Source organism: Meriones unguiculatus, chromosome 1 (genome assembly GCF_030254825.1).
Source record: "Meriones unguiculatus strain TT.TT164.6M chromosome 1, Bangor_MerUng_6.1, whole genome shotgun sequence".
NCBI lineage: Eukaryota > Metazoa > Chordata > Mammalia > Rodentia > Muridae > Meriones > Meriones unguiculatus.
Genome location: NC_083349.1, coordinates 5969964 through 6039315, shown reverse-complemented (window position 1 = coordinate 6039315; position 69352 = coordinate 5969964). Strand labels below are relative to the sequence as shown.

Sequence of the window (69352 nt, the reverse complement as noted above, 5' to 3'; positions counted from 1 at the left end):
CGGCGCCACAGAATGGGCTTCCTGTGGGGAAAAGAGGGTTTTTCAGCTGGGGGCTAAAGCCACGACTGGAGAGTTGCAATCTTGCTCACAATCCCCGCAGGACACCCGTCTCCTCCTCACCGGCAGATGAAGGGTAGGGTCAGTGCACAGGCGACTCGGTCCTCAGGACTCCCGGAGAGCAGCAGGTGGGTCAGGGCACCTACTCCAAAGGGGGACTCAGCCTGAACAGTCAGGTTCTGCAGCAGCATCTCACCTGCAGGGTCAGGACAACAGTTCAGGCTGGAGTCAGTGTCAAAGTCTGCAGTGTTATGGGCACGAGTCCGTGAAAGGGGGAGAGTAAAATCTCAGGGCAAGCCATCAGTATAGGAGTCCGATGAGCACTGCTCAAGAACAGGACTAGGTAGGAGGAACCAAAAATCAAAAGTGAGAACAGAAAAGTGGATGGTCTGGGTGTAGATCTGGGCCCTTAAAGACTGACACAGCCTACAGAAGACAGGGTAGCCTATGATGAAAAGTCTATAGGAGGACAATGGTGCCTCAGCCTGTAAGTGAGTGTGCCCAGGATAGTCAGAACCAAGAATAGAATGGGTAAAGAAATGAAGAAGGGTCAGATTTTAGGTGCTGGGAGCCAAACCTGGTACCAGGTTATCTGGGCCCCAAGTTTGGGCAGAGGACAGAGCAGAACTCTCTGTGTCCCAGGGCTATGGAATAGAAGGGAAAGTTCCCTGCCTTCCAGGGCCCCAAGCCCCCAACACCTGGGGACTGAGCAGCCTGGACAGTAAGCAGGAGAGATCGAGAGGGCAACTGAGTAGCAAGTAGAGACTCTAGATCCACAAAAGGTGAGGGAGGAAATGGACCTTTCATGTGGGCAGGGATAGGGGAAACATACCCAGCTCTCGGTGCTGGCTTCGGTGTGCAGGCCGGGCACGTGCCACAGGCCAGTCATCTGGTGAGACACCGAGTATGAGCCAGGCACGCAGCAGCGCTGCGCCGTAGCTGCGCACAAAGGCCTCAAGGCAGGCAGGGTTACAGGTGAGACGGGCCAAGATGCGCAGTGCACGTGGGCTTGGTGGTCCTGGTGCACCCGTCACATAGGCCAACAGACCGCACAGTGCTGGGCCAGTCACTAGAGCTCCACTCGGGTCAGAAGCCTGGGAGAAGCGTGACAGCAGCAACAGAGCTGGCCCCTCTTGGCCCCAAGGCTCCTCAGGAGTGGCAGCAGGGACACGGCCCAATTTGCGCAGTGTGTGGGGCGTTGACATTGAGGTCTGGCCAGGGGTAGGACTGACTGACTCAGATGGCTCTGGCATCGGACAGCGCTCAGGAGACCAATCTGGGGAGATATCTCCAGGGCCTGCTGCATAACCCTCAGAAATCAGCCACAACCTACAGAGGACAGGAAGAAAAGGAGTCTGAACCCAGAGCCAACGCAAGGAAGCAGAACCACAAAGGCGAACTGCATCACAAGTTCAAGGCAAGCCTGGGAGGGTAAATTCCAGGACAGCCTCAAGAGATGCTGTCTCAAATAGAAAAAGCAGACAGATGGGAGGGAAGAAAGAAAGGGACGAGAAGGGAAGAAAAGAAAAAGGACGCTTCTGTGAAAGAAAGGTGTGTAAATGGGGGAACACAAAACTGAGACAGGGCCATATCTCATTCTGAATTACTGATGTTTACCATGTGCAAAGTCCAGCATTAGGTGCTCAAGAAAATCGATGAGCAAAATGTTATTGCCAGAGATTACATACTGAGGAGAACCAGCACAAGCACACGTATGAGCAGGTGTACAGTGCTTTACGCCTGTGCTCCTAACACTCAGGGGGCTGATGCAGGAGGACAGTAAGTTTAAGATCAGCCTAGACTACAGTGAGATCCCTTGTCTAAACAAAACAAAACAAACAAACGTTTCATGGTATGTTGTTGTGATGTCAGTGTAGTGTGGAATAACAGTAGGAGAAAAGGGATACTGAGGAGGAGAGGAGGTGAAATATGAACTTAGATGGTGATCATGACCCCTTACAAAGATGGTAAGAACTGAACAAAGACTTGAAGGAGGTGAGCGATGAAAGCATACAGAAGGAAGAGTGTTCTCAACAGAAGAGCAACCAAAGAGACTGAAGTGAGGGATGAAAGCATACAGAGGAAGAATGTTCTAGACATAGGAACTCTCAGATAGCACTTTCTCATGATGTTTAGGAACCACCGAGAAGGCCATCAGGGAGTGACATTCACTGAGCATCACTTGGAGCTAAGTAAGGGGCAGTCTTTGCAACAACTCTGTGGGTATGTATGCTGTTATTCTCCATTGCACACACAAGAAATCGGTGGCTCAGAGAAGTCAGTTTGTTATGTTTTGGTGATGGTAACAGAACGACAACTTTTCTAGAGGCTAAGATAGGCAGGAGGATAGTTGTAAGTTCAAGGACAGCCTGGGCTAGTGATATACAGGTAGCCTGAGATCCAAGGTAAAACACCATCTCAAAAAAATATAAACAAGCAAACAAAATAAGGGTTGGGCTCCATAGTATACCACTATAACCAGGACACATGCCACCCCTCAGTCAACTTATGTAGGGCCCAGAGTTCTAGGTGATGGGGTGCAGCCAAGGTCAGATGGCAGATCTAAGTCATATTAGAGAAGAGGAAAGAATCAGGAATAAGTCCTGGTAAACGTTTTAAGACAGAACAGAGGCAGAGGTAAGGAAGATGGCTGTTGCAGACACAAGCTCCCTCCCCAAAGCACCATCCATCCTCAGGACCTGATATGAGGACTCACCTGAGGCTTCGAAAGCTTCCTGCCTCTGCCTGCCCAGAGGTTCGTTCCTCAGGGAAGTCCCAAGAAGCAGCTTCTATGCCTTCGTCTTCCTCTTCAGCAGCTTTACCACATAGCTGCCTGGCCAGAAGAGGTACAAGTCCCAGAGCCTGTAACTTGCCCAAGGCCCCAGTATCATAAAGGAAGCCTACAAGAGCAGCCACAACACGTGGATGCCAGGCACTGGCACCAGGGTCCTGCAGCAGACCCATCAGCAGCTCCAAACCACCAGCATCCCGAAGCCGGGCCCGGTTGATGGCTTCCCGGCATAATAGGCACACAGCCCGTACCAGGGGCTGCTGGGAAGCTGGGCTGGTCCCACTGGGACCCCGTCGCCTCCTAAGTTCACCCAGTAGCACCTCCACACCACCAGCATTGCCCAGGGCAGGCCGCACCAGGCCCTGAGCACACAGATTGGCAAGGATCAGGATGGCTGCCTCACGAATTGCCCGTTTTGGGTGAGAGGCCAGGCTGACAAGGGGGCCTAGTCCCCCTCCCAGACTTAGCTGCTCAGCACAGGCCCGGGAGCAGCCTCGGCTGAGTTCCAACAGAGCACGGACTAGGGCCGAGGTCAGTGCAGGGTCTGGGGCAGTCGCCAGGAGCTCGGCCAGTGGCCGCACTGCTCCCTGCTGTGCCAGAGCTAGGCGGTGCTGAGGTGAGTCTGCCAAGTTGCGGAGGGCACGGACTATACTCTGTAGGCACTGTGAGTCCTGGCAGGCTGTCAGGCTCTCAACAAGAAAGGGAACAGCACCTGGAAGGAGGAGGAAGGTACATAATGAACAAGGGTAGACATCTAGGCCCTTCTTCAGGTAAGCCCACTCGTACAGCCTTCTCACCAGCAGAGTGGATATCTCCGCAGCTCTCAGGCTCCATGGCTAAGTTTCCCAGAGCACGGGCTGTTCGGTTCTGGATGCTGTCTGTCTTCACACACTGAAGAATGGTCACTGCAAGACAGTTTGTTTTCTTGAGGGCTCCGTCCCTTATTGGTCGCTAATCAATCATATCAAAGAACGTGGTAAATGTCTGGGGATGTAGGTCAGTGGTAGAATGCTTGTCTAGCTTGTATCAAACCCCAACAATCCAAAGAGAGATGGGGGGGCGAAAAAAGGAGGGGAGAAAAAAGTGTGATTTGAGAGGATTGGAAAGGTCTTCAGAAGATACCAAAAGGTGAGCAAGAGCTGGAGGACTGATTGGATATTGGCCAGAAGGATAGTAAGTGAAAAGGCGAGAGTGCCTCAGGTGTGGAAGCAGCTTTTCCAAGTGCCCCAGGATAATAGTGTCTGTCCAATGGTTTCACAAAGCCCCTCAAATACCTGTCCAAGAAGTCAAAATATAAACATGAAGGGAACAGAAGCTACAGAGGGGTTTTAGGAAGGGGAATGACAGGACACAGCCTGGCAACTGTGGTGACGGGGTATTACAAGAAAGGCAGAGGGCAGGAAGAACCACGGGAGCGATGACGGTAGTCCAGGTAACTTGGCTTGAACCGAGTCAGCTTTTGTTCCTGCCCCCGAAAAGGTAATGCCGCCCAGTACAGCAGACAAGGTGAACGCAGTGTTAGAGGGACCTTGGTGACTGAGGACTACTGTCAAGTCTATTGTCAAATGCATTACTGTACAAGTGCATCACTCTATGCAAGTTTTAGATGTTTCACTTTAATCTTTTATTTTTTTAAATCCTTTTAATTTAAAAATTAAGATTTTGGTCAAAACCGAGGACAAGCCATGACCCAACTTTGTTCCCATCATCACCCTTAGGAGGCGCCAAATCAACCAATACACAGAAAGGTTTAACCTTGGCTGAAATTTGTTTACTGGCCTAGGCTTGGAGTCTGGGCATTCTACATTTGAATTTCATTTCATTCCCAACTTCAGTCTTGCTGGGCAGCTATTGTTCTTACATAAGGAATTCCATCTTTAGAGGGGTTGGGTGATTCGCACGCTATGTCTGAGGGCACCACTTTTTTAAGTCCATTTTCTGAACTTTTAAAACTACCCTTTCTGGCCTCCAGCTCACCCACGAGAGAGCCTTGCACAGGGACTGACACAGCAGTAAAGCACTGTCCGTTATAAGCCACAAAAACAAAAAGTACAAAGCATTTGCTTAAAAGTGACGCAGGGGCAGGTCCGGGTATAGTTTACGGGGAGAGCGGTGACGTCACACAGCATGACACCTGAGGAATGAGTGGCTGGGTACCCTCACAAAGCCCGTACTCCGAGGCGTGGCATAAAGGCCTAAGGACTGCACAGGTCCTTCGGGTGGAGCCTTTCTACAAAACGGGGGCGGGGCACTTACCCAGAGAGAGAATGCCTCCAAGTCTACGCACTTCGGCCCGGCACGCCCCTTCCGTGCAGCAGTTGGCTAGAATGCTGAGCGCCAAATCTAGCGTCTTGCGCAGGCGCACTGGCGACGAAGGCGTCAGCGACGACTCGGCGGCGGGGGCGGGGCCAGGAGGAGAACCGGCTGACGCAAGCGACGAAGGGGCGGAGCCAGAGCCTGCTTGGGACGGGTCGGGGCCCGCAGCAGCCGTTCGGCGGAGCAGGGCGAGAAGGGGGCGGAGTCCGCCGCGTGCCCGGAAGCGCTCAATTCCCTCTGCTGCCTTGATGTGGCGCGTGCGAAGAGCTAAGAGCGCGCGGCCCAGGGGTGTCTCGTTGGTAGCTGGGTCCTTTCCCCCACCTGGCCCCTCCCCGGCCGCCGCCGCGAGCTGCGCGAGGCAAAACGAGAGCGAGTCTGTGAGGGCCGGTCTCGCAGCCGCCATCTTGGCCCGGGCCTAAGGCTCCGCCCCGCGCCTTGCCGGGTCTCTGAGAGAGCGGAACTGGACGAGGGGGGCGTGGCCAGGCTGCTGCTCCGAATAGCGCCGCCGCAGTTATCATGCGAGTCGGAAGTGGAAGTTCTAGATTCTGGAACTCGGGTACTTGCACAGTCGCAGAAGACATGGCGAGAATGGTATTTATCTGTGTGAGAGGAAAAGGCGCGTGCGATGCATGCTGGGATATGTAGTCAGCGCCGAGCTTAGAGCAGTTTAGGATGGGCGAGGCGCTCCTCCCGGGGTCGAGGCGCGAGCTGCGGCGTCCGGACCTACACGCCCCGCGCTGTCATCTCAGGGCTGCCCTGGGCTGCCCGACGTGTCTTAGCTACTTCGCTTCCGGTACGTCCTTGTCAGCGAGGTTCAGGCTTTCTTGGCGACCCTCGGGCGCGGTGGGCGAGAGCCCCAAGCTGTATCCACAGTGGTAAGTTCCTGACGAGCGACTTCAGCCTGCCGAGAAAGTTCGCCGCCGCTTCCCAGAGCCGCTCGGGCTGACGGACCTTTCCGTTTCCGGGGCTGGCCTCCAGCGCCGATGAGTTAAGCGGCTTTTAAGAAACGGAGCGCTTTCCGCCCGCAATGGAACTTGCGGCTCCAGCAGTGGCCAGGGAGAATCAAGCTGGGGCGAAGCTGCTGGAGAGCCGGACGTCAAAATTCCCGGGAGCCCCCAGGTCGCCCCTCGGTCGCGAGGCTGCGCTGCGTGGGCGCCTCCTCCTGGCGAGACCAGAGCAACCAGCAGCCGAGGAAAAGTTGCTAGGCCGGCAGTACCTAAGTAGGTCAGGCTCTGGCCCTGAGGAAGTTGCCAAGACTAGCGATCCTGCAGTCCCCAAAGCTCTCCGGTGCCGGAATTGTGGGCTAGCTGTAGCCAGCCTCTCTGACCTCATTCACCATCAAAGCAGCCATGGGTGTGACCGGCCTTACAGCTGTCCAGAGTGTGACAAAAGCTTCCGGCGTGGCTCAGATCTGGTTAAGCATTACCGAGTGCACACTGGGGAAAAACCGTACCCTTGCCCAGAATGTGGCCGCTGCTTTAGCCTAAGTTCTAACCTCACTAAACACCGGCGTTCTCACTCAGGTCTCCGTCCTCATAAGTGCACGGAGTGCGGAGAGGCCTTTGGTCGCAGTGCAGACCTAGCAAAACATCAGCGGGTGCACACGGGGGAAAAGCCCTATGCTTGTGATGAGTGTGGTAAGACTTTCAGGGTTAGCTCCAACTTGATCCAGCACCAGCGAACTCACACTGGCGAGAAACCCTACCGCTGTGGGCTCTGTGGCAAGAGTTTCAGCCTGAGCTCTAACCTTTTACAGCACCAGCACTGTCACACTGGGGAGAAGCCCTACTTCTGTGCCTGGTGTGGAGACAGCTTTGGGCGCAGTTCCTATCTGCTGGAACACCAGCGTTCACATACAGGCGAGAAGCCCTACAACTGCTGTGAGTGTGGCAAGAACTTCACCAACAGCTCAAACTGCCTACGGCACCAGCGCACTCACAGTGGAGAGCCGCCCTTCCGGTGTCTTGAATGTGGGCGGGGCTTCAGTGAGAGGGCCAAGCTTACTGAGCACCAGTGCATCCGCTTGAGCCAGTGACCTTTCCGGAATGTGGCAAAATCTTACACCACAGTCCCATCAGTGTTCACACATAGAAGAAACCCTAGGAAGTTTCCTGTGGACAAGACCAGAATGTGCACAGAGGCCAAAGGCCTTAGCATTTGCAGCAACTGGGCCAAGAACTTCGTTCAGGTTCCCCGCCGGCTCTTGCACCAGGTGACCCACCATAGCAAGAAGACCTCCTGCCTGGAATGTGGCAAGGCCTTTGCTCTTAACTCTCAGCCTTGTCGAGCACCAATGGATGCTCCGAGAGCTTCTGCAGTTATCCCTGCTTCAACTTTAGTTCAGACTTTGTTTCTGGGTTTGGTACAGTCCCGAAAAGCCTGAAGGGAACATGGCTTTAAAACAGACCTCTTTTCTGCATCCCTGAGGTGATTTATGCCATCTGGGTTGAGACAGGAACCCCAGGCTAGACAAACACAGCACTAGAGCTGTGGCTACCACCTTCAGACGGTCAAGATTTAAAACACACACAGCGGTCTTGTTCTATGAGATTTCATTCACTATGTCCAATAGAGGGAAGTTTTGATGACCAGGGCCACATAGCTCTGCCCCAGCTGCTCAAAATAGGTTAATCATAACAAAAGCAACAATTGCTTTTCCCCAGAGGAAGAGGACTACAGGCCAGAGGTTGAAGGTGGACCAAAGGGCATCATAAAAGGTTATGTTCTGGCAAAAGGACAAGAAAATCCACGCTTCAGATTGCTACATAATCTCTGGGTGTAGAATCCCATTCAAAGAATTCTAACCATAGAATAACTGTCTTTATTGTTTATGCTAGGGTCTTGGGGACTGAGGTGGGAAAAAAAAACATACTTTGAGTTCAGGATGCTTTACGATATTTCTAGGCATGGGCAGAGGCCCAGGATTTGTCATCTGGCCCTTTTCTAGTTCTCATTCCCTTCTCTTAAAAACCCCTCTGTTCCCCCAGCCCCCTTTTCCAATAGTGAAATAATAATGAAGACTTCCAGGCTTTGGAGATTCCATGTAGCCTTTTTGTCTGACATAGAGGCAGGTTGCCCACACAGATGTATTTCTACTACTAGAATTAGCATATATGGGAGCCTGTAGGTTTCCCAGAACACCACATAATCTTTGATTCAGCATAGTCCAATCAATGAGGTACTGCTTGTTTTCCTGAGAGGCATGGACTAACCCTATTAAGGTTGAGGATAGAGTTCTCTGTTCAAAGATGTAGTAACACCTTTGTGACCATCTTTTCATCCTTAACTGCAGACTCTGGTCCCCTTCTCTCTAGTTTTGCAGACATTTAGCTTGCTGAATTTAGAACTGTCTATATAGGCTAAAGAGGAGGAGTAGCAAGTTACCAGTCTCAATTTCTAAGTATCCAGGTTTTTCTCTTCCTAGTTGTGTGACCCATTGCCTCTTCTGGCTCTTAGTTTCTTCATCTGTGAAACGTGCAGTCTACCTCACCAGGCTGTGAATACTCCATGGATATTCCTGCCTTCATGAACTACCTGGTTAGGGGAGTGGTTCAGTAAGCCTCAGTTCTCAAGTCTGGAGTCCTGCTGGTTCTATCATTCAGAAAGCATCATGGCAACTCATGGATCATCTTCTAAGATTGCAGAAATGAACTATACACTCCTGGAGTAGCCTGTTGTCCCATAAAGGCAATGGACCAGTAATAACAGAGTGAATGGTGCTGGCATTGGAGAAAGGGTGTCACCTGGAGCAACTCTAAAGGGGATGACCCACACGATAACTAACGAACAATTCTGCCTCCTCAAGCTGGGTAGGAGAAAGTTACTCTGAGCAGGAGTAAGTGATTAAAGAAATGATTCTTGATGTGTTTCTCATCAATAGTACTTCAAAAGACACAACCCAAGGTTTGAGTTGAATATCTGAGCATAGCACATACATAGTTGGCACTCAATAAACAGTTGTTATGATCGGGTTCTGTTTACACTGCTTACTATTGGCCTTTGGCACTGTTACGTTAGGTGAGTGTTATACCCATACCTGGAGATGTGTTGTGCATATGGCACAAGTGGGCACAGAAGCAAGCTATCTCTGGACCTACTCTAATTACGGGGAAAAAACAACAGCAAACTTCCTGAACATCCATAGAAGCAGCTCTCAAAAGCAGGAAGGATGGGCTTTGATCCAACAAATACCATTTTCCAAATATGTGACCAGCTTTAGGCCAGGAATGCCAAACATTTGTCTGGCCATGTTTGTGTATGGTTTAAACTGATGCAAACTTCAATCAAATTGCACATTCAAATACAGATTATTAGTTTTTCTGTTTGTGTATCTGAGAAGATTCATCAGTGTTTTACCTTTTTTTTTTTCTTTTAAAGATGTTTTCATTTTTATGTGAGTTTGTGTGCACCACATACATACAGGTGTCTGTTGGCCAGAGGGTATTGGATTCCCTGGAACTGGAGTTAAAAGCATTAATACCCTGATGTTGATGCTGGGAACCAAACTGAAGTCCTCGGCAAGAGTGGTAGGCACTCTTAACTGCCAGCCCAAGATAAGATCTTTAGAGTAGTAGTGGTTATTCCATCATTCCTATTGTATTTCTGACTCAACATGAAGACTTTTATTATTATTATAGAAGCCATATCCCAAACACTGCCATGAATAAGAAGGAACCTTCATAGAATGAAGCAAAAACGTCCCTTCATCCACTGTGTTCCTATCCTACTCTTTTTCTTTCTTCCCCTTCCCTAACACTGCTCAGTGACTGACTTGTCCTCCTCCTCTGAATCTGCATATTTCCCTGCATACCTCTCCACCCAAGTTATCACCCATTAGAGCTTCCTTCTCTGAGAGAGGACATGGGCCGGGCACACAGATTCAGCAAGGCAGACTTTTCTGTGCCTTTGTTAGGAAGAGGTCTAAGTATCAAGCCCTGGTTGGTTCACTGAGCTGTTGGGCAAATCAAGCAAATATGGAAGCACTCTATTAGGGACTAGGGAACTCGGAGTGTCGAAGTGGGCTGGATGGCCCAGCTCCTGTCTAGTTCTAGATTGAAGTACTGGCATCAGATTGTCTCATGTGATCCTGCTGGTATATAAAGACCCCCGCTGTATGGTAAGTGTGGCTGTGCCTGGCAGCTAGAGTCTGGACCAGCTGCAGGCTCCTCTGGTGTGGCAGGCCCAGGTCATGTCCCTAGGCATACTATAGTAGGGGAAGGCCTGTGATGGCCCTGCTGAGTCCCAGCAATCCAACTGTGGGGCAGACGGCCCTAAAAAGGGGCCACATAATTTACAATTTCTCCTCTCTAGGCTTGGATTCATTTCCTAGGGGAGTAAAGGGGAAAAAGCCAGTTTGAGGAAAAGATGAGGTTGGGTTGGCTCAGGGCACACATGCCATCTCCTACCTCACTCATGAGCCGCAGGACTGAGAGTCCCAGAGCTCTTAATTTCAAGGGTGGAGACAGGTAAATCTCTGGACATCCTCAGATTCAGGGACCAGTTGGAAACAGAATGGGGGCAGGGCAGATGCAAGGCCAGCAAATGAGTTTCATGTCAGACATGGTGGTACATACTTTTAATCCCAATTCTCCAGGAGAGAGGCATGAGTTTTCAGCCAGCTCTATGTTCTAGTAATGTGCTCCTATCCCCCACCTACATTCTGTGTGTGAAGATCTAAGTAAGCCTGCTTTTGGCCTAGGGTCTGGACCTCAAAGCCTTCTGAGCAGGGCCTTGTATCAACTTTCTTCCCACTGTTTTCCCCACGTAGCTATTCAGAATCATGAGCATGTTGCTTCTCACTTCCCTCAACCCCAGACACACATCATCCCTATACCACAGGTGTTCAGAGGTGGAAGGTTGGAGAAAGGAGGAGGATCCATCTAGGTCCATGACTAGAAAAATGTGGGAATGAGAACTTCAATTCAGCATACAAAGATGCTCTGAGTACTAGCTCTGTCCTGGAGGCTTACAGTGTTTCCCTGTAGTATTAACTGCAAGAAGTCATGATGGGGATTCCAATATGGGTAGTCTTGGTTCTCATGAAAGAACCCCAGGCTCCGTTTCTGGACATGGGGCCCACCCACACAATCTAAATGTCTTCACCATGTCAGCTTTGAACTGACCACAGATTCTAAGACATCCTAGAAGATACATAAGTGACAGGTTAAAAGAGAGGAACAGAAGTCATGCTTGCCAGATGAGGCCTCCCTAGGTTTACTAATATCCACTGCTCTCCAGGAATGAAGTAAGAGGCCTTGCCTCTGGGTGTTCAAACAGCAGACATGCGCTCAAGCTCGTGCACTTTTTTTTTAATGTAGCATCAAAGTGAATAGAATGAAACCCAGCTTCTAAACCAGTGAACTTGTTTTTAATAGCAGGTTAAGAGGAAAGAAAGACCTGCTCTTCCTTGTTGATTCCCCACTTCCCTTTCTTCCCCTTCCTGAACAATTAGATTCAAAGGTGTCTAGCTGGGCAGACAGCAAAATAAGCATCTTCTGTGGGCAGTAATACCTGGCCAAGTGAAAAGTGTGTCCATCCACATGACACATGGGCTGGCATAGGATAGGGAGCATTAACGAAGGAAGGATTCAGGAGCAATTAGAGACCATTAAACTGGCCACTGACAAAATAAGCACATATATTAAGGATAATGAAAGTCAGATTTTTCTGTCAGAAAAGGAAACATAAATGAAAGGAAGAAGCCTAAGTTTAGAAGAAACCTAAGATTAGAACTAAAAATACCAGCAGACAAGGTCTTCAGTAAATGTCTGCACAGAAATAAGTACAGATGATTGTGCATACACACATCTGTGTGCCTGTGCTTGGGAATTCCCTAGCTCTGGAAGGCCCCAAATCAGCGCCATACAGCAATAAATGGTTTTAAGGTAATAAGAATCAAAGAAAGCTGATACACTGTTCTAGAATAATGAAGACTAAAGAGACATGGTGATTAATGCAACAGGTTCTAGATCCTTTTTGCTATAGCAAATAATTTTAAGCTAGCTGGGAAAGCTGGAGTTGGATCTAAGGTTTTGAAACCAGTTAGCTTCCTAATTTTGATGGTACTACGTAAGCAAGAGAATGATCTTGTATGTAGAAAACAAGTGCTAAAGTATCCAGAGGCTGTACATTAATTAGGACATTATTCTCAATTTGTGCAGGGAAAGGTTTTTGGTTTTGCATTGGATTTTAATCACTTTTGTGATTTTCTGTTTAAAAATAATTTTAGGAAAATCGGTCTGAACAGGAGGTAGTAGGAGGAGAACCAGAAGGTCAAGGCTGCCCTGGGTTACATCATGAGACCCTGTCTAAAAGAGGGGAAGGCTGTGGCTTATGGGCAGTTCTTGCCTTGCAGACCCTAGTTTCCGTCTCTACTGTAAATAAATAAATTCACAGACTCATATAGTATGGTGGTTTGGGAATATTTAGTTTCAGACAGTAGGCTATATGCCAAAAATTGCCACTGTATTAAAAGATGACCTTAATGATTGTTAATGGGTTACTCATTCACTTACAAATATACTGTGCTAGGTTCTGATAATAAAACAATGGGTGAAATAAACATCTCAGCCCACAAGGCTTTTTGTTTGGATTTTGAGACGGAGTCTCAGATGATTCATGATGGCCTTTAATTCACTATATGCTGGAGACAACCTTAAAGTTCTAATCCTCCTGCCTCCACATCCCCCAAATATTGTTATTACAGATGCAATCAAACCACACCCAATATTTATGCAGTGTCGGGGTGCTGACAATTGGACCCATGGCTTCTTGCATACCAACCCTAGTCCCAGTCACACACAGGCTTCTTCAGTTTAATGTTAGGTTAAACTGCTACTAGAGATATCAGTAGGCTTGACTGTAAGTCTGAATGATAAGCACAACTGGTGGTATAAATTGTACCTTGAGAAACAAAAAGGACCAATTCCCAGGAGATTCAGGTAAGTTCTTCAGAGAAGGTGAGCTTCACCAGAAAGACTTGAGGTCCTCCCTCTGCTTTCCTCTATTCAATAAGAGAATCCTAAATAAATGCCATACAATAATATGTAAGCAAAGCAAATTGTTTTTCCAAACAACACACAGCTGTGTATGGCCTGCCAGAAGCCTGGGGCTGGGCAGCATTATGTAGAGATAGTCTTGTTTGGCCCCTTCTCACCACCTACCTTACCTCAGGTGACAATGAGCAAGTCTGGAAGTGAAAGAAGGGCCAATATAATAGTGTTGAGAGCTGGGGAGACTTGTACAGATGTCTACTTGCCCTAGATAGAAAACCAGCATATGATTGGAACCATTGCGTTTATTGCAGTTACCAGAGTATGAGTAAAGGGTTATGTACAGGGTCACCAAACGCTCACCCCAGCTTGGGTGATAATTCATGAAAGGTGGAACCTCAGAGCTCTCTGCACAAGTAACACACAGCTCAAAGGCTGGAGAGTCTCCGAAGCAGACCCTGCTACTTATATAACCTTGGGGAGGGACGGGCCACGTGCATCTGGTAAGTTTCAGGGATGTCCTGAGAGTACTGAATTGCTTGTTTCCTGAGTCTTAAGAATCCTCCCTGCAGGGTGAAAGGTTTCAGTTCAGAGGAAATTGCTGTACAACAAATTGGTAAGATGGTTTTTTTGGTAGGGAGTGCTGGGGAATTCTTGCATGAGATCTAGAATGCGGAAATTAGAAAGGAGCTTATTTTTTCATGCAGCTATTGGCTGTTTTTCAGTGATCAGAAAGTAGAAGCGACTGGGAATTTCCTGTAGTAGTTTGCAGTGTCTAGTTGCCAACTTTTCCAAGGGCAGTGTTAAGAGGCTTTCTGATCTCTGGATTGTAATATCAGCATGTCAGCATAAGATGCAGCTTCTGCCCATTCTGGACCATAGCGTCTGTGTGCTAACCTGAGGAAATTTCACTTTGATGATGCAGCTCCCTTTTCAATCACAACTGGTTCTGTTAGGCCCAGCATGAGCCTAAATATAAGAAGGTATGAAGAGAACCCAGGAAACTAATCATCCATCGATGCAAAGTTGCAAGAGATTCATTTTGACTATTGCACAATGGGGTCACCCCTGCTGGTCAGCAAGGAGTGGCCCCAGGAGACAAAGACCTTAGGTTTTTAAAAGACAAGGCGTGGGAAATTCTAGGGGTTGCCTTCTTGGCAATTCATGATTGGATGAGGTATTTAAGTTTTAAAATAATTTGTTGGTTCTGGGCACCCTTAGGTCCGATCAGCCCTGTCGTAAATATCTGATCTTCAAGTCAGTTTGGAATTTCCTGCCATATGAGATATAGCCACAGTTAAAGGTGGGAGAGTGATTAACTCATCCCGTGTCAGTTCTGAGGAGTGGGGGTTACAGGCTTTGGATCAAAGGTCAGGAGCTATTCAGGAGAAGGATTGGGGCCATTTGGCCCAGTTTCCAAACAAAGCTCATCTCACAAGTGCCAGCCAGTGATTTTCTCTCCAATTAGTAGAGATCTCTGCTTGTTCTCTTCCTTATCTCTGCCCTCACAGATGGCTAATGTCAGGAACTTTTACATTCCTCAGCTCTCTGGAGAAGCACTAAGAGGCTTTAATTAACATGGGCCTAAAACTTGAAAATATAAGTTATAAGTCAATTAAAGAAACATAGGTTACAAAGTTAGTCTGATTCTTTCAGTTCTTCAGCCTCAGCTGACCAGTATCCACTGTCCCAGCAAAGCAAAAGCTTCACTTTAGTAGATATTAATTCACAATACCATACAGTGGCCTTTACAGAATCTTGGAGGGACCTTTAAACTTCCCTCTGGAAATTCACCAGCCAGACATCCATCAACTCTTTTATCTTCTGCACTGCCACAGAGCAGTCCACTACGCTTTGAACACTCTGGCTTTTAAAAGCTCAAAGTTCTAAAATCTTTTCACAAGATTTTGAATAGCCAAATACATGTTTAGTGTTCTTATAATGGAAGTTTTGGTTATGTCACGTAAATATGTTTTTGTTTTAATCCCAAGTGTGAGATTTTAGTGTGGGCTTTAGTTTGACTACAAGTGATGGTTGTCTCATGCGGGGCATGGCCTTTGTCAGCTGGTAAAGGCCTTCCTCCTGCAGCAGGGAGAGGTGCGTGGTGGTCTAGGACTCTGAGGGATATAAATATGGGAACCTGGAGGGAGAAAGTGTGGCGTGCAGTGTTGGCGTGTGGCATGTAGCAGTTTGGAGTGATCGGAGATGGATGGTGTGATAGACATAGAGAAACATTTCAGTATAGCGGCTGGGAGGAGACTGCCTGCTATGTTTGCTGTTGACCAAGATTAGTATAGCCCCAGGGAACCCATTGACCCTAAACAGAAATACAGGGTTCTGCGACCCCTTTTCCCACAAACCTTCTCTCGCCTACCTAAGGTTGGGGGTTAAAAGGAAGAGGCTTTAAGAAACCCCAAAATAGAGTTTTAAAAATGAGTGCTGCATGTCCTGGCTAGTTTTGTGTCGACTTGACACAAACTAGAGTCACCTAAAAGGAGGGAGCCTCAGTTGGGAAAATGCCTCCATGGGACCAGGCTGTAGGCAAGCCTGTAGGGCATTTTCTTACGTAGTGACTCGTGAGAGACCCCAGCTCATTGTGGGTCATGCTGCCCCTGGGGTGGTGGTCCTTGGTTCTGTAAGAAAGCTAGGCGGGGGGGGGGGGGGATCTTCAGGTACAGCCAAAGGTCATTTGGAAAGTCTAGACACCTCAGTGACTTGTTAGCATAGTCTCTAGGAATCTCTAGGTTGTTTTTTTGTGTTTTTTTTTTTTTGTTGTTGTTTTTTAAAATTAGAATAGGACCTGGCCTATAATCTCCCCAAGGGCTATGTGATGCTCCTTATAAGATCTGGGGTATCCAGATTAGTGGGGGGACCTTTAGAACCCCACTGAGAAAAGAGAGTCCATCATAATAGACAGCCCAGTTTGGCTAGTCGGTCAGACTTCATTCAGTCTTATCCAGCAGTTTCAAAGTTGACCACTCGCATGGACCAGCACTCTCTCATGGAGGGAAGGGGGCTTCATGATACTCTTCCCTGAAGTTATGCAAAAGGCGGCCAACTGAAGGAACTCCCTGCTCTCAGGCTCTTCCATAGTGAGGCTGTCAGAAAATTGCCCAAGGAACTCCTTAGTGGTGCAGTTTTTCTGGAGTCATCCATGATGCAGGTGGAAATCTTTAGTGGTGCAACTGCCTCTAAATCAAATGTGGGGAATAGAACTTCCCAGTTCTACAATTGCATTAGACTGGCTCATACTCCAGTAAATAACCACAATAAACTCAGTGGCTCACCAAGACAGATTTGAATAGAATATTTTTCTTTGTTTTGGGGAAAAATGTGACGTACCCAGAGTTACTTGAAGCTCTGGCAAAGCTCAAAATTTAATTGGAGTTGTTTCTAGATGCAGTACCAGGGCAGAGGCAGAAAAGAGCCAGCAGTTTATTGTATACAATTTAGGGGCCTCCCAAAGCTAAAAAAATCAGCCAAGTGCTGAGAATGGTAGTGCATACCTATAATCCAAACATTTGGGTATTCTCTGGGCCATTTAGACAGCTACACTACGGAAGAGCCTGAGGATAGGAAGGTCCCTCAATTGGTTACGTCTTGTGAAACTTCAGGAAAGAGCATGGTGAAACACCCCTTTCCCTCCATGAGGGGGTGTGAATAGGTTCATCCGAGGGTTTCAGGTGTGTGATTGACCTCATTGCTCTGCTTTAAGATGGCAGTGAGCATGTTCAACCCAGAGAGCAGAGATACACAATAAGAGGACTAAACCAGAAGAGCAGGGCTCCACGGTCTTCTGGTCCAGAAAGGGAGGAAGGATGAAGCTTTAGACTAGCCTAGGTGATCTCATGAGAGCAGTAGAGAAAGGGATATATAGAGATATATTCAGTGGCAGAGAACTCTCCTAGCCCCAGCACATAAGAAAAATCAGCAAGCTATAGCCTATGAAACCACATACTCTTGTTAATAACATTTTAGTAGGACCACAATTGGAGGGAGCCTGAAGCAGAAGAGAAAGGCAAGGAAGTGATATCTGAAGCTCTGGATGGGAGAGGGCCCCTCATCCCCAGGAGACTGAAGCCGCTTCCCAGCCTGAAGCAAGAATTCCAGCACATTTGCTGTGAAGGTTGCATTGAGATAAGCCCCCATATCCATATTATGTATTAGATATGAATAATATTAAAATAGCAACGAGCCAGGCTTAAGGCCTGAATATGCCTGACCTTGCTAGGGCCTCACTTTTCTCCCAAACATTTTCTGGGGAAACTTTGTTTACCGTGGAGATAATTTTCTGTACTCTGGTGATCTAGAGTCTCATTGTATCAAGTGTAAGCCCAGGTGCTATGCTAGGATCTCACTTACTTTCCTTAAGAACACTCTGAAAATGATGACTTTGAATTTTCCCAAAATCCTGACTAGCATAGCAAGTCAGCACAACTCTCTCAGAGAAGCCCACACCCCAACTCTCAGGTGTGTGTCTGGTGCTTGAAATCTGCATCATGTTCTCCTCTAACGAACCCCAACTCTGCCTCATACTGGCTCATCCTGAAATTCTTCTCTTCGGTGAAGGCAAGCGTTCCCTCTGGGCGGCCCCTGTGAGGCTGGGTCCCTCTCCTGTGCCAACATCCTTCTCCCGCTGAGGCTGGACCCTGTGTGGAGACCGGAGGGCTCCTCTGCCAGGCTGCACCTTTGGGAGCCTGACTTGTGAAGGGGAGGAACCTCACATGGTACCACACGGAAAGAGGGGTGTTTGTGAAGACCTCACCCCAGAATACTTAGTGAGATACTGAATGTCTCCACACAGTGGGAGGGGTGGGGCAAGCAATTCCACCAGCCTCGTAGCTTCCCTCTTCTGTTTGTTTCCTGGAACTCGATTATCCCATTTAGAATACCAACTCCTTCCTACGATGGCCCTAGGTTTTCCACCTGACCAAGTCCTTCACCACAGCACTGATGTCACTCTGGCACAGCCGTGCACACTCAGGGCCTGCTTTCTGTGATACCTTTCTACCACATCATTTTGACTAAAAGTTCAGTGATCTTAGCAGAGACACTTACTTAAGCTCTGACAGTTTTAATGATGCTAACATTGTCATCTGTGTCCACGCTGACAGCCGTGAACACCTCAGTTTAGGGCTTTGGCCTCTGCTCGTCAGTTTATCAACATCCTAGGATCCCTTTCTCAGAAAGCAGCTGCAGTAAGAGGTTGAGGCTAGAAGGTGAATAAGGGCAAGCCGAGTCCTTTAGCTTGGAGTTTCTCAACACTGGCTAATTTTCACTATAGCTGAGGCAAAACAATTTTGTAAATGTCCTGCCTAGTTCTGTTCTGCAGCTAGGGTAGAGGACCACTGTGTTAATTCCTAGAGCAGATGGGGCTCTAGCGGAATAGGTAAAGTCCTGGCCAGAAGATGAGTGCCTTACTCTTTATCCCAGTGTGTTGCTCAAATTGTAGCATGTTCTTGCTATGCCTTGCCACAGAACAGGAAACTCTACGGTAACAAATAAACCTCTCAACCTCCATCCCGTCACACCTCCAATGAAGGTCATGTAGCAAATGTTGGGATCAGTAAGCAGGCACTTCTACAGGCGTCTCCAAGGGACCTGACAGACCAGTTATCAGGCATTTGTGAAGACACCCAGACCACCTGCTGACCACCTGGAACTACCTGCGCATGCCCTGGGTCACCCTATAAGAGAACTGGAGCCCTCCCCCCTCTCTCTCACTCTTACTCTCTTCTCTATCTCTCTTCCTCTCTCTCTCTGCAACCCCCCTTCCCTTAATAAACCTCCCACGTGGAACCGATCTCGTGGTGTGATTTGTGAACCCGCGTGTAACCTCCACATTCCTGCTTTGGTCCTAACAGCAAACACTGTAATCTAGAGGTAAGATAAAGGAAGCCTGGACTAGACTAGTGACAGGTTTTACAGGAAGGGAAGGCTGTGGCAGCACAGAAAAGCTGGAATGTTACGGTGAAGGAGAAGGAAAACAGCAAGCTTTAACGTTAATCAGTCGTGATTAACAAGCTTACTAAAGAAATACCAGGTTGCAGCAGAGTAAGAAACACAGTAGGAATGTCTCTGACCTGAGACAACAGAGCTGAAACTGAATGACTGGTGCCTGCCTGCTTTCCTAAACCTGCTGTGTGCTCTTCTTTTTCTGGAAAAGAGCATGGACAGCAAGTTCTGTTTGCTAAATATAAAACTGCCTTAACTAGAAACCTGCACATTTTAGCTTCTGTGAAACTTGCTTAGCTCTGGGGAAAATCTCCCTTGGGTGGGATGAAAAACATCACCCTAGGATGGCTAATGGCTGCATAGACAAGACTGTGGCAATGTCTAATCCTATTCAAGTTGTGAAATATTTCTGGTCAGGCTTTTAAGCCATTGGGAGAGGCTACAACTGTGTGCTAATTCAAGAGCTGGATTGTCTCTGAGAATGTATTACTGAGAAAAGGGGGGATCCCTCTTTAACAAATGGAGACCCAGCATGATTTCTTCCACGCTAGCCCTCTGTGCTCAGCCCAGTCTTGGAAAAATGAAGCTAGAGAGCTCCCTGACAGTATTTTGGGAACTTCCTCTGCATGACTCTCTGTCTCCCTACATTCTTTTGGAGATAAAGAAAACCCACCAGGGAACCTGCAGGATATGGTAAGGTAGCACAAGGCAGAGAACTAAGAATGGCACTGGCCTTGGAACCTCAAAGCACACCTGCACTGATACGCCTCCCCCAACAAGGCCACGCCTCTTCATTGTTCCCTAACAGTTCTCCCAGCTGGAGCCCACGTACTCAGATACAGGAGCCTAGAGGGGCCGGTTCCATTAAAACCGCCAAGCCACCAAAGTGGAGCGTTTGAACCGATGAGTTTCCCAGGAATATGGGTGAGGGGTTACACTTACAGGAGCAAAAATAATTCAAAGACGGCTGCCTCACCAAGGGCCACCCCAGCGTGGGTGACAAGTCACAAAAGCTGCAAACCTGGAGCACTGTGCACAGCCTGCAGGCAGCAGGATAGATTGCAGCGTGTTCTTTCCAGGTGGCTCAGCTGAGCGGCTTCTGCTTCTTCCGGGCAGCTGGTCTTCTCTGAGAGCGACTCTCAGCAGTCTTTACTGTTTACTCCGGGGGATGATGGTCGAGTGAAACTAGTCAGCTTCATGTACTTCCTGAAGCTATTTTGAATTGTTTACTTTCCATGTTAAAGAGCTTCGCAGCAGTATTTCACCTCCCCTTAGAATATCTTGTAGTTACACATCCTAGAAAGCATCCTGTCTTTAAGATTTCCCATTTCTCTCCAATATGAGGTTTTGATCACAGAAGAAACTGCAACACAACAGTCAGGAACCTATCAAACCCAGAACCTCCTTCCTCCCGAGAAACCCTATAAATCCTTCCCAGAATAAGATGGTTCTGATCCATATGGTTGCTGATCCCATATGTACCATAATAGAATTCTATCGGTTCTGCAGTTTGTGAAAGACTGGAGATGTAAACTGTGAGGCGCCCTTAATGCAGGCTCTTTCTATGGGATATTTTTTTCCCTTCTTGAAACCCCTTTGCTCCATGCATCTGTCTTTGTTTTGTTCCCCACCAAGCCTGGATATTCTTGGTGTTCCTGCAACAACCTTATACCATCTTTTCTGAGTCCCTTTAGATATCTGTTATTTTTTTAAAATGGTTTTATTTTTAATGTTCTCCTGTTACAGGTACTTATGAGTTTAAAAGGAGGGAAAAGAGAGCATTTAAAGGGAAAATACCTGAGCTTTTCAGGTTGATTTCCTCCATCTGCAAGCACACACAATTGATTATGAGTATAGGCTTTCAAGTAGTTCCAGTCAGGGAATGTCTAAATAACAATAAAAAAAATAGACGTCTCTATCAGTTTCATCCTGTTTGATCATGAGTGCAAACTACCATGCACCTATAATCCTATTAATTTGTAGATCTCTTAAAATCAAATGTTCTGGCTTTATTTTGTTATTATTATTTTTTTACTCAAAGCAAGATGCTGTTTGTCTCTTGTGAGTCCCCATAAGACCCGGCAGATAAGACACATTTGGACAACTCTACACAGAATAAAACAGGGCAGTTGCTTTGGGTCCTTAGAAGTGTCACTGGACTCAACAATGAGTTTGATATCCAATGTAAACCACTGGGTTCATTTTTATTTAAAATGGGGCATTGGTAATATCGGTAAATTGCCATATGCTGTTTAAGATTGCCGAGAAGCTGCTCGAGGAAATGGAAGCTGACCTGCCCACTTTAGAACCAAACAGTTTTGGTTCAAGTTTCCTCACGGGTGATATTAGTTTATTAGTGTTTGGCTGAAACTTGTGCTGGCTCCTGTACAAGCTGGGGAAACTCCATCTGCCCTCTTTCCCCCAGCCCCACTGGGACCCCCAACCCCATTGGGAAGCTTCTGAATAAAGGAAAGGCACCAACAGCCCAGTTCCACATTCCTCCCAGTTATTCCAACCTCTTCCCCTGGTGCTGCCAGGCATCCAAATTTCTCAGCTCTTGACCGTACTTGGGCACAGTCCCAGCCATGGCTGACATGTGTCATCGCCCTTTGCCTACATTCAAGAAAACGTCCCCACCCTAGCCCTGGGGTGTGACTTTCTCAGCCCCATTCTTTGGAGCTGAAGAACCTGCCAAAGAGCTGCCCCCAACAAGCCTGCTTTTATGCTTTTAATTTGTCTCAATTGGATTGATCTCATCAGTGGAGGAGCCTTTCAATTAGATGGTCCTACATATGCAATTTGGGCACTGTTTTCATTTACTAAGAAGATGTTATACAGAATCTCTGATAGAAACAACTGACGCCTATCCCCACTTGTCCCTGCCTGAAATGATCACAGCTTGGCTTGTTAAATCTTAATATTCCTTCATGAAAGGAAAAATGGACAGGGTCACTAAACACCCAGCATAGTGGCCGGTCACTCTGCCCAGCCAGTTATATGAATTAGGCCCTAATGGCATACAACCTCAAGTATTTGGGGACAAACCGGCCAATACAGCTTAGGAAAGATTAAGAAAAGAGGGTTGCAAAGTATGCAGCTATCAGGGAGCTGGCATGCATACTGGATGAAGACTCTAGTAGAAATAGATATTGTTTAAGCCACCCTCATAGGAAACTTTCTCACAACATACGGTAAATGTATTTGTTAATTTTATCTCATGGTATTAAAACTTGTTTTTTTTTTTTTTTTTAAAGGACTTAACATATAAAAGTCAAGAAGGCTGGATGTGTCCAGAACTCAGACAGAAAATAAGAGGTAACATTTCACATGATTTTTAATGAGAAAAAAGTAATATATGTGACTTGTCATCTGAAGACGTAATTACAGGGTTGACATGAGGGATGGCTATTCTGGGTTGTCAGCGTGACTACATCTGGAATGAACTAAAACCAAGTGGCTAAGTACACTCATGAAGAGCTTTTCTTAATTAAATTTGGGAAGATCCACCCTAAATCCAGATCTTCTGCGGCGGGAGGATCCACCCTAAATCTCAGCCATCACCTTCTAGTGGCAGCTTATCCAAAAGACAAGAAAGAAAGTTTTACTTTGCCTGCTTGCACTCCCTCCCTGGCACATTCGTTTCTACACTGGCATTAGAGCCTACTTCTTCAGGATTCCCAGACATACTGAAGACCAGCCAAGACATCCAGCCTTGTGGACTACTGGATTCTGGACTTTCCATCTGAGATAGCCATTGCTGGAATAGTTGCTAAAGGGACTTTGGCCAGCCTGAGCATGGCTCTGGCAGGCCTTGACCTTCTCCCGAATTCCCTCTGCTTTGCTAAGAACTGTTAGATTACATTCCTAAATTCCCACATTCCTAAAGCTGGCCACCAAGGTCTATTCCCTTATTTGGCCACTTCCTCTTTCTGAGGCTGACTACCAAGGTCCATCAATCAAAGTATTGAAGTCCAGCAATCAGAGGTTCCTTTGGCTCACCTAATTAACACGTCCAATTAAAATTAAACACCTCATTCTGACACAAGCTTTCCCCTCATACTTTATAAACGACTGTTTTTGTTTTTTTTTTCTATGTGCCAGAGATAGTCTTTTGTCCTCCAGGACAAACACCCCTTCCTCTTCTCCCTCATTCTCTATCTCCTGTCTTTGTCTCTTATTCTCTGCCCTTTGTCCCTCTGGGGAAAATAAATCTCTTTTGTCCTGAGAACTAGATCTTTGGGATCATGAGGCAATACTTCTCCTTTTAGTTGGACCATAACCTGTAAGTCACTCTAATATATACATATATTCTGTTTGTTTTTTCTCTAAAGAACACTAATACAGTCTGTAAAGATCTTTAGTCCTAAATACCTTTTTCCTGAAAGTTCTTGGGTATAAAAAAATGTTCCTTGTTCAAAATATCTCTCCAAAGTTCTTGCTGAGGTTTGAATTTGCTAAGAGTCTGAGACCACAAGTAAAGGTTAAAAGGATATAAAAGTGCAAGCAGATGCTCAAGTATACAACAAGGACATCTGCTCAACCATGTTTGTAGCAGCTTTATTTGTAATAGCCAGAAGCTGGAAACAGCCCAGATGCCCCTCAGTTGAGGAATGGATACAGAAATTGTGGTACATGTACACAATGGAATATTATTCAGCAATAAAAAACCAAGGAAATCATGAAATTTGCAGGTAAATGGTGGGAACTGGAAAAGATCATCCTGAGTGAGGTATCCCAGAAGCAGAAAGACACAGGGTATATACTCACTTATAAGTGGATATTAGACATTTAATATAGGATAATCATACTAAAATCTGTACACCTAAGGAAGCTAATCAAGAAGGAGAACTCTGGCTAAGATGCTCAATCCCCATTCAGAAAGGCAAAGAGGATGGACATCAGAAGAGGGAGAAAACAGGGAACAGGACAGGAGCCTTCCACAGAGGGCCTCTGAAAGGCTCTACTCTGCAGGGTATCGAGGCAGATGCTGAAACTCAGCCAAACTTTGGGCAGAGTGCAGGGAATCTTATGAAAGAAGTGGGAGATAGTAAGACCTGGAGAGGACAGGAGCTCCACATGGAGAGCAACAGATTCAAAAAGTCTGGGCACAGGGGTCTTTCCTGAGAATGATGCCCCAACCAAGGACCACTCATGGAGATGACCTGGAACCCCTGCACAGATGTAGCCCATGGCAGTTCAGTGTCCAAGTGGGTTCCATAGTAATGGGGACAGGGACTGTCTCTGACATGAACTGATTTGATCACATCCCCCTAAGTGGGGAGCAGCCTTATCAGGCCACAGAGGAAGATAATGCAGCCACTCCTGATGAGACCTGATAGACTAGGATCAGAGAGAAGAAGAGGAGGACCTCCCTTATCAGAGGACTCAGGGAAAGGCACAGGTGGGGAAGAGGGAGGGAGGATGGTATTGGGAGGGGAGGAGGGAGGGAGGGTGGTATTGGGAGGGGAGGAGAGAGGGAGGGTGGTATTGGGAGGGGAGGAGGGAGGGAGGGTGGTGTTGGGAGGGGAGGAGAGAGGGAGGGTGGTATTGGGAGGGGAGGAGGGAGGGAGGGTGGTGTTGGGAGGGGAGGAGGGAGGGTGGTATTGGGAGGGGAGGAGGGAGGGAGGGTGGTATTGGGAGGGGAGGAGGGAGGGAGGGTGGTATTGGGAGGGGAGGAGGGAGGGAGGGTGGTATTGGGAGGGGAGGAGGGAGGGAGGGTGGTATTGGGAGGGGAGGAGGGAGGGAGGGTGGTATTGGGAGGGGAGGAGGGAGGGTGGTATTGGGAGGGGAGGAGGGAGGGTGGTATTGGGAGGGGAGGAGGGAGGGTGGTATTGGGAGGGGAGGAGGGAGGGAGCTACAGGGGTGATACAAAGTCAATAAACTGTAATTAATAAAAATAAAAATAATTAAAAAACTTGCAAGCAGAAACAAGTTTACTTAAAAGTTACAAGAAATAAGAAGTTAAAATGTTGCAAAGGATATAACTATATCTTTAATAAAAATAATTTAAATATTTTAGATTAAAGTAAATTACATATAGATACAATATATGAGTTTTGTCCTAAAACTAAAAATACAACAATGGCCTAAGGCAAAAAAAAAAACAAAAACATAAAGCAAAGTCACAGAAGGTCTGAATAAGTAATATAAGGTTTATGAGGGGTGGGGATTGATAATATGTTTACTGGTAAGAGCTTTTAATGTTCCAAAGGTTATAATGATCTAGTTATGATAGCAAAGACTTACTTAATGTGTGTGTCTAATCACTTAAGGCTTCATTAATTTTGTTAAACCTTGCTATTTGGGAAAATTGTGTCACAACAATAACTATGGTAATGATTCATTGCACACAACTTTATACTTATGAAAGTCTACGTATGAAAATCAATCTGATCCTCTCTCCTGAATCATAGCCTTATGATAAAGATGAGGTTGCTTGATAGAGTGATAATGTCAGATCTTGACATTCCAGGAGATCTCTCTTTAGAAACAAGAATTTCAAAATAAGAAAATAAAATGCCAATTTGGGGGAAAATAAATGCTAAAAATGGATAAAGCCACCTTTCAGCTTCTGAATATAATAAGAACTGAAGTAACTTCCAACTTTAAGAGTTTCTGAAATAGTTTTTACTATGGAAACTAGCAAAATAAAATGTATACAACTAAAGAAAACAGCATACTTAATGTATGATCTGGTAAACTTAGATTTTATAGAGGAGTACTATAAAAGAATCATCAAAACGAGGTTCCAAGTTTCTCTGTGGCTTGTATTTATGGTTTGAGGTTTATTTAGGTACTAAAAAAGAGCTTCAATTCACAATTTGTTATTCATTAAGGCTCAAAATTTTAACAAAGACAAATTACCCTAATTTATAAAATGCCAATCTTATGGGAGTTTCTAGTTTACTATTAATTCTTAAAACAAAGGTAATTAAAATATGAGTTAATAATTACCCCATAAGTAAGTAAATGTTTTTAATATGCCTAGAACTATACTTGTAGTCATTCTAAATTTAGGAGGCAGAGGGCAATTTATGTCTCCCATTATACAGTCTCATGTAAATGTTGTAAAAATGTCAAAGTAAAGCCTAATGATGGCAAAGCAGGGTAAGTTTGACGGTAATCTTGAAGTTTACTAATCTGAAATAGTACTTGAAACCAAGAGTATTTTTAGCAATAAAAATTACAAAAATACGACCTGGTTATGGAGAATTGAATACTTGAACAAAAAGGAGTTGGTTTATAGCATGTGTGCTGTGTAAGAGTAACTGGGTGCTATACCTCCACAGCAGCAGCACCTTTCCTTTGGAGGGGACGCTGGCTCCGTCAGAGCAGGGAAGCATCGGGAGCAGAGACTTGCCGGAGTCTACTGTCTCTGTCCCGGCTCTGCAGGCTGGGCCAGAGAGACCTCCTCCTTATCCGTAGGAAGACGAACATCGCGTCTCACCTGACGGGGGACAGATTTTCCTGCTCAGAGAGTCTCTACCCACATCATAAATATCTCAAGCGAGGAAGAATCGAACAGCAGTTTGTTTCCTGAACTGTCACGTGATAAGAGTGTCAGCAGAGAAGCCTAGCTCCTAAAGCTACTGCCCAGCTGGAACGGGCCCTGTATGTAGCTCAATTGGCACAACCTTTCGTCTGCAGTCACTTCTCCTCCTCTTGGCAAAGGCAGTCCTGGGGCTGGGCAGTTAGTGCCTGGTTTTATGAGGAGTCCCTAGGCCAGTTCCAAAGAAATATAATGCAGACACTTCTGCAGAGGACCAGCCAGAACAACAGGCTGAATTCTGGGCCTCGTTTAAACAAAACGTTGCAGGTGTCCCCACCATGCCTAGGTAAAGACAGCAACCCTCCCCCACCCCGAGGAAGGAGAGCCTTGGACTGCAAAAGCCCACTCAGTCCCTCCAAGTCAGCATCCAGGGAGGAAGGCAAGCTCGTCAGCCCTGTCCCCACCTCACCCAGAAACTGGTTGGTCAGTGCATAGCAAAGGGTGAAGAACTCTACAGCCTGGCTCCAGCAACAAACCCAGAAGCCGATGGCAGAATCTTGAGGAATTCAAGGGGACGTTTGCAGATGGTAAGCACAGAGCCGCCTTCTTCCCCTTGGCCACACAGTACTGTTGACTAAATGTTTTCTATAGGCATAGCCACCATGCTCCAAAGTGTGGTGCCTAGCTCAAAGAATTATGTTAGCCTTGCTGTACCTGTGAGGACAGATATTCTGGGGAAACTATTTGCTTTCACTAATGATTTATTCCTATACGTCCAAAGAACATCCTGTCCTTGCCCATTAATGTTCTTTAAAAATGATAGGGGACAGGTCATTTCTGTACCACATCTACTCCTTCTTGTTTCCCCAGGAACATGTGGTGACTTTGACAGGAGCCCCCAGAGCTCCTGCTAAAAATACCATGTAGTGTCCCAAGGAAGAGGCATAAGCAAGACTGGTATGGCTCATCCCTCCATGCCCTGCACCACCACCACTGGGCAAATGTCTCACAGAAGGCTGGGATGCTGCACAGCAGAGCTTGGCAAGCGGTGAGTTTGTTTTTGTTTTGGTTTGTTTGTTTGCTTGTTTTTCTCAGCCTGAAGCAAAGAACAATCTAGACTTCCAGGGATAGGATTCTAATGAATGGTGCTCAGGACAGTGGTGGGTGAAGATGCCACAGTTTCCACATAGAAGCAGTTAAGACAAAACCCCGCTGGCGTGCCTCTCAGGAGGATTTACAAGCCAGGCCAGACAGGGGTACTCGGTGAAAGCTTGTCTGAAAACAAAAACAAGCAAGGGAAAAAGAAACAAAACAGGGGCCGGGAGTGTGAGTCTGCTGAGGGTGTCTAGCCTCTAGGTTCAGTACCGGCAGCACAAAAAATCAACAACCCCACGCGATTCTGTAGAGAATCTTAAATAAAAATCTTCCGGTACGTGGCCAAGTGCACCACACGATGGCAGCAGAGGACAGTAGTGACATTTGGCGCAGTCACTGAGTGGCTGAGACAGGCAGAGAAGGCAGGGGCGGAACTTCTCAGCAAACCTGAGTGGCTACTGAGGAGGGAAGGGGGGCCTAGACTCTTTGTCCCTCTTTCTGTATTCTTCAATAGCCAAAGTGATAATAAAAAGGAAGGGGATTAGAGGGAGCTGTATGTAGTGTAGAGAGGGACGAGACAGGAAAACTTAAAGTCCAGTTTCCACAGCAGTCCTAAAACAGCAAAAGTGACTGAAGAATCCATTACAGCTCAGGGAGGAGTCAAAAGGAGGACAAGCTGAAGGAGGAGGAGCCTGGGTAGGCGGAAACCATTCAGCTTCTATTACATTTACATTTGTTCATTCCTGGGAGAGCAGAGACGATGTTCAGGAGTCTCTCTTCCTAACTCTTGGGTCTCAGGAATCAAACTCCGGTCATCAAGTTTAACCTCAAGCATCCGGATCTGCTGAGCGAGCCGCCCCACCGGCCTGAGTTTAAAGTCAATAGGAGGTATAGGTGTAGAGCCCTTTCTTGAAAACGCGCCTCATTCACTTTTCTTTTATAAATTGGTTGGACACCTCAGACTTTGCTCAAACCTGGGGGCATCCTGCTAGACTGTACTCAGAGCGGAATAGAATCCGCACCTGTAACCTCGGTGCTTACAAAACTAATGCAGGAGTGCCATGAGTGTTTCCAGCCCAGCCTATAGAGTGAGCGCCCATCTCAGAGAGAAGGAACAGAAAGTCCAGCAGCTGAGGGTAGAGCTTGTCTGCATTCTCCACTTCCGGGTCTCACACTCTTTTTCTCCCCCTGTGCCTCAGCATTTCTTGGGCCAGCTGGATGGAGCAGTGGGCAAAGGTGCTCACTCTACAAACCTGTGACCTGCTCTTGGTTCCCAGAATCCACTTAAAGGTAGCAGGAGAGAACAAACCCCACGAAGTTATCCTCTGACCTCTACACAGCGCTATGTGTGAGCACACACACTAACACAAAGCGAAATCAAGCAAAGACCAGGACCGAGCTCAGGAAGAGCATTTAATTAGCATACACACAACCCAGGGATTCAACTCCCAGCACTGAGAAAAAAAAATTTTTTTAAGATTTATTTATACACTCTTCTGTCTGCTTGTGTGCCTACATACCAGAAGAAGGCACCAGATCTCATTATAGATGGTTGTGAGCCACCATGTGGTTACTGGGAATTGAACTCGGGACCTTTAGGAAGAACAGCCAGCGCTCTTAACCTCTGAGCCATCTCTCCAGCAGAGAAATAATTTTTAGAGTGGGCACCTCATTAACTTTATGCATGTTACATGTTTACACTATGCTAGCCATTGAGAACAGAATATTAACCAAAATCATTCCCCGCCACTATTTATTTAGTCTAGTGTAGGCCAGGATAGCTTTGACCTTGGTATGGTATGTAGTTTAGGATGACCTTGAACTCCTGATTGCTCCTGCCTTCATATCCCAAGTGCTAGCATTAAAGATATGTGCCACTGCACTGAGATTACATAGCACTAGGGAGAGAACCCAGGGCATTGTGGGTACCAGGTAGGCAGACATTCCAGGCATTCTGCCAACTGAAGTACATCCACAGACTCTCACCATCACGTAAAATTCAAGCTGTGCTCAAACTCACTAAGCAGACAAAGGTAGCCTTGAACTCTTATCCTACACATTTCAAGTGCTGGGACCACAAGCTTGTATCACCAAGTAAGCCAAGTGCCTATTTTACTTTAAATGTTCTCTTGCCAAAATAAAAGGCACATTGCGTCAGCTGCCTGAAGAGGATCTCCTGCCAGTCAGACCCACTTTAGATAGAGAGAGCCCCTAAAAATAGCCATCTATGTGCCGGCTCAACAGGTGATTGGCTCAGAGAGGGGAGGCGAGCCTCCAGGGTTAGGTGAAGGAGAGAGAAAAGGACAGCGCCATTTCCAGCTTCCCTTCAGTGATGGCTCTGCCTCTTAAGGTCTTGAGTCGGGGCTTGGCCAGTGCAGCTAAAGGAGACCATGGAGGGGCAGGAGGTGAGTGGGGCCAGGCCTAGCTCTGACCTAGTAGCCTAGCCCACCTGCTCTCTTGCTCTGCTCCTTCCCCCTCCCTCTCCTGCCTCCTCTCTCCTGACCCACCAGGCACTGATCTTTCAAACCTCTAGGCCCAGTGATAGCTTCTCTCTCACCCTCACCTTTGCTCCCCCAGCCAACACCTGGCGCTTCCTGACCTTTGTGCTGGCTCTGCCCAGCGTGGCCCTCTGCACCTTCAACTGCTGGATGCACGCTGGCCACCGAGAGCGCCCGGAGTTCATCCCCTACCACCACCTCCGCATCCGCACCAAGGTATGCCAGAGGATGAGTGAGAGCGTGCGGGGGGGGGGGGGGGATCCCCGGGGTGGGACTGCGGTGACCCGACTGTCTTCTCTCCACAGCCCTTCGCCTGGGGGGACGGCAACCACACACTTTTCCACAATCCGCACGTCAATGCTTTGCCCACTGGCTACGAGGACTCCTGAAGTCTTAGCCCACATGTCTTAGCCACATGCTCTTCCACACCCTCCGAATGGACCTTTTGCATACCAGCTAAGAGCCCTCCCACGCCCCCGAAAGGTCCCAGCGGATAGTCTCAAGTGCAATAAAGGTGTGGAACCTTTTGTGTCCTTGGGCTCTTTGAGACCATCATGGCAGAGGGACTGGAAAGGATCTAGAAGGGGAGTTGGAATCTGGGTTCAAGCTCTTACACACACACACACACACACACACACACACACACACAAATGTGATGTTTCCCCCTGCATTTTCATTTTATTAAAAAAAAACCCATTTCATACAAGCAATACATTGTGTATTGAGCCTATTCTCATGCTGTATCATTTAGTAATTCTTATCCCTACATAAATGTATGCTGACCCCGTGCTTGCTCCAGCCAAAAGAAGGTGGATCAACACTGAAGTCTGATACATGGGCAGAAACATGACAATCTCCCAGCTCAGGAAATATGACATCACACCTGGGAAGTTGCCCAGGCTAGTCCAGAGCTGTAGAGAACTAATTCCCATGTCAGTTGATTCAGAGGCAAAAGCAAGCCCAACTCTCCGTGGTAGAGATACATGCGGAAGTAGGTTCCTAGGACGCGAGCAGATGTGGAGGAGTCTCAGAGCTGAAATCCCCCTCTCCGGCTGGGGCAGGATCCGCAGGCTTGCCATCCAGCATTTCTTTGTAGTGACGCTTGAAAAAGCCAAGCTGTGAAATGTAGTAAGTCAGAAAAATCGGGTGAGAGGAACGGGAAGAAGGCTGAAAAGGAGAAGTTGAAGATAAGAGAACTAAACTTCTCGCTGGGAGCCAGAGCAGCCGTGTGCACAGCTGTCCTGTGCTGAGAAGGACTGCAGACCAAGCGGTTGTTAGAAGCGCAAGTGTGGGAGAAGAGCGCAGATTCACCATCAGGCAGATTTGCATGTGTACCGCGACAATCCTGTTTCACTTCAGCCATCTGTGATGCAAGTCTTATTGTTATTTTAAAGAGGAGAGGCAGAGAGAGAGACCAAGCGACTTGTCTGAAATCAAAGTGTAAGTGATAGGGACAGAACATGAGCCCAAGCCTGACCCGCAACCACAATCCGAGGTCTCACTGTCCTATATGGTACAGGGCAGAGCTGGTGGTGAGCACTGGCAGGGTTAAGGAAATGACCTGAAAATGACTCACCTTGTACAGCGCTGCTGTGATGAGGGCCAGCAGCAGCAGGCCTCCCACTGAGCTGCCTACCACGAGCAAGAGGGGCTCATAGACCTCCAGTTCTTCCAGCACTGTCTCCGCCTGGTTTGAAAACCAATGAATGCTCTCTCTCTCTCTCTCTCTCACACACACACACACAGACATACTCACACACACACACAGCAGATCCCCAGCCTTTCACATCCCCCCTCCTTGCCAATGCCCTGTTCCGAGCATGGAGCCACAGAAGCTTCCATGCATTCTGAGCACCTGGGGACCTACATTCATCCTCCCTCCAGACTGGCACATCCCCCAGGCAGCACTACAGACGAAGCATTAAGAGCCCTCTCGCCAGCCTGGCCACACTCGCTACCTGGGCTCTCAGAAATGCCTCCTGTCCTGGCAGCTGGGAATACACGGCTGTGTTGAATGTGATTTCAGCCACACTCATGAGCAGCACTTTTTTCTGCAATGTCTGCAAAAGAGAGGGTGGGGCAGAGTTGGGAATTGGATGTGGGGCACTCAGGACTCAAGAACTGCCCTGACCTAAGGATGCCCCAGTGCCATCAGGCACACATGGACCAGCGGGGAGCTGTGCTATTGGCCCCACACCTGAGTGACCCAGCCGAAGCTGAGGTTGCCCTTCAGAGTGAAGTCCAGCTGGTCCTGAACACCCAAGGAGGGGATGTCACAGCGGAAGTGCAGGCAGTCGGCAATGGAGCAGTCCTGGGGGTGGGAGGGGAATGCCACTGAGGAGAGGTGTCTTTACTTAGAGACAGAAAGAGAAAATAAAGGCTTTCCAACATGGGCAGAGACTATGAAACCACAGGTGACTACACAACTCTGATTCATCAGTATACTCCTCCGTATGGACTGTTCTCACCAGCACAGAACGCCTTTGAATCTGGGTCAGAAAGTCTGGATTCTGAGGAGGTTCCTTCTGTGACACACAGGAGACACCCTGGGGGCAGGGAGGGGACAGTTTCCTGATAAGAGTGAGGCCTTCTTATAGAACGGGGTTCTGGAGAGAGAGAAGCGGCAGGCTGGTACCTCTGCTGTGCTCCGAACAGCCGCATCCCACACAGCTTCGCCGTTCAGGAGTCTGGGGACCCTGAAGTGAACGCTCACGGCCAGCTTCCACTGACTGAGGTTAGTCACCTGCAGGAAGCGGAGACCAGAGGCCGGTTGGATCCCTCTGTTTCTCACCAGCGGCTCTCCAGCCTTCCCCCATCTGGAGCTGAGGTCGACGCGCGGATACTCCAGCTTCTCACACGATATCGGTGCTTGGCCTCTCTCCTTCGTCCCCCGTCGGAGGATGAAAAGTTGATGTGCTTGGTGTAATCGTCCTGCCTGGAGAAAAAGGCGTGTTGGTGGGAAAACAGCCCTGATGCCGTCTCCATCAGAACTGCTTGCTGCAGAGTACTGGGCCCAGCAGGTGATTGGGAAAGTAACAATGGTCTTAAGTACGTCTGCAGCCTCCAGGCCTCTCCTAGGGTGCCTGTGCCAGGAGCAGGAGTCGCCAGCTCTTCCCTTGATGCCCTGACTACACACACACACACACACCCTGCCCTCGACTGATTTGTTCAGGGATTTTCACTTATAGACACAACTTCTGCGTGTCTCTTGTAAGGATCAACATTTCCCAGTGGGGAGAAAGCGTTTATACGCTTTCTCTGGCTGATAGAGTCTAGCGCACAGGGCGTGGCCTCGGGAACACCTGCAAAGTCTTCTGCCAGAATAAATAAGCCGATGGCGGTTCTTTGAAGTAAAGGCTAGATTACTTGGGACAAATTGAGTGAGAGCCTGTCTCTGGTGACAGTAATGAACGCAGGTATGGTCGTGTTGGGGCGGGCGAGCACACGTAAAAGGAAATGGTCCAGGAACTCAAGCCAAGAGGGGCCCTATATGTTGACAGAGGTTTCTGTCTCTTCATTTTTCTTTCTTTTTGTATTTGTGAGACAGACCTAAAACTATAGCCCAGACCAACCTTATATTTACAATTATATTCGTGCCCCTCCATTCTAATGCAAGGATTACAGCTGTCAGCCAACACTCCTGGCTTACCCATGACTTTCAGTAGAAATTTGCTATGTTACAAAAGAAGGCAGGGAAGGGCATAGGAAGAGTAGGAGGGGGAAGAGAAAGGGATGGCGTAGATAGAGTAACTACATTACTCATGAATGAAATAATAAAAAATAAAAATTTGAATTAAGAACAAAGAACACATACGTACTTTTGAAAATGTATTATTATATACCACTGCTGACATGACTAAAGAGCATCAAACACAAAAGTTTTGTTCCTGGGGTATTTGGATGGTTCTGAGGATTTCAAAAGTTAAGACACAATCCCTGCTTTCTCGGTGCTTGATGTCTCCTAATCAATAGAATTAAGCAGGCCATGTACAGTGGTGCCCGGCTGTAATCCCAGCACGTGGGAGGCAGAGGCAAGCAGATCTCTGTGAGTTTGAGGCCAGCCTGGTCTGCAGAGCGAGTTCCAGGACATCCAGGGCCACATGGTAAGACTCTGTCTTAAAAAAAAATCTTGAGCAATAAGAAGGGCCAGCAAGCTCTCCAGCACCCAAAAACCAGACTGTCTACCGAGAGCCTCAGCGTACCCCAGAAGTTTCACACTATCAACCTGACATTTAAGCGCACAGAGGAGAGTGAGGATGTGGCTCTGAGGCCAGGCCCTTGCTTAGCACGCGCTTGACCCCAGGTCCAGTCCTCAGAACTGAGGCACTGCTAACAAATTGTGCGAGTTTCTATCTCAGACCCACCACTTCCTACTCAAGCAGTAACTCGAAATGTAGGGCATTTAGCCTCGTTAGGAACAGTCGTGCAGTTCTCCCCCTTCACGAGAGCTGTGGCAGCACAGCACACATGAGCTCTCCCACAGCACAGCACACACGAGCTCTTCCACAGCACAGCACACAAGAGCTCTCCGTCACCACTGGGGTTTCCTTAGTGTGCGAGCTGGGATTCTGCTACGTTTCCCAAACCTCTGTGTCTGTGCTTCTATTTTCTTGCTTTAAAATCTCCAGTTCTAAACCTCTTTCCTTTGAAAAAAAAATTTTGCATTTATTTGTTTATCTGGGGGAGGGTGCCCCCATGCCCTTTTAGAGGTCAAAGGACAATGTATGGAAGGAAGTCTGTTTTCTGCCTGTACCATGCGGATCCCAGCATCATCTGGCCTGGCAGCTCACGACTTCACCCTTTCAGCCATTTTTCCCAGCCTTAGCCCTCTTTCCAGATCTAGGCAAAGCACTCAGCCTTCCTCAGCCTTGAGAGGTGTGAACCCATGAGCATGGGGCACAAGCCCCCTCTGGAAGAAGTCTTCAGGCTCCCCTGCTTTCGTCAGACTGTATAAGCCACCCTGTTAAACAGGGTAGCCTTGTAGGAGACATTCAATATGGCTTACCTGGTGAATACAAGGGCAAGTTATTTAACCTCTTGATTATTTTTTATTGGTAAATATAAAGATAACAAGGTAGTTATCCAGAGGATTAAATGGAAAAAATAATAATAAACCAAACCCCACTAAAACAAAAAAACACTTGAAATGTCCCCAGTATATCTAACTGTAAGCTGTGTTATACATCTTTCCCTGGGGAATAACAGAGAAAATTCGTGTATATAGTCTGATTTGATCTGGAGCCCCTCCAGAATGCCCATCTACTCAGCCACCACAGCAGCAAGCCCAGCCCACGGAACTCCCACTCTCTGGAGTCTAGTCCAGTGTGGAAAGTTCCTGCTTGCTTCTGGCTTACTCTGCCCGGCTCACCCACCCGCCTTTAAAACCCCTGGCAGCAGCTTTACAGTCGGCTCTCCCACCAGCTCCACCCTTCTCTGACCTCGGCACTCAATGCCCAGGGAAGCCCTGGTCTCAATCTAGCAGCTTCACTCAGTGTCTAGCACCGAGGAAAGCTTCATGTGAAAGGAAGACTGAGAGTTGGAGGAAGAGGAGGAACTTAACAACGGTGACAAGGTTTGAATGTGCCATCAACAGGCCCTGGTATCAGAGAACTCTGCAGCCTTTCATGGTGTGCTATAGATAAATGGCTGGAAACCCACCCATGAGTTTCCATGCGAGGAAGCCTGGAGGCTCCACACTGGACACAGTTTGAATTTTTTCACATGTTGGGAGCTTGGCCCCGAGGTGGCAGTGTTGGCAAGCTGTGAGACCTTTACAGGCAGAGGACCTGGGAGAAGTTTCCAGACTGGCACCTCCTCCTTAGCTTTGCTCCCCTGTCCTAGCTGTGTGATCACCCTCAAGCTCACAGCTCTGTCACTGGCATGCCACCTGCCATCTGTGGTGCAGGGGATTCCAGCCAAATCTGGCACTATGCCACTTAGGCGGCCAATCTCCAGACTGTGAGCTAGCGGAACCTCTTCTTTATAAGGCTTCTGCCTCTGTCATCATCGTGCCTCCGTCATCGTAAAACGGACGGATTCAGATGCTCATTACGAAAAGAGCCCTCTGAGCCAGAGGGGCCAGGCTCGGAGGAAGGGCTGCCGGGGAGGGCTGAGCAGTACCTGCTGATCACTGTGTACACTGAGTACTTCACCGGGAGCTCCAGCTGGAAGGCCGTCTTATTGGTTTGGGGCTTATTATTCTCACTGGAGAAAAGAGTGGAAGACAACTGTGAAGGGATCCAGGATGCTGCTCAACCAACTCACTTGAAACATAAGTCATTTACCCTCATTCGATAGAGTCTTGCAGTTCTAATGAGAGCTGTGGTGGCCCCCAGCACACGTGAGCTGGGGTCTAAAGCTCGGGGAAACTCGGCTGCCTCACCTGCTCACACTGGCCTGCAGAAGCAGCCTGTCTCCCAGGAAGGCCTTGTAGGAGACGTCAAATGTGATCATGAAGGTGCTCTGAGGGGAGAAAGAACAAGACACGGAAATGGAGAAGCTCAGGGAAAATTAAGGGACGGGAATGGCCTGGGACAGGGGAGGCCAGTGCTGAGGATTTGGGGGGGGGGCAGGCAGCACTGACCTTTGCACCTTCCCGGAAGATGGGATGGTTGATGCTACAGCTGCTGCTCCTCAGGTTCTCCTTGTCAGTGAGCTCAGCCTCACACGCCAAGCGAAGTGGGTGCTGATGAGGTTGCTTGTAGGGGCGGAGACGAATTCAAGGTTCTGCGTTAGCTACTTTTCTGTTGCTATGATAAAACACTACAGTCGAAGCAATTTAAACATAGAAGTGTTTATCTGGGTTTTCAGCTCTAGAGAGAAAAGAGTCCAGCACGGCAGGAAAGTCGGCAGAAAACAGCAGGCCTGGCAGCCAGAGCGAGAAGCTGAGGGCTCACACCCTCAAGTGTACAGCAGAAAGGGCAAGCTGCTAGGGCCTGGAGCCTTTACTCTCAGCCCCAAGCCAGCAGTGGCGTGCTTCCTCCAGCCAGGCTGCAGCCCCTGACCTCCCAGCCGGCACCAGCAACGGAGGACTGAGGGTTAACGTTCGGAAGACTATGGCAGACATTTTTTTCATTCAAATCACTAGAGTTGCCCGTGCACCCATGTAGAGGACTGACATATGACAGTGACATATGACATTACAGAGCAGTAGGGGGGAGCAGCACAGTTTTTCAATAAATGGTACCAAGAAGACGCATCCCATATTAAAAAATGAAAGTACAGAATTAGATCCCTGCCTCATTTTTATACATTAAAATAAATCCTAGTCGTTTTAAAGCCTTACACTCACAAAAGTAAAACCATAAAGATTTCAAAAGAGAATATGGTTTTTACAGCCTTGGCATGGGGAACCTCACTCATGGAGGTTAGGTGGTCTAGTAGTTTCATGCTTGAGTCTCAGAACCACTTAAATAGGGCATGATGGCACATGCCTGTAACCCTTGAATTCAGAAGTTCAGGGTCAACCTGTGACCATGACACCCTGCTGTCACTGAGTTTGGTTTCCATACAAATCCTGATTGGGATCAGGTCTTGCTGGAGTTGGCCTTGCCCAGGCCTCAGCAGTGGCAGGAGTGGGGGTGCACAGGGCGGCTTAGGAGCAGAGGCAGTGGCTGCTGGTGTGTAACTCAGGGAGAAGTATGGACACGAGCAGCGGCCTGAGGTCTGTGAGCAGGTGGGAAGACATACACACTGGGGCGTTAGGATGTGAGGAACTGTTTTGTAAACAAGATTCACATACAAAAATTACTAAGAATAAAGGAAAAGATTGATAAACGCAATTGTAGTTGGATGACAACATTCTTCATAGTGCTAAAGACAATACATCACCAGAATTTGAGTGTGTAAGGAAGCCTTCAGGTCAGTGTTTGAGACTGAGACTCCCTAGCTAGTCCAGCACGTCCTAGAACTCACTATGTAGACTAGGCTGGCCTCAGACTCACAGAAATCCTCTTGTTTCTGCCTCCCAAGAATTCTGACAGTAAGGGTGTATGCCACCACGCCTAGATGTTTTGTCATTTTCTTTAGACAAGATCTCACTCTGTAGACTAGGTTGACTTCAAACTCACAGAGATCTGCCCAGCTCTGCCTCCTGAGTACTGGAATTAAGGGCAGGCACCCCTGTGCCGGCCAATTTTTCAAATACAGGACAAAACAGAAAAAATATGCAGATAGACACATCCCAAAATATAAAGGACCACAGAATATATGTGAGGTTGCACAACCTCTCTAAAACATTCCAAACAAAAACTGCAAGGAAATACTGCTATTATAGCACCACCTGAGAAGTCAAGGGTCAAGGGCCAACAGATAGACGGCACATAGGTGTTCTCACGTGCTGCTCACAGAGTGTGAGTAGGCGGGGACACTTCTGAAAGTGTTTAATGTATAGACTCCGTGTGTGGCATAAATCTTCCCAAATATCATGCCTTGTGCACCAGGATACCGGCTCAAGAACGGTCGTGGCTCAGATCGGGAAAACACCCACGAGTTGTAGAGGGGATAGATCATGGCATAACCTATGTCTCACGCAGCAGTGAAACTGCTCTGCTGTTACGTTAGGGTGTGAATGTCATTGCTGTATGCTTTGTCCTCAGAGATGGCGCTGTGTTGGCGGGATGTAGAACACTGAGAACGGCCAGCTTGGCTGCATGACGCAGGCTATTCTGAGCAGGTATGGAGGCATGTAGCATCCCGCCTGAGCTCCCTTTCTTCTTTGCTGCTGAGGCATGACCGCCCTTACACTACCGAGGCCAGGCTGTAGCCACTGAGCCTCCCTGTGAGGGATTTCTTAACGTGGTTGAAGTGGGAAGACCCACGCTATATCTGGGCCACGCCTCTGGCGGCAGTGGAGAAAAAGGCATTGAAAAAGGGAACTTTGCTCTCTGTCTGCCTGCCCTCACTGCAGCTCTAACAGCCCTGGGGCCTTAGCTCAGCTGACACCTTGTTCAAGGCAACATTCTGACCTTGAAACCCAGCACATAGGCCACCACACTTGCCAAAATGAGAGCAAAGCCCTAATCTGTCACAGTTTCGGGATCCAGAAAGGTCCCTAAGTGTACTAAGCTTGCTTTACGGCCCCTGTAGTCTTGCTTCTTCGCTAACTGTTCTTGCTAACTAAATTGTGTCAGCCAGGATGTGGGTTTTGCTCACAAAAGACAAAAAACAGTAAAGCGTGGGGCTGCATGATTTGGGCACATTCTCTGTGCCCCTGCCAGCTGACAACACAGACTTTGTGTTAGGCTTTAAGAGTGTCCCCGTGTTCTCTGGTAGAACCACCTCACAACAACAGCTGGCAAGTTCACCTCTCCTGTTGCTGTAGTTGCTAGTACTGAATGTGTCTTTTTCAGGATTTTGACACAGACTGAAGACCAGCAGCTCTCCAAGGACTCCTCCAGGTCTCCAGCACCAGATTGAGGCTGCTGCAACATCAGCTCTACGACTGACATTTGCTGTATTCTCTGCCTTCCTGTCCCGAGTCAGCCATTGCTGGACTGCCCAGGCAATATTCTACAAGCTAGTTTAACTCCTCCCCTTTAATATATACTCATCATAGCAGTTCCATTCCTTTAAAGAACCCTGCCTAACATAGCTTCTAAGCCATGAGCCAAGCGTGCCTTTCCCTCTTCAGGTTGTTTCTGGCAGGCATGTGGTCACAGCCTGTGGCGACCACAAGCCACATGCAGCACTATGGATGAGTCTCACAGACAGTGCTGGAGGAAAGGGCCAAGACATGGAAGGGTACACATAGCATGTTTCCATTCAGCGGCAAAACTGAACAGAGGGAGTTAGAGGCATGCTCCTGCAGGGCAAATCTACAAATACCTGGAGAAGGTTAACAGGAAGTGAAAAATGTGATTATCTTAGGAGAGAAAATACGGTTATGGCAGGGAAGGATACAGAGTGTGGGGCCTTCGAAGGTGCTGGCCGTTTTTGTTTGTTTCACTTTTGACTAGGTACTAATTTTATGGGTATTTGCTCAGTATTATTTATTAGTTGATACATAGGCTTGCTCTACTTTTATCTGGGTGTTTTTCTATTATCTATGATGGTATAGACTATCTAGATACATACACAGTAGAAGAAGTGCGAAACAGGAGGTTATAGGGCTCAGGAGAAACCTTTTGGTGTTAAAAGTCTTGGCATTGGACCCCAAGACTTTAAACGTGAAGTTTAATCCTCATTGTGAGATATTAAGAATGAAGAAATTTAACCAGACTGTGCCAGGTAGAAGCGGGGCCTTTGGGAAGTGATTAAAATCAGATAAGGTGGTTAATGTGGGGCCCTGTGACAGAAGAGGAAAGAGCACCCCCCACACGGCTTCTCTATGTCATTCTTGAACTGCCCTGAGACTCTGCCAGATGCAGCCCTTAAGCCTGCACCTTCAGAACCATGAGACAAAATAATTACTTTTCAACACTTCTTTTCAAAATGAACCTTTATAACTCATCCAGCCTGTGGTGTTTCGGTATTAGGGAGAGAAAAGGCCCTAACTGTCAAGCAGGGTCCGAGGGGACTGCTCACCTGTGTCCCTGTTGCGCGTCGGTAAGATAGCCCCGCCGGGTAGTAGAACTTGACGAAAGCTTCATAGCTGTCCTCACCATCATTCCACACAGTTGCTGTCACTGTGAGCTCGAGGGATCTCCCCACCACCAACATCTGCAGGCTGAGAGGGAAGGTCAAGCCTGAGGGAGTGACTCTATTGGAGATAAACTGAAACGGGATCAAGAGCAGAGGCAAGATGGCGGGAACTCTTGAACCATATACTTGTTAATGTTTCAGCGGAATCCATTTTCTTAGAGAGCCGGGGGTCACAAGTGCCTCCTCATATGGAAGGACAGAGCACTCACCCTGAGAAGTTAAAGCTGATGCCCAGGTCCCCTTCACACTGGAGTTCTTGCTTACAGTTCTTCTCAAACGGGAGCTGCAACAAAACAGTTTGCTCCTTTCTCATCCTTATCCAAATCGGTCTCTAACCCCTAGTGGGACTATTAGTAAGCCGTGGCCTCCAGGTTCTGATAGATCCTAGCAAGGAATTAACATAAATTTTGGGATGTGAAAGAATGATAACACAAGATCTTAGCTTCAGCAAGCGTTACTAAATACCAGGAGTTTTCTACAGGGTGGAAGTTTGGGGGAGTAAAAACTGCAGGCTAATTAGATATGGCTGCAATGCTCAAGAAAGGTGTGATCCAAGACAGTCACCAATGCAGGTGCAGACTGCTTCAGTTCCCAGCGACATCGCTTTGAAATGGGATAGTCATAGTGGACTTGGGGGCCAGAGAAAAAGTAGGAGCAGCAAGCCACTGTGCGTGACCAGGAGCTGAGGTGTTCTACAGATGAAGAGAAGGAAACATTTTTCAGATGAGAATTGCAGCAAAGGCTGTGAGGTCAGTATGAAAGAAATGGAGTGGCATGCAAAATGTGTGTGTCTGGACATAATGGCACCAGCTGGGTATGTGTAAGGGTATATGCTAGGCTGGGCCCAAGAAGCCGAGGGGCATTTTGGATTTGTTGTCAGTGGTGGACAATGAAACTCTATTGTGGGTTCTTAAGCACATAAAGACACAATGTAGCCAGCCATTCTGTCCCTGGGACTCCATTGGAAGCCTATAGAGATACAATGTAGCCATCTTGTCCCAAGGACCCATTGGAAGCCCATAGAGATACAAGGTAGCCATCTTGTCCCTGGGACTTCATTGGACAGCTACTCACAGAAGCAGTTACATGGTCTTGGGAGCCCACAGCCAGTACTGGTCGAAGATTCCTGGATGAAGCAGAGTCTCCTACCAGAGAAAAGTTGAGGCGCAGGATGATAGGGTTCACCATGTCCTCCACACAGTCCTGAGAAAGAAGGAACTTTGAAGAACCACCATCATTCTTCCTCCTCATGGCTAGGTTCCTCCTCCTCTGCCTCCAGACAGCATCACATCCAGGCTAAGAAGCCAGGCTGTCCTCCCAGTGCTCTTCTCTCTGGATTCTCTGTTCTCACTTTTTCCACTTCACACAGCAGAGAGCAGGACCCCACAAGCTAGTCTTGGCTCCTAACCTGCTTCCCACAAACCCAAAATTCTCACTGGCAAAAGCAGCTTCATTGTTTCACAGTGATCCCCAAGCCCCAGAGTCTTTCTTCGGGTCAAAGTTGAGTTCTTAGTTTCATCAAAAATGGCACGCGAAATCAGACGGCCTGGATCCAATGCCAGGTCATACCTGACAGAGCTTTGGATATTACCTAAAGTGAAAAGGAAAAATACAAAAGCAAATAGAACTTAGAATTTCCTGTTTACATTTATTTGTTTATACTTGTTGAACATTTTCTGTAACGGCATCAAGTTTTGGTAATACACATGGAGACAATAATACATGATAGGTAGGTAGGTAGGTAGACAGACAGACAGACAGATAGATAGAGGAGCTAACCATATGGACCATGAATGAAGTATGGAAAAAAAAGAACGTTCCCAACTTTTGGTACCCTAAGACTCTTATGGAGAGATATTCTTAACGTACGTTCTTAAACGTACCTGGAGAAAGAGGGGTGGAATGAGGTGTGATGGAAAAATCAAGGAGGAGCAAAGCTGGGATGGCATTACAGGAAGGTATTTGAGTCTCTATATTTGTAAGATAAATCAGCTTAAAGGTTTTATTGGTTGGGGTGAGGAACCTGGTTTCATATTCTGGGATCAAGTCTAGTTTCTCATTAGACAGTGGGTGGGGTGAAAGGGTATAAGAATAGGTATATGACCACTGAGAGAGCTGGCTTTGCTGTAGGTGATCAGAGGGTTGGGAGCTTAACCAGGGATAGAGGCTGGGGCAGAGAGCAGAGGAAACAGGTGCAGGTCTTCCTAGACAAGAGCCCATGGGTCTGGGTGCATGAAAAAGGGGAAGAAGAGAACTCAGGCCGTGACTCAGGCAATTGAGGAACGGTGAAGAGATTTGTGTTCCCAGACTTCCTCTGTCCTGAACATAGCCTTGAAGGCCTCTAACAGGGTGATGCTGAAGCCACATTTAGGAAAATACTCACCTAAGTGGTCAGGTGAGCCTTTGTGGATACTGAGGCAGACAGTGGCCTCTCCAGCCTCGAGGGCAGTGGGAGTCCTTTTCCAACACTGATACACAGCCTTTGCCACCTCCACGGGGGCAAATCTTATGGAGATCTCCACCCTGAGCAAAGGCAAACTCCTGGGGACACAAAACAAGGGCTGAAGGAACGACACTGGCCTCTGGGAGAAGGAAGGACTTGGACACAGTGGGCAAGGGTGGGATGTGGGTGAAATCTCACCTGAGCAGCAGCACGTGCCCCTGGGCTCCCACAGCCAGGTCCACCAGGCCATCCTGTGTAAGGTCCTGACCCCCACTTAATGACTGACCCAAATATTGGAGCCTCAGGGAGAGCTGGGAACCAGTGACCCGCTGATCAAGAAGGCAAAGGAAAAGAAAAACCAATAGATGTTGGTCTCCAGGGCTTGTTAAAGGAAAAAATGAAGTGTCAGGAGTTAAAGCAAGCTGTAGGGGGTGGGGAGTGTCTTAGGAGACTCAGAAAAAGAGAAGGGGACCCTCTTAGAAGTCCAGCTTCTCCTGAGGGTGTAAGCAGCAATGAAATAAAACTATGGCCACAGGAGTAAAAGAGATCTATCAAATGTTCATCATTTGTACAGTCATCCAGAAAACATTTGATACAATAAGTGCCTTAAGCACTTATTGCACTTATTGTATTATCTTTAAGGGAAGGAAATAGTTCATCATTTCTATTTCACAGGAAAACAGAACAAAGCAAAACAAAACAAAAAGCAAAACCTTTAGATCTTGCAGAATCTAAGTCAATCATTTAGACCAAAACCACACAGCAGCTGATGGTGGCTTAATCTCTTACTCAGAAAGCTGTCCACATCACAGTGGAGGCTGTGTCCATGCAAAGATGCTTTGTGCTTAGTTCGGAGAAACAGACTACAAAGAAACAATGAAAAGCAACAGCCACTGTTGCCAGGAGCCAGAGACTGACTTGAGCCAACCCAAGACATGGAGAGGGAGAAGGAACCAGAAGAGGCTGACAACAAGGCCTCACCTGGCTGGGCGAGGGAGTGATGTCCAGTTTTGAGGCTCCATGAAATGTGTAGACAGCACCTCTGTTCTCCTCCTCTCCAGGGGCACCGACGGCCACATCCGCCAGACTGTCCCCATTCACGTCCCCTAGCACTGTCAGGGCTGCCCCAAAGCGGCCCCAGGGATGGCCCTGCTCCCCGTGGAGAGTGGCCTCACACTGCCACCTGCCCCTCTGCAGAGCAAAGGCAGTGTCACACCCAACCTGGGCAGCCCTCCACCCACTCCAGATGCCACCAGCCAGGACCCTTCCACTTACCCCAGTGGGCATGGGGCACACGGACACCTGCCCCCCTCGGGTCTGCCCGTAGTAATGGGGGGCACCGATCAGGACCAGGTCAGTGCTGCCATCTCCATCCATGTCCACTGAACAGAGGGACGCCCCAAAGTAGGAGCCAATCTGGTGGGCCGAGCCTGAAGTCATCCACGGATGCCCCTCTGGGCCAGGCCCTGCCTCTCTCCCAGCACCACAGCCTCCTCCAGGGGCCCCACAGCCCCTCTGTTCATTGCCTCCTTCTCCACCCTGGCCACACTGCCCACTCTCATGATCCACAATAGCTTCTTCCATACCAACCTGTGTCCCTCTGACTTCAGTCCTGGGCCTCCACTGTCCGGATTCCTGGGTAAAGATGACAACCTTCCCCGTGTGCTGGTAGCGAGGGGCCCCCAGGACCAGGCTGTGGACCCCCTTCCAAAAGGCCAATGCGATGGAGTAACCTGAGAGGCCCAGACCTCAGCACCAGGGCTCCTCCTGCTCTCAGGCAGCTCTTCCCACCCTGTCTCCTCCCACAGCCTCTTCTTACCCAGGTAAGAGTCCCTCATGTCCACATTGTCCTGAGACATGTTGATGAAGGTGGGCTTTGTATTTGGGGAGTGTAAGAAGGCGCCTCCAGACCAGCTGAAGCTTCCAACAGCCCCTAGAACTGGTCCATCCTGGGAGGAAAGGATCCCAGGGTGATCAGGCAGGAGCAGGACGCTTTCCTAATCCAAACAAGCCTGCCCCAAACACCTCTCACTGTTTTGACTTTTCCCTTAGTTTTCACCAGCAGTCTCTGCGCTCCTCACTCCAAGGTGCCCTTCCCAGCCCTGCCACCTCTCTGCCTGTTCTGCCTCCTCGGTTCCTGTTCTACCTTCTTCCATCCGAGCCTCAAGCCTCCTCAAACACAGTGTGTAGGTACCATTCTGCTGGAAAAACATCACTGGTCCCCTCAGAATGTCTTCTGGGTCCTTTCCCAACTGAACCTATGCAGTTGATCTCCGTTCCCAAACATAGGGTGCCTTTGTCCTGACAACCCCTCAACTATCTCTCAGCTCTTCTGTGACAAAGTCGGCCTCATCACCAGTGACCTCAGACAGAAATACTTCTTGCTCCCCAGCATTCCTAATTCACTTTCACATGTTTAAACTTTTGAACACAGAGAACTTAGAAATGAAAATCACTGAAAGAAGTGTGTGATGACTTTCCAAGCACCTTTGACACAGCTCCAGTGACCAGTTAAAGCCAACCTGGTTTCATTTCTGCCATCCCCCGCTCAGCCCTAAATGATTCCATTCTCTTTAGATGCTCTGGGCATACATCTGCTTCCAAAACAAGCCTCGTTACACTGTTTTCTGTGGCACTGTTTACTCTCTGGTTCACGTGGTCTGGGACGTCCACACCCTCCAGCTGCTCACTGTCCCTTGCTCACTCTACTCCTGCTATGTTTATTTCTGCCCCAGAAGAGCCTTCCCAGTTGCCTTTTCCTCTAACTGCAACAATCATTTCTCAGCTTTTCCCAGCGCTGGCTCTTTCTCATCACTCTGAGTCACCTGACCCTCTTTCCCTTTCTATCCCAATACCCAGCACTGTCTGAGAGTGCTTCATGTGTAGTTTCTACCCACTAGAATGCGTGTTCCATGAAAGCAAGAGCTTTGGCTGTCTCCTGCTGTTCTTTATTCCCAGCACCTTAAGAACCGTGGGTGGCACTGATCAACCAGAGAACTTAAGAACAAATCTGCCTCTGGTCTCTTCTGGGCCCCATCCTACCCCCGGAAGGCCCAGAGTCGGTGCCCATTTACCGCACACAGACTCCACCCACCTTCGTGAGAGCCGAACTGAAACCTTCCTGTGACATCTCGTGCTGAAAGGAACTACTCAGACTTGACTGGGTTCCTGTGGGGAAACATGCCACTTAGAGTCTCCAAAGCCAGGAGAACAGGAGGAGTCAGAACAGAGGGAGAATGGGGTTTGGGACCTGAGCTCTATTTTTTTTAATAAAAATGAACATTAAGACTATTGGAGGCAATTAGTAGCAATCCCTTCAGCTCCAAGGAGGGAGCTTGTTCCTACCTACCCTCGATGGCAAAGATCTTCTCCTGAAGCTGCTTCTGGATGCTGCCAAGTGCTACAAAGTTGCCCACCTTGAACACGTGGTCCCGTGGGGGAGCTGAGCCAATGGTATTCAGCTCCTGCAGGGCAGTGCGTTCCTGGAAGGCGTCTCCCACCTGCAGCAGAGTGCCATTTAAATAGTAGAAGCCCCCTGGAACTTCACTGGGTGAGGAGAAGGCTGGGTGTGGGCACAAGGAGGGAAAGACCGTACCCCAATAGCATAGCGAATGATGCCAGCTTTCTCTGCTTGGGGGATGACATCACTGTACTCCAGGGGGTCTCTGTATTTCTGCCCATCTGTGATGACAATTAGGATCTTCTTGACGCTTTTACGGGCCCCATTCTTGCTATGAAATAGTTCTCTCCTGTCAAAGAACAAAGAGAAGTGATTATGGAGACATAATTGATTACAGAAAGGCAGTTTGCAAAGGCTGAAGCTTATCTGGATGTTAGGAAGCCCAGGACCTGCCGGGCATGCTGTAAAAATTACTCAGAGTTGGCAATTGTGGCACAAGTGTGCAGTCCCAGCCTTTGGAGGCTGAGACAGGAGGGCATGGGTTCCAGGCCAGGTTAGGCTACATAGCGAGAGCTGGGACACACACACACCACTTACTCTCACACCTATCCCCTTACCTCTTGTCCCATCCCCTATAACCCTCCCCCCAAAAAAAGGTGGGGAGAGTGGGGGAGGAAGGAAAAGAGAAAGGATTCCCTTTTGAAATACTATACTGAAACGACGACAAATAACAAAGGGGTTTATATTAGACATTTACTAAAGTCCCTAACACCGAGCCTCATTCCTAGGAGGCAGTGTGGTTCAGCTCAGAAGCATTGGAGTCAGGCATCCCTTGTATGTGCTACTTAACCTCTCTCAGCCTCTGATTCTCTCCGTGCAAAGTGACAGTAATCGTACCTTAACTGTTCTCTAAAAATGGTTCCAAATGGTTCTTCTCCCACAGAGAACCTGGCCTGCCCCAAGACTCACCCTTAGTGATGTAGCAGCTTATTTTGCATAGCCAGGCAAGCATTCTTTTTTTTCTTTTCTTTTTATAATTATTTTTATTAATTAGTTTATTCACTTTGTAGCTCCCTCCCTCCTCCCCTCCCAATCCCACACTCCCTCCTTATTCCCTACCCATGCCCATCCTCCTCCCCTTCTCTCTGATCCTAGTCTATCAGGAGTGGCTGTATTGTCTTCCTCTGTGGCCTGGTAAGGCTGCTCCCCCCTCAGAGGGAGGTGATCCAAGAGCAGGCCAATCAGTTCCTGTCAGAGACAGTCCCTGTCCCCACTGAACCAAATGGAGCCGGGTTATTGGAAAGATCACATGACAGTGAACAGCCTAGGGGTGAGTGTCGATCAGGTGGTAGCTCTAACAAAGGCTTAAAACGTAACTGTAGACGCCCACGCTCTAAGCCCAGAACACACCAAAACACCTGCCAAATACAATGCCAGAAACCACCCAAGTGTTCAACCTCGGGGAGAAAATTTAGCAAATCGTAACTCGGCCTTTTCAGTTCATTTGTTGAAAAGTAAAAGTCAAAACTGTAGCAAAGCATGGAACATGCTCTGAATTTAGATTTTCTTTAAAAAGAGGAAAGTCTATTTTTACCCTATTGTGATCATATGCTATTAGTTTGCATAAAGGCAAGTGATAGGATTTGGACTGTGCCAGGCAGGTGGTGTTTCTTGACTCACTTGAATGCGTCACTTCTTGCTTCTAATACACTATATTGTAGAATGTCTAGAGGGATTCTGGGTAACCCTCAAATTCCTATAATGCTGTTGCCATGGTTTGGGTTTTGTGAGCTGTTGTTTGACATGAGGGCTGAGTTGGTCTCATCAATCCCAAGTGGATCTCAAATTCAGCCTAGGATGACCTTGATCTTTTGCTCCTCCTTTGTCCACCTCCCAGGTGCTCGGATTAGAGGGGTGCCACTGCCTATTAAACACTCCACCGAGGAGGCCACAGTACCAGCCCTGCTGTTTTGCCTTTTTAAAATGAAATGTCTTAAGGGAAAGAAGGAAGAAGGAAAAGAGGACGAGAGGGAGGAAGGGGTAAGAGAAGAAAATTAACTCAGCACTGGAAAGAACCAAGCAATAGCTGAGTCCGAGGCGAGGATGACACTGGCTGTGGGATACGGGCTGCTGGGAAGAGGCAGTGCATGCTGGCATATGGGGAGCAGGCCTGCAGCTGTGAACCGCTGTCACCTTGCCCCATATGCTCTCTCTTCCCTGGTCCTACTGGTGGTAAAGCATCGCATGCTTCAGGAAGGACTCCAGGAGGGGAGCTGCCGTGTGGTTTTAAACCCCTTGCATTTTCCGTCTTGTGTTCAGTACACAAGAGTCACCACAAAGGAGAGTGAGTGCGTTTTAGCCAGAGCATCACTCGTTTGGGATGATCCTATCACATTCAGCACAGCACCCAAGGGTATGCAGGAAGCCAAGGATTCCAGACACTCAGCTCACTCCTTCACAGGAGAACCACACCCCCTCTGCCAGCCCCACCACCTTAAATGGGCTTTGCAGTGACCACCAGTCCAGTGCTGACCAGACACCGAGAAGGAAGGGTGTGTTGAGGTCTCTAGATGCAGGCAAAAGGAAAACGACTGCAGAGGAGTCTAGCTCACATCTGAAAGGCCTCTGAAAGGGATTCTGCCTTCAGTCCCTTCTCTGCCTAGTAGCCCTCCAGAGCCTCCCATGGCCTCCAGGGAGGAACTAGGACCTATGTTGACTGGGCATTGAGGCGGCAGCAGGGGGGAGGAACTCACACCACTCTCTGGATGCCAGTGGCTGTGAACGTCAGGCCTTGCAGCTGGACAATGGAATCCACCAGGCTCTGAGGGTTCAAGCTCCTCCGGAATTCAGTAAAGGTAAAGTGGGTCTTTAGGATGTTTGAGTACTGCATCAGGGAGAACTGCAAAAGCCAACAGAAGCTCAGGTTCAGGGTCCCCACGGTTCCTTCCCTCCTTCATCCCTCCACTTCCCCTCTCCCCTCCCTTTCTGGGTTCCCTCACTCCTTCTCTGCAGGTAGTGTGGTGTGTGTGTGTGTGTGTCTGTGGTGTGTGTATATATGTGTGTGGTGTATGTGTGTGGTGTGTGTATGTGTGTTTGTGTGTGTGCGTGTGTGATATGTGTGTATGTATGTATGTGTGTGTGTGTGGTGTGTGTATGTGTGTGGTGTGGTATGTGTGTATATATATGTGTATGTGTGTGTGTGTGTGTGTGTGTGTGTGTGTGCAGGTGTACTTGTGCCACTATGTGTAGGCCAGAGAACAACATTCAGGAATTGATTCTCTCCTTCCACTGCAGGTCCCAGGGACAGACCTTGTGGTTCTGTCTACAGGCCTACGCGGCAAGCGCCTTTGGCCACGGAGCCCTTGCACTGGTAGCCCTGCTGTTATTTTCAATTAGCCTTTTCTTTTGAAATAATTTTGGATTTACAAATCATTTCCCATGTACTTTAAGACAAAGATAGCATGGGTTATACAGAAAACATAACAAAGAAACCGTTACTTGCTTGAGTTACCTACAGTGAGCTTTCACAGCTAAATTGTTTTAAAATTCTTTGCTGTTGTTGTGTATTTATTTGATTGGTAGTTTTTTGTTTTTGTTTTGTTTTGTTTTTTGTTCTGTTTTTGGAGGTCTGGAAAGGGCCATGTTATACAGTCCAGTTGAATCTGAACTCACACGACCCTGTTGCCTCAGTCTCTCGAGTGCTGGGATTGCAGGCATGCACTGGCATGCTCAGCTCTTTCAGTGGCTTTGAACAATGGAGCATGCAGACACATATTAAATGCTGCAGAAGAACCTCTTGAGTTGGGGCTTAAGTGAGCCCTGATACCTTGCTCTGGGTTCTCAGCCCTGCATAAGCTCTTCCACTGGACTCCCTCCTCCACCGGCTGTGCCAGGCCCCCCTCCTGCATCTGTACCACCCTTCCACAGGCCTCAGCCTCCAGTATTCACCGACGTGCTGGTGCTCGCAAACTGGCCCATCAAAGCTTTGACAAAGTTCTTCATCTGGTTGAAGTCTCTTTGGTCAATGCTGCCAGAGCCATCAATCAGGAAAGCAATGTCCATCTCTTGTCCTGGACACTCTGCAGTGAAGGAGAGAGGGACCAGATGTGTGTACGGCCTCAACCATTTCCTGGGGCCCAGAATTCTTTCTGACATGCAGAGTTGGGAGCCCAAGCTTAGATTTCCCTGGCAGTTTCTCACTCCGCCACAGTGAGGGCCCTTGCCTCTTCTTACTTTAATGGAAGTCATGGTGCTGTCCTCACTCACCCCCTCACTTTCCCCAAAGAGGCTGGGAAAGCAGGAAGGAAGAGGCAAAGGCTAGGGACCAAGGAGGCCTGCAAACCACCCACTTAAATCCTCACTAAACACGTGCTCTTGGGTGTTAAAAACCGCAGGAGCAAGCTAGTTCAAGGCCACATTCTGGCACCGAAGTGCCCGATCATGAACCCCAGCTCTGCTACTTCCTGGCTGATGGCTTTGGGCAAGTTGCTTACTTTCTCTGGACTTTGGCTCCCTTGTCTCAAACATGAGGATAACAGCAGTGCCTACCGCAGGAGACTATTGCAATAACAAACCTGTCTAGATCAACACAGGGCACGGCCTGCTGTAGGGATTATTGTCACCTCTCACCTGTGCCAGGAACTCTCTAGGCTTGCAGAACATACCTGCCACGAATAATGAGTATGCCACCAGGTCCGCCCCCTTCCAGTACTGAGGCACTCACTTCCAGCTCCGAGGAGCTGGCCAGCAATAGCTCTCAACATCTCCAGAATCCCTCTGGACAGAAGGACTGTTGCCTAGGGTTACAGCCTACACATGGGATCAACTAGAAAGCAAGGTCCCAGGTCCCAGAAGCGTCTGTAAGGACTGCATCACCATTTGCCTTGCTGTTGTGTGACAGGCTTTTCCTGATGCAACACACAGCGAGGTTCCAGAAGAAGGGGAACACAGTGAGGTTCCAGAAGGGGAACCCACAACGGTCCAAAGTAACAATTGCATCAAAGTCCAACTTAAGAGTCACCAGCAGGAATACGGTGAGAGGTGATGGACAGGAGCAGGGCTGACCCAAAAGCCACAGCATCACCAAGAAGCCCACCCGGGCACAGGTGACAGCGCAGGAAAGCTGCTGTCCTGGAGCTCTCGGAACAACTGGCACAACTTGCAGGTGGCTCAGGAGCCTCTCATTCCTTCCTGGAGGGAATGCTTTTGTTGGAAGGGAAGTGCTCACCAGTGTTTGCCTTCTACCCAGGCTACTCCTGTCCCGCTTGCCAGCATTGCCCTCAAGAACCTTCTCAAACCTCAGAATCTGTTTCTGGGAAGATCTGGCTGCACAGCCCTCAGTTTCAAAACTACAAACTTCCTCCGACCTCCCGGAGGTTACAGTGTAAGGGGAAAGACACACCACCTGCATGTAAGTAAATGGGGCCTTTCAGGTTGTCCCCACATTCACCCTGGGGTTGTGGGCTACGTGTGGAACCCTGTTGTTGCTGCCCCTGACACCCACATCCTGTGTTATCCACAGGGCGGTGAGCGAGCTGAGCAGCGCGACCCTGAGGTATCACAACTTGCCTCCCCCACCCCATTAAAATGGCCTTTGCCTCTTTCCACTCTCCTCCCCCACGTCACCTGCTCCACTCCCCAGGGCCTCAGGGCTGCTGGGGGGAAGTAGAGGGTCCCCACTTCCCTTTCTGCTGCTGCAGTGACCACAAAGTTCAGCATCTTCTCTTCTGTAGGCTAAGGGATGTCTGGTGCAAGTGATGATGGCAAGAGCGAACCGTTACAGAGTGGCAGCTAGACCCTGGACTCATCAGCTTACATGCATGTTAATTATTTTTATCGTTGCAATAACCAATGCTATAGACATGACCGCATTACCCTACACACTCCTGAGTAGCCACTACCCTGTATTTCCGCCCGTGTCTTCAGCCCTATAACAAAACAACCAGCCTTGTTTCTGGTCAGGCCCTTCTACCAAACGTCTCCTCTGTTTCTTTCCCCTTTGCTTGTATCCACCAGGCTTCCAACAAGTGCCTGGTAGAGCTGAGCATCTCACAGAAAGCAGCAAACCAACCAGGTGAAGGCTGGCTGAGCTCTGTGGCCTCTATCATCGGTTCCTCTCTGTGGTTTTCTCACCTTTTAAACCTGCCCACGACCACCTGGCCTTACAGAGAGGTAACTAGATGATGATCCCCATCCCCCACTGGCACCCAGCACTTTCTGGTCCCAGATGGTAGAGAGCAGACCCTAGTTCTCTCTAACTCTACCAAACCTGCCTCTCTGATGCCTAATTGGTACATTCGCTACCATTAGGTATCCAACCTTGTGACATCTAGGGACATCTGTGAGGAGACACTGACCTCATTGGACTGGACACAGTCTCCCCAACTCCCAAAGCCCTAGACACGGCTTCTCTGTTCTTTCTGCTCCCCAGAGAGAATCCAGTCTCACTGAGGGGTGTCATTGTTGCTGCTCTAACACGGACTAACTGTTCACTGTTAGTGAATGGTGGCCTCTGCAGTCTAAAGCATTGCTCTCACTTAAGCGTCCTGTAGGGCCCCCGGCCTCCATTCTTGGGCTACAGATGAGGCATTTATCTGAACCCTCCCCTCAGTGCGAATATATAGTTGTTTGACAGAATGTTCCTAATAAGGGTTAGCACATGCTATGTGCCAGGCAGGGATCCATTCCCTTGTGTGCTTAAATCATTTAATCTTTATAACTGCATGAGCACTAGCTCCATTTTGGCAATGAGGAAGCTGAAGTCCAGAGAAAGGTGGAAAAAACTTGAACCCAGATATACCACTGTTGTGCAGACTAGTTTTCGATGAGACAACATCCCGGCCCCATTTTCCATGGACCACACGGACACTCCCACAACTGTGCAGCACACTTCCTGCAGCTCTGTCGTTTGCAACTTCTTTGAGAGTCTGGGGAGTCCTGGCAGCTTAGTCAAGAGCCAGCCATACAATCTCCCTCATGGATTTCTCTTCCTTAAGACATATTTTTGCCATCAAAGGAAATCCAAGGAGTGTCTAGACATCGGTAGCATCTGTGAGGCCTTCATACGCTGTGTGGCCAGCACACAGGCTCTCCTCTGACCCAGTCATAACCTACCGAGGGCTCCTGTCCTCTTTGCCAGGCCAGAGCGTGCTCCCAACCCTCCCCTTGGGCTTCACGGAGGCCCCGCTCAGCCACAGGCAGCGCTGCAGGAGAAGAGGCCTCATGCGCTGACCACGTGATGCCAGCTCTGCTGACCACGTGATGCCAGCTCTGCTCCCCGGAAGCTTTGACTCCAACAAACCCACCTGGCAGGGTAGCAGGGACAGCCTGGATGAACTGCAGGCTGGAGCCTAGGAGGAGGCAGGAGCCTTTTGCATACACGTTCTCCCCGCAAGCCCTCTGTGCAGTCGGACCACAGGCCTGAAGGGAGAGGCCGCGTCTGTAAGCCTTGCTTCCCAGGGAGATGCCTCCTCTCCCCCTCCCATCCCGACCCCCAGCCTCTTCCAGTCCCTGCCATGCTTCTCATGACCCTCCTGTGACCCAGAGAACTCACCAGCAACTGGGAGTGACTGCTGGCAGCCACCAGAGACAGGCCCAGGGACATGTTGACTACCTTGAGGGGAACTGAGAAGGCAGACATACATAGTCACACTCAGCCACATAACCTCCTTGGGGGGGATAGCCTTAGCGGGAATCTGCTGAGGGGGACGCTTCGGGAGAGCCGGGATCCTGACCACTCACCGCGCAGTAAGATGGGTTGGCACACGCCAGTGGCAGGTACACAGTCATACAAGCGTCCTGTTTGGTTGGCTGCCAACACCTCCAGGGGCGCTCCCACCACAAGGCTAGAGGAACAACCACCCCACAGTCAGAATAGGAACAGGGCCGCGGAGGACAAGGAACTGTCTGGCCATGAGGAAGTGAGACTGTGGGAAGAGTGCTGGGTATTTTTCTTTCTTTCTTTTTTTTTTTTTATTTGAGAGGTCCCTTAGAAATAAGTCGTGTGTCTCAGTCACACGCATGGAAGGGATGCTCACTGGCTTATTATGTACATGCCTATGTATATGTATTTTTTCGTGTGCATTCTGTGGAGATCTGTGAAGATCTGGGTGAATAAATACTTTGGATTGTTTTATCAACAACAAAAAAAGGTTTTTTTTGCACCAAAATGACATTTCCCAGTCACGGGAACACATGATGACCCTGCCATTCTGAGCCACCTGAGAAATCGTCACCTTGAGTTAAATGGAACAATGTCCTGAGCATAAGCTTTGCAAGCGGAGGCGATTCTAGTCAGCTGAAAAAAAAAAAAATCTAAATATAATGTAAGCAATTTAAATCTGACAATTGAACACAGTTCTATAAAAATCTGTATGTAGAACTTACATCGTGGCAATGTAAGCAGTTTACTTGCAAAACACCTCAAGGGGATATTCTTTTTTAAGTTGGAAACATTTTATCACTACCAACAGTCCCCACACAGACAAGAAAGTAATCAAGCCTGGATATCTTTTCATCCACCAAGCATGCTTGAGTCCGTGAGCTTCTAAAGATTCTTTTCTCAAGAGCAGTAGTTTTACAGAAAATTACAATTCTGTATGTTATCCATGATTCAGGGGTTTTCAAGAGTTTCCTGAGGAAAACCTAAGAGATGACTACAGCGTTCAGGATCTGATGACACAAACCTGACTTTTCTTTGCTGAATTCATTTTGAAATAGATACTTGGTCTTTTCAGTGTTTCCATTATGGTTCAAAAAAAAAAAAAGTCAGGACAAACAAACACAGCTTTGCAACAATCAGAAAATTATCAATAGAACCTAAAAAAAAAAAAAAAACTTTTGGTGATAGATATGAGGATAATGGCTATCTCTGGATTTACTGGGTGTCGGTGCCCAGCAGGGATAGGATGGGTTTGTTGGAACAGGATTACATGAGGATCTAAACAATAGCTTCTCTGGTATATACTTGTGTAAAAGTATCATTGAATTGGATCCTTTAGATTGGTGCACCAGTTTGTGTGTTACATTTTTTAACAAAGAAAAACAAACAAACAAACAAATAAAAAAGGAAGAACCTGGAACCTAGAGTCTATAGCTGAAGCTTTTCCCCCCATCTCCACAGGTTGCCAGCTTGGCGAAGAGGTGGGGCCTCTGTGGCTCCCTGTTGGCTCACCGCCAGCACCTCTGTGGCACCAGCTGCAATTTCCTGCCTGGCTTTGCTCCCCTCCTCCCTGGGCTTCCCACACTTGGATTATAGCCATGTTACCTGTGACTTGAAATCCTTTGGCCCTTATTTGTGGAACAAGAGACTCGAAGCTCCCAGAGGTGGGACCAGCTGTGTAATTTGTGGCTATCTTGCATTGATGTGAGATAAAAATATGGTACCTCCTGAGGCTGGGGAGAGATTTTTCCCAGTCTCCTAGTCTCTTGGTAGTTGCTAAGCACACGCCCCCCAACCCTTAAGCTCTAAATACTTTTGTGCTAACTTCATCAACCTTGACCATACTCAGCTCATGCCAGGAGAGGACAGCACAGTGGCCAAAAGGCAGAAAAAGAATAGACCTGCTGAGAGCTAAGTGGGTTTGTGAGCCAAGACTTCCAGCTCCCCATATTCCATTCTTCCCTTACAAAATATAAATGCAAAGGTGAAATCATGAACAATGTAAGGAGCCTGAGAATAGAAGAGTAAACTGCAAGTGAGTGTGGGTACGGTGTGGTTACACTGGCCACACACAGAGAAGCCCCAATTAGAGGGCAGGTCCAAGGGTTGCTGTTCAAGGCCAGGTCTTATCTCAACTTTTGTGGTGCTTCCTAGGCCCATTAATTAAAAAAAGGAGGTGTCAGGGTCCTTGAAAGAGACATGGAAGGACTTCTCTTTCACCCAAAGCACATTTCTCCCCATTACCACCAGCAGCTACCTGCCTACAGGACCTGAAAAGAGTTGGCACAGGAGAACAGACAAAGCCTTCCTACCGAGATCCACCGAACTGTACCACAGTCTGCCCAAAGCCGGCTGCGTCCTCTCTGAAAACGATGGGCTGCTCCACATCCAGGTTAGACCCATCACAGGAAGCCAGGACTGAGGAATACAGGGGAAGGAGGGTTAAAAGACATCAAAGAAGCCAAATCCCCAGCGCCTCGGGTCTCTTGATACTCGACCTCACTCTAATTCTGGCTGTCACCTGCACAAGAGAACAAGCCCTCTCCTCCCGCTGTGCCTCCCCTGTGCTTCTGGGCTAGCCATTTGGGTGGTCCTCATCTTTCTTCCTCCCTCCAAATTAATGAAACCCAGACCAGTGAGATGGCCCAGCTTCCTGATACCAAGCCTGAAGACCTGAATTCAATCCCTGGGACCCCTCACGGTGGAAGGAACAAACTGACTCTTGTAAGTTGTCCTCTGACCCTCACCTGCATGCCACACCCATGCCCCTGGACCCCCACAAACACACACACACACACACACATACAAAATTAACACCTTAAAAATAAACAAATAACAAAACCCAACAGATATAATGCTGCACACCTCTAATTTCAGCACTTGGGAGGCAAGGGCATGAATATACTGTAAATTCCATGCTGGCCTGCTCTACAGTGAGTTTCCGGCCAGCCAGGGTGACATGTAACACCCTGTCTCAAAGAAACAAAACAAAGCACAAACCCAATGCAAATGGTAACAATGCTATATCTGCAGCTCCCTTCAACAGCACAGCCACTTTCTAGTGCATGCAGGATCCTAGCAAGCTCTCCTCTTCCTTACTAGGTCACACTCTCCTTGCTGACGACCAAGCCCAAAGCCTCAGGGCGTCCCTACCTTTAAAAGCCTTTCTGCTCCCTCATATTCCTAAGCAACCATCTTTCTTCCCCACCCAACTAGAATTCACACCTGTCTCTGGATTCTGGAGTCAACTCCATACCGTCAGGACCAAGGACACTCCGAAATGGTTGTTTGTCTGAGTAGGGGCCAGAGATACATTTGAACTTGGGGTACAGATGGCTGGGGAGCCGGGACCCTGTGGCCACATGCTCAGGAGCCTCACGTATACCCCTTCCTGCCTCAAGTGACTCTCCTTCTTAGCCAGGTTCAAACCCTCCTGGGCAATACAGCAGAAAGTAAAATGGTGAATCGGCAGGCACCAGGGAACAGAGAGCCCACAGAGCTCTTTCTAAGGGGCATCCAGACCAGACCTTGCTAAAGAGAACCTGCACATCTGGGCTTTTTCACAGATCTGAGTTTTAACTGATACATGAATGTGGTCCCGGTACAGACATTAAACTCTGGGCTAGTCTCTTGATAGCAGTGGGACCTACCTACCTGAAGTCAAGACTTGGAGAACACCTGTGCCCAGACAGGTGGGACCCAATCTTTTCCCCTATCTGGTGGCTTCTGCGCTTTTCCTGTACACCTCTGTGTACGTGCCTCTGTAAGGCGGAAGCCTTGAAGAATGACTCTCAAGAAAGGTCATTCACTCTGCACACACACTCTGCTCACAAAGTCACCTGTCCCCCTTTGACTCAGGACCCTTCCCAACCCTTGACTCTTCTTAAGAGCTATTGGAGATGACCAACAGTCCCCAGCTATCCCGCCAGGCAGAGGGGACCCACAGACCTCCTTCCCCACTGCAAAGCCTTACCCCAGCCACACAAGAGGATCGCAACTCCACGAGCCATCACTGAGCAGTGCACTGGAAAGTATAGAGCTGTACAGTCTCTAGGGTGCTAAACCTCCTTGGGGGCTGGTAATTAAAATAATGACGAAGGACCTCAAGGGGTGGGGGGAGGGCCTCAGTGGGGAAAAGGGCTTTGGTTCATAGAACAGACATGTAGAACACAGGCGAAACACACCCCACAAAGAACTGCCTGATGCTTTTCTGCTATCACCTATTGGAAGCTTGCTTCCCTCTCCTGGAGACCACCCTCTCCCAGCTGTAGTTAGATGGGTGGCAGTAAGATTTGGTATTAAAAGGGTGTGAATATCTGGGGCCTCAGAGTTCTCTAAGGCTGCAGAAGAGCGGAAAGGGAAGAAACTGGACAGACAGCCAGAAAGTGGGAACGTGAAAGCACATGAGTGGGAACTGAGAGAGCTTGGGACTACCCCAGAGAGTCAAGGGGTGAGGAGTGGAGGGAGTCTGCCCTGGGTCCAGCTGTTGGCTAAAGAAGTACTCTGCACATAGGTCAGGGTTGTGTAGCTTGGTGTTCTTGTGAGACCCCTAACAGTGGAAGCAGGGCTATCTCCAACTCTTATGCCTGCTCTCAGGACCCTCTTCCTCCTACTGGGTTGCCTCACCCAGTCTTAATATGAGGGTATGTGCCTAGTCGTGGTATAACTTGTTACGTCATGTTTGGTTGGTGTCCCCGGGAGGCCCTCTCTTTTGTGAAGGGAAACAGAGGAAGAATGGATCTAGAGGAAAACAGAAGTGGGGAGGGGACTTGGAAGAGTGGAGGGAGGGAAAATTTCAGGATGTAACATGAGGGAAGAATAAATAAATTGGGGGGGGAGCACACAGAGTCCTTTGCTGGGTGTGGTGGCCTAGCCTGTAATCCCAGCACTTGGGAAAGAGCTCGCTAGGTAGAGCTCAACCTGACTACATAGCAGAGCCTAAGCCAACCTGAAATGCACAGGAGTCTGACTCAAAAAAAAAAGTAAATACATGAACAAACAAGGAAGAAAGATAATGAAATTCTAAGCTGATAGGCACAAACATGAGAACAGCCTACAGCCGTATGGGGTTCAGGTAGACAGACCCGAGTTTATCTGCGATGCAAGGAGCCAGACACTAAGCTGGTGTGGTTTCCTTTCGCACAAAGATAAAGAGCAGGAAAAACTAATTACTGGACCAGGAAATCAGAGAGCGGTCACCTCTGGTGACATGATTGTTTTATCTTTTGTCTTAACGTTTGTTAAATTTATCAATCAACACTAAACACTTTAACCTTTACAATCGGGAGGGGCCTGGTAGGTACGGCATTGCATAACTCTCTTTAATTTTCTGCATGTTTGAGCTGCTCTATAAGCAAGCGTACATAATCGCTTTACAAAACCACGAGGGAAGGTTATATACGGAGAAGCTTGGGACCAGACTTGGATGCTTCAAGGACATGATAGGATCTCTTCCTGTAGCAAACATCATTTGTGTGTGTGTGTGTGTGTGTGTGTGTGTGTGTGTGTGTATTTGACAGTTATTTAAGTGTCAGATGTAAACAGCATAAAGTCGTTTTCCTCTGGGTGCTGTTTTGGTTTGTTGCGCTGGAGACTGAGCCCAGGTCCTCGTGAATACGAGACTAGTATTCTACCAACAGAGCATGCGCCCAAGCCCTAACGTCACGTTTCTTTTTGAAAGCCTTATCTTACTTTATCCTTGTGTGATGAAGGAGTGCAGGTGCCACTGCGCACTTGTGGAGGTCTCAGGACAACTGCGGCACCAGTTCTTGCCTGCCACCTTTCTGTGGGCCCTAGGAATTGAACTCAGGTCACTGGGTTTTCCCAGCAAGCACCCTGAGCCGTCTCACTTGCCCCCTAAAATCGTTTGCTAAACAAAACCTCACCCGAATGCTTGAACAGATATTTAACAGGCAGGAGACTGATTATTTTCCTCTGTGGATGGTCCCCTGCAAGGAGACCAGACCCAGAACTGTGGCAGATGACACCCTTTCAAAGCAGCAAGTGTCCCTCCTCACCTTGAGCCGCAGCTGGTCTCTGGGTCACTGAACTTCTGTGCTTGGAACTACGAAATGCTTTCTTATTATCCACCCCTGCCCCATTTCTTGACACTAGGTCTCACTATGCAGCCCTGCCTGGCCTGGAATGTACTATGTAGAACAGACTGGCCTCAAATTCACAGAGATGCACTTGCCTCTGCTTTCCAAGTCTCCATACCAGATCAATATTCTCTCTAATATAAAATGGAAAGAGTTCTTATCTCTCCCCTCACACCAAACCTTTTAGACACAGTCTGGAATGGTGCTCATTTCACACATAATCTTTTATTCTAAACTTCCTTCTACAAACTGTGCTTAAGGCCAACGTTTTGCTGACTTCAACAACTGCACAAATTTCCAACTTTGCCTTGATTGTATTATCACTTGTCTCAGCAAAAGTGTTTTGTTTTCTAGCATTTTCAGAGAACAAGAGTGTCTTGGGGTTTCTATTGCTGTGAAAAAACAGTGTGATTAAAAGCAACTTGGGGAGGAAAGGGTTTATTTCAGCTCACAGTTCCACATCTCACTCCGTCATTGAAGAAAATCAGAGCAGAAAGTGTAGGCGGGAACCTGGAAGCAGAGACTGAAGCCAAGGCCATGGAAGAGGCTCCTACCGCCTTGCTCTTTATGGTTTGCCCAGTCTGGACCATCCACCCAGGAATGACACCATTCACAATGAGCTGGGTCCTCCCACATTTAAAAAAAAGAAAATCACCATAGACTTGCCCATAGGCCAGTCTGGTAAGGACATTTTCTCAACTGAGGTTCCCTCTTCCAGCTGACTCTCATTTGTATCAAATTGAAAAAACAAACAAACAAACAAACTAATAGTGAAATGCAATATTCAGACTCTCAGGTACCACATACTGCTGTGGAAACCTCTCCCTCCTAGACCCAGGAGCCTGACCCCACCACAGTTGCAGTGCTCTTCCTCAAACTCAGCATTCCCAGGGGGTTTATGAGAGCACCATCACTACAAGAGCCACAAACTATAGCAGGGTTAAGTGGCACATACCTGTAATGTATGAAATGCATAAATGCCTAAATTATTATGCATAAATGCATAATAATGTATAAATGCATAAATGGAGCTGAGGCAGGAAGATGAAAAATTCAAGGTCAGCCTGAGTTACATAGAAGACTGTCACAGAGAAAGCCAGTGCTGGATGTAGTTCTGTGGTCCAGCACTTGGCTGGCATAGGCAAGGCTCTGAGTTCAATCTCCAGTGCACAAAAATTGTTCCTTGGGTTTTTTTTTTGTTTGTTTGTTTGTTTGTGTGTTTGTTTGTCTTGTTTTTTGAGACAGGGTTTCTCCGTGTAGCCCTGGCTGTCCTGGAACTCACTTTGAAGACCAGGCTGATCTCGAACTGACAAGATCCACCTGCTGCCTCTGCCTCCTGAGTGCTGGGATTAAAAGTGTGCACTATCATGCCCAGCCACAAAAATTGGTTTAATAACACATGATATAATTAATAATCTTTGGGGGTATTTCTGTAACCTTTCACCAGAGGGACCCATGCCTGCCCCAGGAATGGGAAGTCTGACTCGGTTCCTACAGTTTAAATGCCACATTCACTGTTTTTTCTTCTCTTTTTCTTTGTTCACTTTTGCTTGTTTTCCAACATGTAGCACTCATGCAGCAGCCCAGCTATGTATACAACATGTAACCATCAAGTTAGGGTAATCATCAATTGACTCGGTAAAGATAAGCTTTCATATCAGTGGTTCAGGTCTCCCGTCAATCACAGCTGATTCTTCAGCCTCAGCTAACCAGAAGCCACAGATTCTCAACTCAAATACATCCCACAAAAGAAAACAAACAAAAGGTGGATAACATATAATTCCACTTGCTTAAAAATATATATATATACATATGTATATATACATATATATACATGTATATATATGTATATATATGTATATATGTGTGTATATATATGTATATATATCCAGATTCAGCAGCGAGCTGCTCTGAAACAGATTTCAGGTAATCAGTCCTTTAATGACACCGGCCACTTTCAACAAGAGAAACGGAACTGTGGTGGAGATCCAGCAGCAAGGCCTCAGAACAACACATAACCCTTACATTTATAGGCTTCAGAAGGCAGAGCTTACAGGAGGAGGGCCTGCGAACTCAGCAGATTAGAGGAGGGATTAAATACAATGATAGGCAGCACTTTAAAGAATTCGCCTTGTTGCTCCTTACACCACACAGAAAAAATTGCTTCGAGGCAGATCAAAGATTTAAACACAACAAGCTAAGCTTTTAAAAAGTTTATAAGTTCCTCAGAATGTTGGGTACGACAATAATTTCATGGCTAATTGAACAAAAATATGATAAAAAAGCAATAAAAGAAAAACTAGATAAATCAGACTACATCAAAACTAAAAATCTATGCTCTAAAAGAATCAACAGAATGAGGGAAATATTTGAAAATTTTAGCTTTGATGAAGTTTTTTATGTGCAGAGTATTTAAAGAAGTCTGATAACTCAACAATTTAACAAAAATGACCCGATTTTTAAAATGGACAAATGCCAGCCTTAATACAAGGGAGGTGCCTAGTCTTATACAACTTGATACGCCATGTTTGGTTGATATTCTCGGGAGGCCTGCCTTTTTCTGAAGGGAAATGGAGGAAGAGTGATCAGGAAGAGGTAAGGTGGAGGGAGAGGGCAGGGAGGAGGGGGGGACTGTGATCAGAATGTAATCTATGGGAGAAGAATAAATAAAATGTTATGAATGACTTAGACTTAGGAAATTCCCCCCCCAAAAAAAATATTCAGATAGCCAAGAAGCATGCAGAACGATACTCAACCTCATGAATCACTAGAGAAATACAGATCAAAACCACAGTGGCCTGTACTCCACCTACTAGGATGACCTCTGTCAAAGCAGCAAAAACAGAGGCATTAGACAGGCATTACTGAGCAGGTAAAGAAACGCAAGCACCATGAGGGAATGTAAAATAGTGCAGCCCTTATGAAAAACAGTATGGTGTTTTCTCCTGTCAAAAGTTCCAAATAAGTTTAACACATCTCGACAATTTACTTCTTGATATACTTGTATATTCCATACTCACGACAACATCAACAGCACGCAGAAGTTACTCAATACAGGCTCCAGTCTCACCACTTCTGGATAGGTGACTGAATGAACTTAAGTCAGCACCACAAAGACACTGCCCATTCGTGTTAACTGTGGCTCTATACACAGCAGCCAGGATACAGAACGAACTGAGATGCCAGCCAGCAAGAGAACAGACAAAAGTATGTGGTCTATGTACACGGTGGACCTGTTCTGCCATAAAACAAAATCACGTCATTTGCTGGAAATTACTAGAGGCTGAGACTATCAATTAAGCAAAATAAGCCAGACTCAAAACATAAATCTTGCGTGACTTCTCTCATATGTGGAACCTCATGTAACTAAGGATGGCCTCAAACTTGGTAGATAGCCAAGGCTGGCCCTGAACTCCCAATCCTCTTGTCTCTCTATATATAATGAAAATAGATGAGGAACTTCTATCTGTAGCAAGTAGGGGACTTACGGGAAAAGGAGAGAGAAACATGAGATGTTAAAAAAAATAAAAGGGGGATGAAAAAGGAATATATGTGGTTCTTTTACATGCAGTATCTAGATGTGACATATTTATATATGTATATGAGTCATAAAATCAGAGGTGAGGAAGGCGACCAGCAGAAGGGAGAGGGAGATAAGAGGGTAGCAAGGGTGAATGTGGGAAAAGTGTAGGGCTATACATCTGTGACAATATCATGAAACCATTGTTTTCTAAACCAACTAAAAAAAATCAATAAAATAAGACATAAAGCCAAACCGACAAAGTATCCCATATTGTAATCCCAAATGAGCACCTTCCTCTTTGACCTTACAGTGAGAAGCAATCTGCTACTTGTTTACTTCTCCATGAAAACACTGGAAATGTGGCTACTCCACGGCTACAATTTTACCTCCTCCCTTATTTCAGCATGACAGAAAGCTTCCAACAGATTCAGACTTCCGCATGAAGTGACGTATATTTGCAGACCCCTACACATACACAGTCAGTCACTGGTCACTGCTCTTTGACCAAGATAATGTCAAGCCTCTGTTGGTCAAGGATGGCGTATTTTTCTCATGCCCATTTGTAAACACTGCACCATTAGCTCAGCCACCTTCTTCCTGACAGAAAATAGTTGAAATAATATGGGTTTGTGCCTGTGCATGAGAGAGAGAGAGAGAGAGAGAGAGAGAGAGAGAGAGAGAGAGTAACCCAGCCTTAATCACATATCCTGAACTTAAGCAACCTTTCTGCACCAGCCACCTACTCATCTGAAAATGCAAGTCTACACCTTAATGTCAATCTTGAGTCAGTGCTTTAATAGACTTCTGGGTAAAACAGTTGTATGTTCTTCTCCTGTTGCTTGTAGCTACAGTCTTCCTATGCTTGGGACATGTGTGACTTGTCCTACTTTTGCTAAAGAAACATCTTTGCTTTAGGCTGCTACAGCTTTGCTGTCCCTTCCGTGCTCAGTGCTAACACTAATCAGGCTAAGGGTAAGTTTTGTGTTACTCTGTTTTAACACGGTCAGTTCCTTTCCTGAAAGGTCATTTCTTTAATTTTTGAAATGACTCAAAAGTTTGACAGCTTCATGCTACAGTTTCAGAATGGGCAAAAGTGCCAAAAACATGCACAGACACACAGGGTTAAGATAAAATCTCAAAATAGTTTTAGTTTGCATTTCCCTGATGGCTAAGGATGTTGAACATTTTGTTATGTGCTTTTAAGCCATTGTGTTTCATGTTTTGAGAATTCTCTGCTTAGTTCTATATCTTTTGTTTGTTTTGTTTTTTTTTCATCTTTTTATTTTTATTTTTTAATATTAGTTACAGTTTGTTAACTTTGTATCCCTGCTGTATCCCGCTGCCTCTTTCCCTCCCAATCCCACCTTTCCTCCCTCATCTCCTCCCTTTCCAAGTCCACTGATAGGGGAGGACCTCCTCCCCTTCCATCTGATACTAGTTTATCAGGTATCTTCAGGACTGGCTGCAAAGTCCTTTTCTGTGGCCTAGCAGGGCTGCTCCTCCCTTGGGGAAGAGGGAAGGAGGTCAAAGAGCCCACCATAGAGTTCATGTCAGAAACAGTCCCTGTTCCCCTTATTAGGGTACCCACTTGGATACTGAACTACCATGGGCTACATCTGAGCAGAGGTTCTAGGTTACATCCATGCATGGTCCTTGTTTGGAGAAACAGTCTCATAAAAGACCCCTGTGGCCAAATACCCTACCTAGGTTCCGGGTTTGTCATCATCTACATTTGAAGTTCAAAACTTGTAGCCTGTTTTGGGGATCCCGATCAGTAAGTCTGAATCTGATCTGAGACCCAAAAAAGAAGAAGCTGAACACAGCAAGGGTCAGAGGGAGTTGGGAGACATTCTGCTTCCTCTCAGGTTCTCACTGGGGGAACACCTGGTTCTGGGTCCCTCTGGGTTTCTTCCCTCTTTTCCACAACCCGATTGCTTGTCCTTGGCACGCCAGTCTTTCCGTGTCTGGCAGTTTATATCTGGGGTTCCGTTTAGTTGCTTGATCGTTGCTCTGACATTTCATATTCGGAGGAAAGGCCAAACTTCATCTGCTGGCTATTTGCCCCTTGACTTAGTTTTAACGCATTTCAAGGCTTTTCAGGAAAAAGTGGCTGAATTGGGACAACAAAAACTGATAAACTGGCACTGCCCTTGGAGCCCTGCACCTGCAGCCAAAAATTCTAGCACTGCTGGAGAAGCCCAGGCCTCCTGGCTGGGTCAAACTGCTCTTACCGGGGCACCAGCAGCTGCTTGGATAAGGAAGCTGATGACTAGCCCTGCTACAAAACCTCTGTGCCCATGAGAATTGGATTCGGCAGGTAGCAAGTTTCACCTCCCTTGAAATTACAGCTGGAAGAAGTAAGGGAAATTTTGTCTGTTGTTGATCTGAATTTTTTTTTAATGAATCTACTTTATTTAGGGTCATTCAACACTTCCATCTCCCTTCCAACCTCCCCACACTGAGAAGGAAGGAAAGAAGTGGAGTGGGGACAGGGGCGGAGTTCTCTCTGCTACTTCCCCCTGGGAAGGGTTGTAGGATTCTTTTGGGGGCAATACCAATATCAGTCGTCCAGAAGCCCAGAAGTCCAGGGAACCAGCAAATCAGCAAACAGCAAACACAGCAGCAGGATGAACCAGCAGCAAGCAGTCCTCCTCCAAGCAGCTGCCCCTTCTTCCTCTGGGCTGTCATAGTTATCCCCCTCAAAGTCCTCAAACTTCAAGTAATTCCGCCTGGCAAAGACCACGCTCCACACGAGACACTTAACAGGTGTGGACAAGCTAAAACCCCCAGCTTGGAATTTTAACAAAAATGTGTTTAACCTATCACGTACCAAAACATCCACAACAGCTGTTTTAATATATAGCTGTGTACGGCCACTGCATGTTTATTTCTGACCGATCTTAAATGTATGAACTACTGTGCTCTCTATATCTCGGCTATAGATTATTGATTTACACATTATTGGATATAGTTTAAAAAATCTGTAATATCTTTAACAAAAAGTTAACTTTGACGGGTAACTTGGGGTTGGAGCCATTCAGGGCAGCAATAAATGGCATAAGGCAACCAAAGAGACAGGTCTTCAAAGATACTTTCAAATTGGGATGAGATTTTACGTAATTTCTGTTCTGTCTTAAAAAACAGGTTTATAAAAAAATAAGATTTAATAGGAGGAGAGGAGGGAGGGGGAACCCTTGGGATGTAAAGTAAATAAGCTGACATTAAAAAAAAAAAAGAAAGAAAGAAAATCTACATTGTCTTTGCTATCAGAGTAAATTTATTTTAATTTAAATTTTCTCTTTGCATATTTTAATTGTGAATAAACTTCCTGCTGGTTAAAGAGTCTACTTTTTCAATGAATTTACTTCTGCTTTTAAGAATTAACACACTGCCTGAGAGTTAAGAAAAAAGATGTAAAACTAGGCTTGATTAATGAGGCTTTAAAGCTGCACCTCCATGCATTCTTATGCAAAAACATTTCTTCCTGGCAGCCAACCTTTATTGTAACATCAAAATAATACACTCGGTATTGATTTCAGAGATGATGAATTGTTTACCCCGTTGCAATTTGGTTTTGTCTTCTAAAAATTGTGGTTATACTCTGAGACTTCACTCTTTAAAAAGGTTCTTTATTTTGACATCAAGGAAACAGCTTTTCAAATATTTAAATGTATAAGTTTATGGGACATTTTAAAGTTTGTCAGGTATTGTATTATAATGTCTTTATTAACATATGATTATGGTGAATATAAGATATTTTTAAAAACCTAAAATTTAGGGACACAGCTAAATGCCAGAACTAAAGAGTTTCCATCTTGTGAGGCAATAAAACAATGACCATGAGCAACCTAACAAAGAGCTCTGAACAGTTTCTCAATCTAGGGGTTGCAATCCTTTGGGGGATCAAAAGACCTTTTTACAGGAATAGCCTAGTATTGCCTGCAAATTGGATGTTTATTTTATGACTGATGACACAACAATATAAAAAAATATACTAAAGGATTATAACATTTAAGAAAATTAGAATCACTGGCTCGTAGGGTCTATTCAAGCTAACAGAGACATATTTAAAGATATATACATATATTTAACTTCATTGTTTTCACTAGCATCATTAAGATATAGCTATTTTTTTTTATAAATTGTTATGTTCTATAATGGTATACCATGTAAGGATCAAGAAAGTTCCCAGTCTCTATATTTGAAAATCCTGGGGGAGGGGGAATACATACCTTTAATCCCAGCACTTAGGAGGCAGAGGCAGGCGGATCTCTGTGAGTTTAAGGTCAACCTGGTCTACAGAGTGAGTTCCAAGACAGCCAAAGCTACAGAGAAATCCTGTCTCAAAACAACAACAACAACAACAACAAAAATCTTAATTCTGGAAGAGTTATAATAAATTATAATAATAATAAATAAGTTATAATAATAAGTTATAATAATAAATAAAATTGTCATTTTATTATAAATTGTTAAATATAAATAAAACATACACGTTAATTATCAGTTACCCCATAAATAATTGTATTCTTTAATATATTCATAACTATATGTATAGTCATCATTAATTACGAAAATATCCTTTATTTAGCCTCCTGTATATGTTTTCAAAGTTAAACAAAAAGTAACTAAAACAAACAACATTTGCCTATTTAGATATACTTTCGAGAGACAGATGTTCCTCAAACACTTCAGAGATCTGCAGAATATGGCTTTTAAAAATATCTAATGAAAAAGCTTTTCATAATAGAAACACACCAACTCCTAACCGCACCTCTACTCTCCTCCAAAGAAGGTAAGACAGAAGAACCTCCATCTACAGCTTGCTTTGACATGGCAGAGCCGTGGCAGAGCCAGCCACTGGCCTATAAACTGCCTTTTGCCTCAACTACTGACAGCACACTGTCCAAACTGTGGACAGGCAGGACACTGGGGAGTTGACTGCCTTACTTTTCCTAGACAAAGGGGCAGCCCCTCCCCCTGCCCCCATAAAAATTTCTGCTTCACAGAAAAGTCTTTCAGATCTTCTGGGCCTGACAGCCAAAGATGGACCCCACCCCCCAAGTCCATGTCATTTTTAATAGATTCAGAAGGCGCTTGCTCTGCACTTTCTGTTTACTTGGGTAAAATTTATCCTTCTCAGGTCTTCGATAGGTTTGAAAACTAGACTAGTGAAAAAGTAACTTTTTACTATTTCTTTATCTAAAGAAACTCACTACTCCCAATAATCAACTACCTGTGTCTCATGATGAATAATTGAATAGTAAAAAAATATAAAGTCTACATAAAGTCTGAGGATACCAAAGTGTAAATCATGAAAATCTAAAAAAGATATTTTAAAATTGATAAATATAAGTTATGAAAATTGGACGTTATAAGAAGATATTTAGAGTTA

At 47.1% G+C, this 69352-nt stretch overlaps 4 protein-coding genes and 1 long non-coding RNA gene across 5 annotated transcripts in view; 3 read left to right on the top strand and 2 right to left on the bottom strand.

Moving 5' to 3' along the window:
- Nucleotides 1-5567, bottom strand: part of Armc5 (armadillo repeat containing 5) — a 6625-nt gene extending 1058 nt beyond the window's left edge. Inside the window, exons 1-6 of the mRNA XM_021657904.2 lie at nucleotides 5105-5567; nucleotides 3646-3753; nucleotides 2774-3560; nucleotides 890-1386; nucleotides 121-253; nucleotides 1-21 (exon numbers count right to left, since the gene is read on the bottom strand). The exon at nucleotides 1-21 is cut by the window's left edge and continues 1058 nt beyond it. Coding sequence (XP_021513579.1) covers nucleotides 1-21; nucleotides 121-253; nucleotides 890-1386; nucleotides 2774-3560; nucleotides 3646-3753; nucleotides 5105-5567 — 2009 coding nt within the window. The remainder of the gene's footprint in view (nucleotides 22-120; nucleotides 254-889; nucleotides 1387-2773; nucleotides 3561-3645; nucleotides 3754-5104) is intronic.
- Nucleotides 5568-6191: 624 nt separating this feature from the next.
- LOC110561470 (zinc finger protein 239-like) lies at nucleotides 6192-9135 on the top strand. The gene has a single exon (XM_021657905.2). It carries the CDS (start codon nucleotides 6192-6194, stop codon nucleotides 7197-7199), a length of 1008 nt encoding a protein of 335 aa, XP_021513580.1. The 3' UTR covers nucleotides 7200-9135.
- A 20805-nt stretch (nucleotides 9136-29940) lies between these two features.
- Nucleotides 29941-30719, top strand: LOC110553739 (cytochrome c oxidase subunit 6A2, mitochondrial). Its single transcript, XM_021645839.2, has 3 exons — nucleotides 29941-30099; nucleotides 30272-30408; nucleotides 30498-30719. The coding sequence occupies exons 1-3, from the start codon at nucleotides 30027-30029 to the stop codon at nucleotides 30579-30581; spliced, it is 294 nt and encodes a 97-aa protein (XP_021501514.1). The 5' UTR covers nucleotides 29941-30026; the 3' UTR covers nucleotides 30582-30719.
- A 126-nt stretch (nucleotides 30720-30845) lies between these two features.
- On the bottom strand, nucleotides 30846-58387 carry Itgad (integrin subunit alpha D). Its single transcript, XM_060380647.1, has 30 exons — nucleotides 58310-58387; nucleotides 56649-56754; nucleotides 54417-54520; nucleotides 54229-54299; nucleotides 53981-54095; nucleotides 50625-50755; nucleotides 49430-49575; nucleotides 46872-47025; nucleotides 46626-46776; nucleotides 46371-46444; nucleotides 45096-45225; nucleotides 44867-45009; nucleotides 44552-44692; nucleotides 44258-44467; nucleotides 43475-43605; nucleotides 43217-43374; nucleotides 42270-42424; nucleotides 41908-42036; nucleotides 41043-41116; nucleotides 40717-40858; nucleotides 36776-36889; nucleotides 36575-36654; nucleotides 36313-36396; nucleotides 33049-33127; nucleotides 32828-32935; nucleotides 32661-32738; nucleotides 32390-32503; nucleotides 32151-32252; nucleotides 31769-31879; nucleotides 30846-31308 (listed from the first exon to the last, which is right to left on the bottom strand). Exons 1-30 carry the CDS (start codon nucleotides 58344-58346, stop codon nucleotides 31192-31194), a joined length of 3489 nt encoding a protein of 1162 aa, XP_060236630.1. The 5' UTR covers nucleotides 58347-58387; the 3' UTR covers nucleotides 30846-31191.
- On the top strand, nucleotides 51955-53002 carry LOC132653157 (uncharacterized). Its single transcript, XR_009590894.1, has 3 exons — nucleotides 51955-52086; nucleotides 52198-52230; nucleotides 52692-53002. It is a non-coding gene; the product is annotated as an uncharacterized LOC132653157 (long non-coding RNA).
- Nucleotides 58388-69352: the final 10965 nt, after the last annotated feature.

Excerpts from the sequence above, each read along its gene's own strand:
- Itgad (XM_060380647.1), bottom strand. The coding sequence starts at position 58,346 with ATGGCTCGTGGAGTTGCGATCCTCTTGTGTGGCTGGG. Across the intron at positions 50,756-53,980 it reads TGTCCCTGCTACCCTGCCAG|AGTGTCCAGGACAAGAGATG; the intron begins GTGGGTTTGTTG and ends CCTTCACTGCAG. Across the intron at positions 32,739-32,827 it reads CTGTTCGGAGCACAGCAGAG|GGTGTCTCCTGTGTGTCACA; the intron begins GTACCAGCCTGC and ends CCCTGCCCCCAG.
- LOC110561470 (XM_021657905.2), top strand. The coding sequence starts at position 6,192 with ATGGAACTTGCGGCTCCAGCAGTGGCCAGGGAGAATCAAGCTGGGGCG.
- LOC110553739 (XM_021645839.2), top strand. The coding sequence starts at position 30,027 with ATGGCTCTGCCTCTTAAGGTCTTGAGTCGGGGCTTGGCCAGTGCAGCT. Across the intron at positions 30,100-30,271 it reads AGACCATGGAGGGGCAGGAG|CCAACACCTGGCGCTTCCTG; the intron begins GTGAGTGGGGCC and ends TTGCTCCCCCAG. Across the intron at positions 30,409-30,497 it reads ACCTCCGCATCCGCACCAAG|CCCTTCGCCTGGGGGGACGG; the intron begins GTATGCCAGAGG and ends TTCTCTCCACAG.